General features: G+C 46.2%; 2 protein-coding genes across 2 annotated transcripts; both read right to left on the minus strand.

Moving 5' to 3' along the window:
- Positions 1–243: 243 nt before the first annotated feature.
- On the minus strand, positions 244–46,951 carry esama (endothelial cell adhesion molecule a). Its single transcript, XM_035626140.2, has 7 exons — positions 46,518–46,951; positions 6,193–6,344; positions 4,464–4,665; positions 4,220–4,375; positions 3,255–3,377; positions 3,003–3,135; positions 244–2,568 (listed from the first exon to the last, which is right to left on the minus strand). Exons 1-7 carry the CDS (start codon positions 46,582–46,584, stop codon positions 2,058–2,060), a joined length of 1,344 nt encoding a protein of 447 aa, XP_035482033.1. The 5' UTR covers positions 46,585–46,951; the 3' UTR covers positions 244–2,057.
- Positions 46,952–51,687: 4,736 nt separating this feature from the next.
- Positions 51,688–55,616, minus strand: LOC118301059 (myb/SANT-like DNA-binding domain-containing protein 2). The gene is made up of 4 exons (XM_035626139.2): positions 55,173–55,616; positions 53,585–53,840; positions 53,436–53,499; positions 51,688–52,815 (listed from the first exon to the last, which is right to left on the minus strand). The coding sequence occupies exons 1-4, from the start codon at positions 55,599–55,601 to the stop codon at positions 51,924–51,926; spliced, it is 1,641 nt and encodes a 546-aa protein (XP_035482032.1). The 5' UTR covers positions 55,602–55,616; the 3' UTR covers positions 51,688–51,923.
- Positions 55,617–72,089: the final 16,473 nt, after the last annotated feature.

Consider the following 72,089-nt stretch of genomic DNA (forward strand, 5'->3'; position numbering starts at 1 on the left):
GAGTACATTAAAGATAAAAACTGACTGAATACACTAGCATATTTTATCAGATAAAGCGACATAAATAGTTTATGAAATAATGCAGCAGGGAATATGAATGGCTGTTCTCTTTCCCTCCTGTCGTGGCTCTTATGACCACCGGAGGAGACAGAGGTCGTGAACAGGAGGCTGCTTAGCTTCTGTTCATCAGTCTAAATGATTTAAAAAAAAAAAAAAGAACATTCATTCACACAGACACACGCACCTGATCGTTTGTAATTTAATGAAAAATATTATACAAAGCATTTTCCATGAACACAAGTATGGAGGACAGGAGTACACACGGCACATTCATGACCACAGTTGAGGCCTACTGTATAAACTGCAGCTCTACAATCCATCATGTTCACCAGTCACTGAAAACTATCAGCATTTACAGTTTATACTGTTTATGAATTCTGCTCATGTGCCCTTGCACGTGACGGTATAAAAATAAAGGTTTGTCTCGAATACATCTTCATATTCATAATGTACACTTCACATCAACTGTAGCACTTCCGATTCCCCACATTAAATCTTGCCCTATGTACGTTGTGATTTGACTCTATACAAATACAATTGTATTTAATTGAATTTCTCAATTGTCTCCAAAACAATACAAAAACCACCATCGCTACGTTCTGCTGTGTCAAACACGCAGACAGTCGTTTCTTTCAACATCACTGCGCTTTAAACTTAACGTCATTTGATAAATGGAAAAAGAAAGAAGCAAATCAAGCAAACGCTCCAGTGTAATGACAATAACGCAGAATAAATTGTAAAGCAGATCACTGTCATAATACATAAATAATAAAATAGATAAATATGCTTTAAAGAGCCAGGTGATTTGTAAATAGGCTTTTGTGTGACTTGAAAGTGGAGGAGATACAGCTTGATACATTGTGACTGGCTGAATGAAATGTAAAAACTAAGGTGACCTTGTCCACAATGTTTTCAACTAGTTTAGTGTTAAGGAGGACACAGGACTAGTGGAGCTTCCTAATCATGTTCTTGATACAGAGAAACTCATATCAGGTTTTCATTTTCATCAAATGTTAAAGAAGATTCATCCAAAAACTCTCTGGCAGTGACTCACATCGCGATATTAAACCCCACTGATCCACTCTCTCTTTCACACTTCAGCAGATATTAATGAAGTGATACATACTGTCTGTCTTTGGTTCCGTACCCCCCCCACACACACACACACACATTTGACAGAAAATAAATATCCTATTTACAATTTCAATGCTGCCGGCAACCTTAAATTATTACAACCTGAGTGTGGACTCGAGTGTTAGTGGAGTCATCACACTGCCGTTCTCAATAGTGCTCAATATCATAAGAAGCTTTTGCTAATCTGTGTTTTGAAGACTTGAGTCCAAGAGCATTTTATAAGCTGAACCACCGACAGAAATGACGCCAGAAAAGGATTAGGATATTTTGCAAAACTTTTTTTTTTCTTTTCATATCTTTCCTTCCATAAGTCTGCTGCAGAAATATACTTATTAATACATAGTTCTTTATATACAGTAGCTTTGAACATTCGCTCCTCTGGAGAGTGCTGATATGACGCGCTCACATCTGGATGATTCCTCCGGCAGGTAGTTGTTGAAGTGACGATGGCGCTCCTCTCACCTCCTCTGTGACGATTCACCCGCTGCTCACGTCGTGTCATCAGTGCAGCGGGAACAAAGAAGTTCCACAACATTTAAAAAGATATATTTGAAAAAATTAAATAATAAAAAAAAAAATTTGAAATGCGTTAGTAGAGTAGAAAAAGAGGACACTGGACGAATGTATGAAAATCATGTCTGTACACAGTTTTCAATGTGCAGCATACAGTGCATACAGAATATAAAAGATGTAAGTATACTTGGAGCAAGTAAACAGTCGATTTTGCCATTGAAAGCTTCTGTGAACCTTCATCTACTATAATTCTTTGCTAAGTTGCAGTGAAGAAAGCGTTCCCTTTAATAACTGATCAGGCCCTTTCTGAGAGAGGAAAGGGAAGAACTCCGCGTCAACAGCACTGTTTGTTAGACAAGAGATCCGGCCTGGTTCTGTGCGGGCACCATGATGGGCACCCCTCCCATACGGGCGATGTTAGAGGCGGTCACGCCGGAGGGCAGCGGTGGCGGGGAGGGAGCGGCCTGGAGCCGCAGCTGAGGCTGGCTGTAGGTCTGTGGCAGCGCCTGCGCCTGGGGCAGCTGGGTGTAGCGCTCCGGTCTGGGTGGGGAGCCCCCGTTGGCCTCGGAGGAGACGGCCTGTCCACGAGGCAGGGTGGTGTTGTTGTTGTAGCCGAAGTGGGTGGGGGTGGAGGCGCCGTGGTGGCGGGAGGGCCGGTAGCCGGCCATGCTGCCGGTGGCGGTGATGATGGAGGCGGTGTCTGAGGGCGGGCGCTGGGGGTACTGCTGCAGGTGGTGGTTGGAGGGCTCCTTGTGGTGCGGGCTGGAGGCGATGGAGGACAGAGTGCCGTTCTTGGAGATGATGTCTGATCCCATGCCACTCTTGGCCCAGGACACGCGCTTGGGGGCCTGAGCATCCTCCCTGGAGGTGGAGACAGAGCAGGGGTGGTGGGTGGGGGGGGGGCGACATCAGATACTATCAGAATCATTACCCTGCGCCACGGAACAAACTGAGGAGATGACTGAGTATCAGAGTTTTATTTATTTTCTAGTTTATTTAAGTTCATCTTGTCAAATCTGCATAATTAATGTTCAATTAGGAAGACAAGGATCCGCCACGTCACTCTGATACTGACTCTTTTTTCAGTTTCTGTCAGAGCGTTTGAGGTTGTTATCATAGATCCAGAAATAAAATGTGACTGATTGATTGATTGATAACATGTCCCGTATGCAGCTCAGATTTACAACGTGCACATGACTAAGCATAGAACCATAAGCATCTCTACTCAGGCATACTCTGTCATGCGCTTGTGACTGAGCACTAACTTTCTATCGGCCGTCACTGGACGAACTCACTTGATCTCGTTGGCTATGTCGTCCTCGCTGTCCCGTCGCCTCCTCGCCAGGAAAAAGAGGCAGATGACGAGGAGGAAGATGAAGCCGACCACTGAGCCCACGGTGGCGCCAGCGATCATCCCCGCATTGGTGGCTGTCGCCGGAGAACACACAAAGCACATCGTTCTACGTAACGTACAAACTGAACCGTTGCTGGACAAAACGTCCGACAACCACTCTGACGGTCGTGGGTGCTGCTACGCGCTTACGTACAGGAGACGACGTCCAGGTTGATGAAGCAGGTCTCCGAGCCGGCGGAGTTACTGGCTGTGCACACGTACTTCCCAGACATGTTACTGCTCAGGTTGCCCAGCTTCAGGGTGCCCGTCTTCTCATCTGGAACAGCAGCGAACACGGTGGTCACACATGCACACTAAATCAGACTGCCGACGCATCAATTCCTTTGACACATTGGACATCGGACAGAATTACACTCTCCACATGATAAGTCATGATTATGATTCAGTGTTGGTTATGATATATCATTAAAAAATACCGAGGACAGTGGTGTGCCCTGTTGGCGTAGTCTCCATTATGCTGTCTTAGTACGTATTTTTATGGAATAGTTTACTCAACCAATTTCAATTTTGAGCTTTGTGACTGACGATGAGGCCGATGGTGATGTGCTATATTATTCAACTCTACATAAAAGAGCAGGATGAAGTTGGAAAGCTTAAGAAGAACTAAAAAGGAGATTTTCCCAAAAGGTTGAACTACTCCTTTAAAATTACCAAATCCTTTTTGAGATAAATTGATATAAAATCCTAACCCTAAATATTACTTGTGACAATTCAGCACTAACTGTCTCCAGATAATTAACATTTAGAGCTGATCGTCAAAGGTCAGGGTCAACATAAACAACATAATAAGATATCTCCGCAAAAAATAGAGAGACAATGTAAAGCTTATGATGTCATGCATAGTTCAAAAATACCTTTGCCAGGTATCTCTATAGCACCAAAGCTTATATAGATAGAAGTATAATCTATGATCATAGTAGGTGGGAATGACATCATTCACATTGAATTATTATTATTATTATAGAAATAAATAAATAAATATATATTATGCACTAGACTGGCGTGTATACAGTGCATGTGCATTGCCCCTCTGATGCGTTTCCTTTTAAAAGAATGATCCTGGAGGAACTCTCTGGTTCCGGAGGAGGCTCCACTCACTGAGCATGGGAGAGAAGAAGACCTCCGACGTGGGACTGTTTTTCTTCCACTTGTACAGAGGAACGGGCTTCCCAGAGCTGGACGTGCAGCTCAGAGTCACATTTCCCTTCAGCACCGGCTTCCCTGATAAAGAGCACTTGGGGACCGCAGGAGGGACTGCGGGGGAGACGAGAGGATTACAAAAGTGTCGCACAAAACAAACGGGGCAGTTTGCATTTCAGTGGAGCAGAAGTCTGCGGCTCACCCTTCACATCCAGACTGAGCTGCGCAGTGAGGCCGGGTTCGCCGGGGATGATGATCTGGCAGAGGTAGCTCCCCGAGTCCGACTCCTGGGTGTTGTTGATGTACAGCGACACGTCGCGTGAGGGCATGCTGGCGGAGAAACCCACCCGGCCCGCATACTGGGAGCTCCCCACGCTCATGGAGCCTTTGGTGTAGGAGATGATCTGGACGCGAGAGAGCAGAGTGTCAGACGGGACAATATTGGCGCACGACAGAGGACCGAGTTTCACCGAGCTTCATGTCAACGTGATTGCTCTCCGTTTATCCTGGGTCAAAAGATTCAGGGGAAATTTTGATCCAAACATCTCCTGCCCGATTAAATTGTGACCGGCAGCTGTGGAACAGTGGGCGGAATGGAAGCATCGCAGAGGGAACTGAGTTACGCGGAACACCCTCTGTACCCGTCTCCTCAACCTGGCATTCAAAGGACCGTTGCACTGTGTAACCGGTTCTAGGGATGAGGTGTGGGAGGAGGTGAGGTGACACAGTGCGACGCTGGCGTGGTGCTGAAACACGAGGCAGGAACCAGGCGGCTCGTTTCATCCTTCTGACTTGTTTTCTTTGGATATGCGACCAGCATCTCTGTACAGAAGAGAGCAGCTGTAGGGACAGAACCCTCAGACCCCCCCCCCCCCCGTTTCCTCCAAACTAATATTTTCTATGCATTCAGAGCCTGGTATAAATTGTTCCTCGGTGCCATAGAGCTCCGGTGTTCCCAAAAACGATTCAAATCTTTACGGTGAGTCACACTGCTGCACTGGTTCCTTCATGTCACCCCACTGTATACGGGACGTCCTGCTGCCCCAAACACTCACCAGAGCATCCAAGGTGGATTAATCCGCAGGAAAAAAATAGTCCCCAACAGAAGCGCTAATTAAAGCAAGGACCTTGATCCATTTGCTTTAGCAAAAATAATAGTAATGGAACAACACATAAACAAACTTCTCCATATTACTGGGAACTGTGGGACAGAACTAAAATTCAAGTTCACTGGTTAATGTGTAACTTTACTTTAGCTGCTGAACTGTGTCGTTCCCCCTCTCTACGCTCTCCAGAGACCGAGGCTGTGAGGTTTTGCTCTATTTCATTTATCTCTCTGGCTGCAAATGAAGGTCAATCCGAGTGAGACACTGTCCAGGCGTGAGCAATTAAAAAATACAAAATAAAAGCTCTCCGAGTTCTCTCTTCCCCTGTTCTCTGTTCGACTGTGATCCTCTTCTGGGTCGTTTCCGTCTTGGCAGCCCAATAATCTGACCTGGGCAGTTACATAAGCGGAGCCGCAGCCAAATAACGTGTCAAAAAACAAAAACAACGGCGATATGGCGTCGAGGAGGAGGCTGTTCAGATGGAAAAAAGCCTTTTCGTCATCAGCAACGCAATCAGCAATTACATCACAAATTATCTGATTTAAAAGAAGACTTAATGTCCCCTAATACAAAAAAACACAGTTTCTACAGTACAGTGTATTAAAGCAGTAAAGAAATAGTACAGTGTTTGTATTAAAAGCGTTAAGCCTTTTTTTTTGTCGACTTGGATTAATTTCTACGGGTTTACAAAAGAAGAGCTTTGCCAGATTAACAGGATAAGACCAAGCAAACATCCTTCATAACCGTAATCCCACATATCATAGCCCCAGATGGCAAAGGAAAGGCCTCTACACACTGCAGATATCACTCAAAAAGGTCCCTCACCAGCTTGCTCTTGTTGGAGACAAAGTTCCACAGAATGGTGTTGGTGCTCAGGTCGCTGCCGGGCGCCGTGCTGTACGAGGCCTTCAGCACCACCATCTGACCCTTGATCACGTCAATACTGGGCTGGGGCATCTGGATCTGGGCCAGCGCGCCTGATGGAGAAAGACAGAGAAACGGAAAACCGTCAGTGTGACCCACAAATATGGATTCAGAACGGCACTAGAAAAGGAACCTGTACAATGTCACACTGGGACAAAATGAAACTCGACACTTCACGCTGGAGGCGTTGTTGTCAAAGCACAACTTTGACAACAACGCCTCCGTATCCTAACGCAATTCTCCGCTTAGCGTTGGAACTCGTGGCAGGAGAGTTGCAACGCAAAGTGTGAGACAAAATTACATGAACGCACAGAACAATGTCAAGTCAGAGAGTTGTAAAAGATGATTAAAGCCCATTTAAAAGCCCATTTATCGTTACAAAACTCTTAAGCGAGGCCGTTCCTACCAACCAGAGTGTTGGAGGATGTCCATGAGGACGAGCACTTCTTCATCGATCTACGGTGGACGTCCTCTGGGAGCAGAAGCGTCTGTCGGTCCGCTCTGGCACAGTCATCTCTCAGTGTCCACAGTTTTATTTCTTTTTTCTTCCCATTTTAACAGAGAACCCCTGACATATAATCTGGTAAATAAATCCATGTAGCTTTCTGTATGCCCACAGCAGCTTTCACATTTTTTCCCCCATCTCTAAAGGATTTGATCAGAGGGAATTACACGTGACGTTTGTGTGACGTTGACGTGAGAACAAAAAGAAGGGAAAAATAGCCGAGGTTTCATTTGGCTCTTAAATATCTGCGGCGGTGCTGCTGCTATTAACTGATATTAACTGTAGCAGAGCTGATTAAGTGCAAAATATTCACCTATGTATTCATTGAGCTCACACCCTTAGGAAGCCGACATACCGACAGTCGTACAGGTACCTTCTTCTTTGTCATTCAACTGTTTGATCGTGGGGGAAGCCAACAAGGAATAATGGGCTTCACTTGGAATCAGCTCAGTATTACAAAGTCAAAGTGTCTCTACTATTATAAACATTTAGTTGATCCCTTCCGTGAAGCTGAATGAAACAAAGAGCCTGAGAAACCACCAGGAGGCTGACGAGGGTCCAAGGAAGACGACAGTTCGTCTGAAGTGGCTCGGTGAGCAGAGCTGGATGTAGTGTGGGTTCCAGGCCAGAGGGCGGCAGCAGAGAGTCACAACTTGGCAGGATGACTTTATTTTTCCTTCTCCATCACTCTGCCCTCTCACGGCCTCGACCCCGCTGCTCTCTCCTCCTCTCTCACCTCGAACCTTTCCCACCTCGTTGTCTGTCAGTCCCGTCCCCTCATATGATGATATTCTTCTCAGCCAATCCAACGCGGAGGACGGGCTGTCCCGCGTGGCGCTCGCCAGGTCTCGCACCACTGCCAGTGCTTGTCTGCAAGCATGTGGGCGGCGTGCGGCCATCGGAAGACATGTCGCTGTGTGCGGAATGCTAACGGCTGTGATTGACGTGGCCCTTCACACAATAGTGCAAAGAGGTTGAAATCAAGCCACACTGCACGAACACCTCATCCACTACACTGCTCCCGGAATTATTTAAAGAAAATAATTATAATAATCATTTTCTTTGCACCACGCATACTGTTTGTTACTCATGTTGATGGTTGCTGTTCTGTCCTGTTCAGTGATGCCTGTGATTGTTCGCGTATCTACACCCGTGGACGCCCTTAGTTGGATTTTTTTATTGTGTGACTTCAGTGACTGTAGTCAGTTGTTTTCTTGTTTAATTCCATTTCATTGCCACTCCTGCGTTTGGGTCCTGCCTCTTTGCCACCCGAACCCCGACATGAAAGACACTGCTTCTGATTAGGCGTCCTGTTTTGCTGCCACAACGAGAGCGTCTCCCAATGCACAGGAAGTGATGCAATGACATGTAAGTGGCGAGTGTTTTGTGAACGGAGGGAACGTGCTGTCGGGACTCATCCGGCAGCAGCTGAACCTCCGGCCGGACGCTGCTGCCCACCGGCGGCCGCGTCTCAACGCTCACGCTCTCCATACTCACACTTGCTATTTTGGGTGCACGAGTGCATTACACTGACAGGTATGGCAACACGCATTGCACTTTAAATCCCCCGCATAGTGCACTCACAACTCACAACGGTCCAAACGTTGAGAGTAAAACCATGGATTCGTTTTCACCCCCTCAACGGTCGACATCTTGGCCACGTAGCATGACAAAAAAAGAAACACAGGTGATAAAATCCTTATGAATATTACATTGACCTTCTGCACATAGCTTCCCTAAATCCTACACACTGGACCTTTACTCTTTGAGCAATCAAGTATAACGAGTTATAATATAAGTTCCTTTTGTGTGCAAAAATGTAATATTCCATATATATTTAATATGTTAGGTTGGTCACATAGAAAAGCGGCGAGCCCGTAGAATCTCAGAAGAAGACGGTGGTGTGGTGGGATTGCTCGATAACGCTGCTGCTGTTACAGTGAAACACACTTTTTGGCATTTTCATTCTTCTCATAATAAGTAATAAGATACTCTACTTCATATAAACATATTTTAGGTTTGATTCCCCCAAAAATATTGGATGAAGATAATATCCTTGGGAACAAGACAAGTTTAAAATTGATAAATAAATCAGTTTTTAAGTAAAATACATCTGCAGGAGTCAATATTAGATGGACGACCGTGATGATATTTTAATGAACACCTCCTGTGCTTGTTTTGGACACAGGTGAAGTTAGAAGCGACAAAACACCATGTAAAGAGATCTGAGCAGAGGGAGGTGTAGATATCAGTTTCTCCGTCGCCATGGAGACGGACGGAGCGGATAAGTGACAGTGACGAGGGAGACGGAGAATGTGTGGGCCAGACTCCTGAGGGAACGTTGTTTTTAATAAAGAGCCAAGCTAATGAAGTCACATGGACCCGGCGAAGGGAAGGAAAGAAGGAGACAGATGACAGGAGGGGAGAAAGGAAGGACGACAAGGAAGAGAGCCATCGTGTCAATCGCTCTGCAGACCCTGAGAAGATTTGCGGCGGCGGTGAAACCAGAGCTCGTGTGTGTGGGGCGGTGGACATGTAGAGATGAACCAAAGAGGCTTAAACGTAAATGTAACGAGTCCGTGTGGAGCAGCTCTCTGATGACTCCACTGAGAGGCTGCGCTGAGTCTCAGAGAGGAGGATGAGGACGTGGTGGACAGACGCACTGCATGCACAGCACTGACAAGACAACTGAAAGACAACGTAACTGTCAGCCTCTGTTTGGACCTGCCAAAATCACCATGAAACGTCAGGCCAGGTCAGACAGTGACAGGGAGTTTGGCATTTTGGGGAAATGCTCATATGAATGAGAGTATGCAGTACTTAAAGCGTCTCTGTGCGGTCGGAGAGACTTTAAGAGGTGGATTCGCATGCCTGGTTTCTTACATTCAAATCTATTTGCAATTCACTGGAGAAAAATGGGCCAAATCTCCGGCACCTCATTAGCGAAGATGGGCTTGCACTTTTTTTTTTGGGGGGTCTATGAAAATCTTGCGAAGTGCTGTTTTAAGAAGATTTCCTGACGGCAATCCTCCCCTGATTCCGACGAGAGTGCACCGCGGCTGAGGGAGAGATGAATGGATGTGTGCAGGGGCGGAAAAACGGGGGATAAATAGAGAAAAAAGAACAAAGCCACGGGCATCACATTCACAACAGTCACTCTTCCCTCTTAATTCGTCAGCGAGGCTTCATCTTTCCCACTGCGGCAGGTCTGAGATCCAGGCTGCAGGACGACTGGCCCCCGAATATTCCGTGGTGACTGATGGCAAAGCAGATGGGAGCGAGTTCGCTCCGTGTATGAAAGAATGAAGGGAGTAATGAGGCCTGGGTGAGTCTCACTGGAGCTAATGGGGGAATTTCGTTAAGTCCGATTTAACAAGGTGTTTCATGGTTAGGTGGCTTCGGTCTTTAGAGCTGGGTTTGCACTTTTAACAGGATTTGTAAGACACATTAAAGCAGGATTAAGGAAGGCAAAAAACTTGATTTGGGAAAGTGGCATGTGCTGAAGGTGGTAGCCAGGAATACATGAGCGAACCAACAGGGACGAAGTCGGGGAGGATTAATAATGAGGAGAAAAACATCTGCTTCATCAGCCGAAAGGAAAACTATGGAATGCCGTTTTAGCCAATATTAAATAAATGAATAACTGCACAAATAAATGAATATGTCTATGAAATACATCTGGAAATAAATACATGAGGCAATAAATAAATAAATAAATGTAACTATAAATTAGCCAATTAGTTAAATAAATAAATAAATGAATAGGTTTTATTGATTTATAAAAAAAACTATTTGTAAAGGAGGACACTGGCCACACATCATTCGTGGCTTTAATGCAGCTGGGGACTCACAAACAGTTCAACGACACGAGCCGAGGTGTGAGCGTCTAGATTCCTCCGCTCGGCATATGAACCTCGGAGCCAAGTGCGTTTAGTACACGTGAGTCGGTGTGTGCCTCCTGAGGCTGGTCTGTCCCTTGATGGGAGTTGTGTGTGCGTGTTTGTGTACATTCGTATCGCCTAATTACAGGAAACACACACACATGGAGGGTGAGCGTAACTAGTGTCTTTCATGCTGGAAAGATGGGTGGGGTGGGCCGGGCCGGACGGAGTGTTATCAGCGACTTAGAGTAAACTTCCACAGCGGGCGATGTGGAGATGTAAACGGGAAACAAGAATGTCACAGGAACACATACGGCTCGGCGTCGTGCGCGAAGAAACAGCTACTGTGCGACGGCCTCACTACAGAGGGAGAGAGGAGACGGCGCAGGACGATCGGTATGAGCACACAGACGACGTGCGAGTCCTCTCTCTGGAGGCCGGGCGGAGAGGCCACGTTACGCTTTTTCTCATGGAGATAAGCGTCCGGAGCCGAACCCAAAGATCTGCCTTTGGATCAGCGGTGGTTCCGCCGCCGTCCGAGTGTAGGCGTATCCATCAGGACGAAAGCCACGCCGTGCTCTTTGAAACACTCCAGAGGAAGGTCTGCGCGCAGCAGTTCCACGCTCGCCCCCGAAGCCGACAGCGCTGGGAGGTGTTGCGGCAGCTGTCGGGCAGACGGGAGAGGAGCGCCACACTGACAAAGCAGTGCACTTGCTTGTGCGCCTCGTCACTGAGCTGCCGCTCTCGCACGCGTCACGGCCGGTGTCGGATGTGTGTATACATTTGTCTTTGCCGCACTGTAAAGCCAGGACAGTGTGACGATGATGTCTGTGTGCTGTGAATTATTCCGTCCGACACTAGAACCACACACACCCTCACTGCTGAATCACTTGTCACCCTTCACCTCTAACATGTACAAATGGACAAACACAGCGAATGAATAATTCATAGTTCATATTTAGAACAAACCAACCAACTTGTGCTGCCAAGTAGATTCATCATGAGGCAGTGGAAATAATGTAATCAGGTAATAAACCATGAAACTACATTTCTTTCTTAATGAATCTCATTTGTCTTCATACGATTTTCTCCCATCTACGCTTGATGCCATTTAGTGGGACCTGCATCATTGTATCAGGTTTCAACTCGCTGGGACAGAGAAGATGACGGTGTATTGAAGGATTGTTCCACTGAGATCCAGGGTTTTTGTCAAGCGCGACATTAGCAGCACATTTACACACACACACACACACACACACACACACAGAACAAAAGCATTTCGTCGTGAATAATTGATGGGGCAAAAGTGAGTGCAGAGGAACAAGACGCACGACTGAAACAGTGGCCCGGTCGCATGCAATCGAATCCAGTCCAAACACCGACGTTTTAAAGTCATCCAGAGAAAAACAGGTCTGAAAGTTCCACCTCGGGCTGCGAAATGAGGGGCGGGCATGGAAACAACTCGAGGGGAACTGCAAAAAGGAATCCAGGCAAGGATGACAAATGTAAACCAAAGTGAGAAAAGGTGGCGAACCTTTGACAAATACTAAGCTGCAGGCTCCGTTATTGACCCGCCTCTCCTCCCAATCAATCCTCACGCACACTACAGTGAGATTCCCAAAAAATCGATTTAATTTGACTATTCTCGTACGGACAGCACACACACGCACACGCGCACGCACACACACACTGAGGACTCAGGGCTGGAGAGCGAGGCAGAGCTCATCATCTGATAACCGTGCGAGTGTACGCTCCGCTCAGTATAATTCACCGGAGACACAGCGGTGGGACTCTCGGAGAGAAGAATGTGTCATCTCTGTCCTCGAGCTGCAAAACTACCAGCCACTCATCGGTTGGGCACATCGAGAGAGAGAGACAGAGAGAGAGAGAGAGAGAGAGCGAGCGAGCGAGCGAGCGAGGAGAGACCAGGAGGGAAGAAGAGAGCGGAGGCGGGAAGCGTCTGCTTAATTGGGGGAGCGGAGATAGTGTGAGGCCAGGCAGTGTGTGTGTGTGTGTGTGTGTGTGTGTGTGTTCATATGTTTCTGTATTCCATCTACCTGCAACACACTTTACAATAGATACATATCTTCGGGGCCGGACTCTTTTGCCTCCCTCGACAGCTGCACGTGGCTCTGGGTGCATACAGATAGCTCCCGGGTCTGAATTCATCCTGCACTCTGACTGCTGAAACACACGGGATGATATGTGTGGAAGGCGCTGTTGACCGTGTGCTGTGCGACAGTGTGTACAGTGTTTATCATTGTCCCCATGGTGGGTACGTACAGGTGACCTTCATCACTGTTTACATGTGGCGTGGACTCATCGTTAGACTTCACGTGCGTTTGAAAGTCACCAGAATGAGTTAATTCCTCAGAGAGCTGAGTGATACTGAAACGTGGCTCCGTCCCGGAGGCTCAGCACATTTGTCCCTGGCCATGGACGAAGAGCTTTCATCACCATGGCCATTAGCCAATCAGATGACTGCTCCTCCATTTTTCCCTATACTGATATGATTTGAATTCATAAATACGGACCCTGCGTAGAATATGAAAATGGGATCAGACGTTGACTGCAGCAACTCTTTTCCCAGCCCTCTCCAGCCTTTGCTGGCAGAGGGACGTAGAAGATGATGAACGATTACACGATGAATTGCTGTAAAATTCGGTACAGAGGATGGAACAATAACTTTGTGACATTACATTACATTTTCACTCATCCACTGACATCTACTAGAAGGATTCATGGTCCCAGATGATGCACCTCAATGACCCCGATGATCCTGCGATTCGAGCACAAGGTGTTTTCGAAGTCTGACACTGAGGTAAAGAATAAAGTCAACTGCCTTGACTGCCTCCATTAGCTGTGTGTCACAGCCTCTGGTAACCCAGGTCAACTATAATAACTCACTTCCTGTTTTCAGAACCTTTCTCTGTGTTTTATCCTCACATCTCTCCCTCGGTACCCCACCCTTCATCCCCAGTGCCCCCTTGGGGAGGCATGCCTCAGAATTTGAAACCCCCCACTGTGTCACCATGTGGTCGACATATGAATAAAGTGAATTAAATTTGGTCCAGACATTCATGTCGGAATAAATGGGAATAAGTGTTAATTCCTTGATTTGGAGTCATTATTATTATTATTATTATTATTATATTATTATATTATTCTGAGACAAACTGGTATCCAGTGTAGCAGCTGATATACAATGAGGGATTTTAACAAAGTTTTAAAACAATTGCACCATATATTGCACATAAAAACTACATCTCCCATGAAAGAACTACACACGGGAACGCACATGTACATGTGTTATCATAACTTTGTGGTCGTCTGTTCATTGAGGTTCCTGCTGCATGTTAGCGTCATTACCTCCTCCTTGTTCAAATATGTCTCGGTATTAAAGTCAATACCTATGCAACAAACAACCAATCATATAAAATCACATACACATAATCCTGTTATATTGTTTCCATGAAACCTGTTTCACATGCAAACATGTCTTAATTCCATTAGTCTTGACTAACGACGACTCCTACACTTTTTGTGCTTGACAGATAACAGGATTCTTATTCTCATATCTCGGTTCTCATATTCCTACTCGACAGTGTTGAAGTGCCCGTCTGACGCACAGGTTTCTGATAGCAACTGAGCCTTTGGCGAGATGCAGAGAGCGCTCTGGTTAATTGGATCCGCCTTCCATCTGATCGAGACGTCATGGGAACTGCTGCGGTGCAGAAATGGCTCGAAATCTGTCCATTGACGGAGCTTGAAGCTCTTATTAAAGACAATCTGCATATAAAAACCCAACGTTGCTCTTGTGACGCAATCAGTCTCGTCAGGTCACGGAAACAATGGAACGTCAATTCCAATCCAGCTTTACAACAAAGAAGAAGAAAATAGGTCAGACCCGTTGCCATGGCCTTAACCTACCCACAAACACGGTTCTGCTCTCGCTGATTAGAAGTGGGACAGGACAATCTTAAAAAAAAAAAAAAAAAAGGACGAAGCAAAAGTTCACATAGTATACATAGAAAAAAATCAAAGACATCCTGAAACCCCTCGACAAACATACACTTCCGCTCTATTGTGTGGATGATGGCAGGGAGGAAGCAGCTGCGCGTCCTGATAGAGCTGCGACGGAGCCTGTTTGTATTGGATAGGTAGTGTTCAAGTGAAGTCCAGTAGTCGGGGTCGGACAGGAAGCAGCCCACGCTCTGCTCACTGACCACTCCCACATTTAAAACACTGGCTCAATGTTATCACCAACATTTTACAGTGGATAAAAAGCCATAACACATCATTTCGAGGTTTACTGTTAGCCTCCAGAAATACACAACTTGTGATAGGTGTTTGCAAATTTGTTATAAATAAACGCTTTTGCTTATGACCTCAGCCAAGGAGGTTATGTTTTCACCCCTGTCTGGTTTTTTCGCACGATTATGCTAAAAAACCACAGAACATATTTCCATGAGACTTGGTGGGAGGAGGGGACGTGGGCCAGAGAAGAACCCTTTTAAATTTTGGCGCAGATCTAGACAATGGTATGGATCCAGGAATTTTTTTAATCATCCAGATCTATCAGATATAAATGTGGTTTCAATAGGGTCATGTTGGGCACTGGAGGAGGTACAGTATGCCCTCTTGTAGTACTGGTTACTGTATTCCTTCAGTGGAAGACAACATGCAGAATGAAATATAGATATGATATAATTCAAGCCTCATTTTCTAACTTGGAATCTTGAACTGGAAGAACGACAACATGGGGATTACACATGACTGTAGATGTAGTCTACTTTCATTTTTTTTTTAAATTATATAATAAGGTGCTTTTCTACCAATGGTTCCAAGAACATTAATGTCCACAGGACCAATGTCAAAGAAGTTTCCACTGAGAAATGTCCACAGACGTATTAAAAACACAGCGGCCATGTCACCTGTGCGCTTGTGTAATGTCGTCCTTTATGGAAATGGACAATGAAACCTGAACTTCAACATCAGCCCATCTGTCATTATATGTCTGCTCCATCCGGATAATTGTTGGCTGCAGCTGTAGGGTTTAAAAAAAAAAAAAAAAAGCTGGGTGTAAAACAATGCTGCAGAAAACATCAGAGTCAGCGACATTCAGAGCTGCAGGCTCCACCCTTTGAGTTCCTGAACCCTTACAACGTACTTCCCTCCGAGCAGAGAACTTTTGAAGGATATAAGTGAGTGTGGATGAAATGCACCTATACACCAAACTGCCACTTGAAGTGAGGTGACATCGAACTTGAAGGAGCCAAAACTTATTGTTAATAGTAGCTATGGTAGTTGGTAATAAACACGCGATTACGGCCATAATTACAGCCAGAGCAGAGCAAGCTGTTGTTTGTGTCGTGCCCGACAGAAGCTGCCATCTGGAGCACTCGGTGATGAGTATGTCACCTGTAACCACGGCGACGCCGGGGTTCATCAGTGTCAGCCTGAAAAACACAGACGTGTGAGGCCACACTTCCTGCTTTTATTCCAAAAATCTGAGCAGCAGGACTGTAAACAATGAGGAGGGAAGCCCCCGACCACCGACCCACCCACGCACACACACACACACACACACACACACACACACACTCACACACACGGAAGTCACTGACAGCTGGGGAGATCAGTTCGGACAATATGGAGAGCTGACAGGTGACGTGATCTGCTCAGGACACCACTGGATCGTGGTGAATTCAGCCAAGGGTAGTTCTGCCCCACTCCCCTCCCCCGACTAGAATGTGACCCGACGTGAGAGCGAATGAGTGTGTTGACATGGAAACCCCGCAAGCTCCCAATCTGGGAATCTGGCCATCTTTTCCACTTATCCATATCAACTTTAATGAAAAGACGCGGGAAACATTATGGAACGACGTCAGTCGGTAGTGTCAAGAAAGATGGACAAAGACGCGCCTGACTGTGTGTGTGTGTGTGTGTGTGTGTGTGTGTGTGTCAGAGGATGCCATTAAAGAGATGTGGTGGCATGGTTGGAGGTTGACAAGCCGTTAAGCGAAACAGGAGAGACGGGAGAGACCTGAGTGACGTAATGACAGATATGTGATTGCCGTGTAGAAGTGTGTGGACTCATGAACGGCCGCGTGGCCTTCGTCATGATGGACATCTCTAATACATGCGAACTCATTTAGAGCCCGTGTCCTGTGTGTGTTCAGTCGCTGTGTTATCCTGGCGTCACATTCGATCCATGATGCATCTGCGCCGCTGCCTGCCCGAGCGCAGAGCTCTGAGCCGAACGCAAAGCCGGGCGGAGGGCCACGCTGATTAGATCTGGTGATGATCAACATAAACTTCCATTTTTGACTCCACCGACTCTCAGACAAACGCTTTCATCCCGAAAAGCACCGGAATCCAACCGATCCTCGGGGAACGGTGAAAGCTCTGGAGCGCCGCGCTTGACAGACACGGAGCGGAGGCAACGACTCGGTTGTTGGGGAGATGAAAGCAGTTTGTCTGGCACCGAAGGAGCGGACAAGGTCCATAATGACGCCATTTGGTGCTCCTATGGTGCAACGCACACCCTGCAGTCGGTCCGCCTCCTCGCTCCCGGAACGAGAGGCAGCAGATGTGGATGTTTGGATGGTTAGCTCAGTGTGTGTGTGTGTGTGTGTGTGAATGGGAGACTAATTCACCTGCCTTATTAGGAAGAAGGGAAACAGGCGTCGGTTCGGATTCCAACAGTCTCCAACAATCTTCCAAGTTAATTCATATTCCCAAAGGATGTTGAGATTCTGACGTGTCCCTGTTATTAGCTTCCGTCTTATTTAAGCGTCGCACATCTTTAAAGATGTGACTCTTGCTGTTGAAAATGTGTTTCTCCATAATTAGGAGCCCGCTCTCGCATACCCTTGAAAAGCGACGAGGAAGGAGAGAGGGGCACGGCGCTCAGAATGGAAGATAAGGGCTCTGCAGCGAGAGAGGGAGGCATTCATCTTGTTTTGACACAAAGACTGATAACGTACCTGGTCAGGGGGCCGGGGGGGGGGGGTGGTGTCAAACATCTTCTTGTGCTAATTTGACCTGAAGAGCCGGGGGTGTCAAGTGGGAGAAACTCTCTCTCCTTAGTTAGAATCTGATGATACCGTACATTGCTATATATGTAACAGTAGCTATTGGTGGTAGCTGATATCCGGACTTTTTGGATACAAAAGTGTATTTTTTGAATTAGGCTATCTCCCTGGTAGAGCAGTGGCGGAGATGGTGAACATGATATTAAAGCCCCCCACAAAAGGGAAGATCCAGAGAAATAGGGGATGAGACCAGTTTGGATTATAAAACCTTCTCAGAGACATTAGTGGCTTTCCCATGCTATGTCAAGTGACACTCTTGGTAAACACACACACACACACACACACACACACACACACACACACACACACACACTCACACTCACACTCACACACTCACACAAACACACACTCACACTAAACCACTTACACTCACACACTCACACAAACACACTCACACACACACACACACACACACACACACACACACACACACACACACACACACACACAGGAATCTTCACAGAAGGATCGAGTATCTAAAAGAGGATTACCAGGGACATTTGGACTGTGAACATTTTTACTGTTATGACCTTGCGACAATTAGGTTTTAAATAAAGAATTCATTAATGAGGAAGAAGCTGAGAGAGAGCTCCCTCCTCACTGGGAATCTCTGAAGTCTTGCGGTGCTGCTCAGTTGTTGTGATTACTTTGGAGGGAATTAAAGCATTCAAAAGAGTGGTTGGACATTTTGGGAAATATGCTTATTTGCCGAGTAATGGACTGTAAATGGACTGTATTTATGTAGCTCTTTTCTAGTCATAAACTCTTAGACCACTCAAAGCGCTTTACAGGAAAGTCACATTAACCCATTTACACACATTCATACTGCGCTGCTATTCGCCGCGCTTTGTTTTTCTGTCACATTAACACACATTCATACATGTGGGGGGCCGATGCTGAGGCCGATATTCGGGAGTACGAGATACTTGATACTGATACATTGGCCGATATATGTAACTATAAAGAAAAAGAAAAAATACAAATTAAACCAAATATAAAGAACTTCATTAAAGAAAATAGACATTTATTTTACATAAGATGTAAACATAAATGCACACTTTTCTGCATTGTTCATTCTGTACAACAAAAGAGTGTTGCCATTTCCCATGGCTAAAAACATAAGCGCCGATACTGATATGTCTGTGAAAGATGACATAAGATCGAACTTTATGAATCCCACGCCGGGGAAATGTACTCGTTACAGCAGCAGCAAGAGTCAGGGCATCAGGAAAGACGTAGACATACCACACAAAATAGCAAAAATGTACAATTGAATCAAATAAATAAGAAAAGCTGTATACATTGACACAGAGTGCGAGTATTGCCTTGTGAAAGGAAGCTAAACTGTGCAGCGGGAAGGCTCATACCAACCACTGTATGGGTCGGTCTGTGATGTGGAGGAGCAGTGAAGGTTGTTATCTCCAGCGTCACACAGTGGACACACATCAGTGTCATCAATCTTCTCACCTCCTGACAAGAGAGACAAATTGAATTCTCCCCATGACGCTGAGCAAACGTTCTGTTCAACTGGATGTTCGAATTCAGTAGGATCCCATGTGAATGAGAGGTGTTCATTTTCACTTGAAAAATCGGCTGATTAAATTATACACAAGAGATTTCCTGTTACAGTTGAAATAACGGCAAAGTTTTTAAACGTGGCCCACGTTTTCTTCTTTGATGCCTTTCTTCTTTCCAAAGCACAACAGCCGGCTCATATGCGGTCGGCTCGTAGACAAGAGAAGCTTCACTTCTGTCTCAGGCTTTTTTGTGTCTGAGAGATACTGTTGTGATTAACACTCAGTCAGCTGTTAAAACTGTACGTCTATCACGTCCCCATAAGGCACCGGGGCGCCCCTAGCATCCCGTGAAAACATCCTGTCTTTCCTTTTCTAACACAAGACATTGCACATCCAAGGGGGCAGCAAAAATCAACAAAACAGCTCTCGGAGGCGGGAAGTGACAGGCAAAGTTCACTGTCCCCAGAGGAAATGGTTCTCTGTTATCCCTCGTCGCCCGAGCGCAGTGGAAAATGTCCTCAATTTGTCCAGCGTCGGCCTTACCGAGTTGGAGAAATCCACCTTCAATAGGTTTTGTTTTGTTTAAATATCCTTAAAAATTCCTGAAGATTGAGCGAGTGATTCGTGGGCATGGCGTCAGGAGACAGCACGCAAACAACGGAGAGCCGTCCCCCTGTGTATTCACGACAAGCTAATGGCGGGCGGATCACTCAGAGGGACGTCCGACTCTGATGAATCTAGATCTCGGAGGAGTTGTTTACAGAAAACATACCAGTCGGCTCTGTCAGCTCTCTGTTGGCACAGGACCAAGGGTGACGACTTGGACCAAAGATAGAAATCAGTCAAACAGTCCATTTTAAGTACACGGTTCTCTTTCTAAAATGTCCTGATTTTTTGAGATGCAAAAGAAGGCATAGCACTGTTCTCCATGGAAGAACTGTCTGTCGATTCTCTTTTGCCGAACCTCAAAACCCTTAAACTGAAGCTGAAGTGATATTTTTTCGTAATGCACCTTTAATCTGTGAGAAGGTGCATCAAGTGCTCAAAAGGAAAACCCGTTCCGTCTTCCACACGCAGGCTACAGCAACACACGCAAAGCCACGTTTTAGTTTTGGAGAGCCTAAAACAGAGACGTTCACACGCATTGGCTTCCTGATGGGTTCTTATCGGGCACGTTGGAATCACTTCCAGTTCCACCTCATTGTCGGCCCGATGAAAGAAGATCTTCTCTTATTTTTCACCAATGTTGTTTTCTAGTTCGAAGTATTGTCACGGCAACTGAGCAACAAACTGCATTTTCATTATATGTCCACTACATTTACATGAAGCTGTAGTTACTTCTACTTATGAGAGTGAGATTTTACATATCAGTTCATGTGGTATTATACATTATATAAATCATAATCTAATCATAATCTAAAAGTAAATTAAACAACTGTTGGTTCCATGACTGGTTGCATAATGGGTACTCTTTACTACTTTTAATACATTTTGAGTACATGTTGATAAAACATGTTTAAATATTTCAATGCAGGATGTTTAATTTTAAATGACTATTTTCTACAGTGTTGTTAAAGGTTATAAATGGCTAGAATTCAGGACATTTAAGTAAGTTTAACCTGCCTGTTTTGTTTGGTATGTCTCATAAAATCATAATGTGAATTAAATTCACTTTAGTCGCTCTGTGGCTTAGTCTGTCTACATTTACTGTAACTGATGATATCACTGTGTCCGGGGGATTTTTATGGTTGTCACAAATCATTTTGCCGATAAATATTATAGCTTAACTGCGTTGACAGCGAAATGTTGACGTCAAGAGGAAAAACACAGTTTGACCTTCAGTGACTAAGTTCAGGATGGAGTCGCGGCTCCTGTTTCGAAATGAGCGGCCAAATATGTGAAAAATGTATAAATGCATTTTTAATAATAGTAATTATTTCATGTAATTGCACTGTTGCTGTAGATAGTGTGTGGAGGGGGGGGGGGGCATTGTGGCTATACAGTAACTGGATTGTGTGAATCGGTATACAATGACGCCCTGAAGAGAAAAAAACTATATTTATGCTCTAATTGTTGTTGTTGCTGGAGATAATTATCCAAATACAGCCCCTGTCCTGGACATGAAGCCAGAAAAGACCACACTAATGGCAATACAGACCAGGCTGCAATTTGCCGGGGGGGGGGGTCTTCATATCCCTGGCTCTGCTGAAGTATTTTCATCCCCACCCCTCAAAGTCATCAATGCTACTTCACCACTAGATCATACAACACACTGAACTGATTATATGAAACAACAATCAAAAGCCTTTAGGCTGCACGGGCCTTCAGCCTCACACTTTTTTAAATCCGTATCCACATCCAAAACATCAGCCACAGTCTGAGATATAATGGATACGCTGTATACTGTATCACTGAAGAGGAACACGGCGGTGTGATTGCATTCCACATCCTGAGAGGGAATATACAGTAACATAAAAGCGTGTGGACAGAGGTGTTGGCCCGGCTCATCTTCCTCTCATCTCCTCCGCACTCAGAGCTGATTGGGCCCGACGGCGAAGCGGTGAGGATTCTGTGCTAAGCCTCAGCACTCCTAATCCTATCAGTGTTCAAAGGCAGAGCTAAAGGTAAGGCTCCCCAAAGAGACGAGCACATCTGGCGCTGGGGCGGGGTGGCGGGGACGCTGGCAGCAGACGGACGGGGAGTCAGACGTACAGTTTACAGTACGTACACATGTAACTGATGAAACCTCCAGCCATAAATAAAAGGGACTGACAGTAAACATGTCACTGATGGAAATCAAACTCACAGAGAATTATCAGCGGCTAGACGAGCAGGCCGGCTGCGCAGTTATCAAGCCTTATCAATCATCCAGCAAGCTGTCGACCTGTCTGCAGGAGACGACATGATGAGGTGACTTCTAATGAGATGGAAGGAAAAGAGGAAGATGAATTTTCTGAAAATGAAAAACAAAATTTACAAGGGGAATTTAAACAGAGTATTAAGTACAGCGTAACGTAGTCACAGCTCCATGGCAGGCATTAGACAGAACAATACTAAGTTTCATAATAATAATAATAATAAAGAATTATTTGAAAAATTGTCAGCTACATGTAGTCAGTATGAGTCAGAACAATTGTGTGTTTGTCAAACAACACATCCAACACTCAGTGCTATTTTGTTCCAGAGAATCTATTTAGTGCCCGAATCTGATTCGATAACACGATCAGTTTCCAGCACCATTACTCCACACCATTTGTGAAATATCAACGTGAAATTATAATAATTCACAATAACCGATTTATGTTGAATGCCAGACAAGGCCTTGATGGCTTGAATGATTCTCTTACTTGCAGGTCATGACAGAAGCTCGATAATGATAATCTTCACTTGGAACAGGCTGCACAAAGGTTGCCTCCCTCACACAAGTTGCTCCCTCACTCAGGTGCTCCCTCACACAGGTTGCTCCCTCAATCAGGTTGCTCCCTCACACAAGTTGCTCCCTCACTCAGGTTGCTCCCTCACTCAGGTTGCTCCCTCACACAGGTTGCTCCCTCAATCAGGTTGCTCCCTCACACAAGTTGCTCCCTCACTCCGGTTGCTCCCTCACACAGGTTGCTCCCTCACTCAGGTTGCTCCCTCACTCAAAGTGCTCCCTCACACAAGTTGCTCCCTCACACAAGTTGCTCCCTCACACAGGTTGCTCCCTCACACAGGTTGCTCCCTCAATCAGGTTGCTCCCTCACTCAGGTTGCTCCCTCACTCAAAGTGCTCCCTCACAGAGGTTGCTCCCTCACTCAGGTTGCTCCCTCACACAGGTTGCTCCCTCAATCAGGTTGCTCCCTCACACAAGTTGCTCCCTCACTCAAAGTGCTCCCTCACAGAGATTGCTTCCTCACTCAGGTTGCTCCCTCACTCAAAGTGCTCCCTCACAGAGGTTGCTCCCTCACTGAGATTGCTCCCTCACACAGGTTGCTCCCGCAATCAGGTTGCTCCCTCACACAAGTTGCTCCCTCACTCAAAGTGCTCCCTCACAGATGTTGCTCTCTCACTCAGATTGCTCCCTCACACAGGTTGCTCCCTCAATCAGGTTGCTCCCTCACACAGAATGCTCCCTCACTCAAAGTGCTCCCTCACAGATGTTGCTCCATCACTCAGGTTGCTCCCTCACAGATGTTGCTCCCTCACTCAAAGTGCTCCCTCACAGATGTTGCTCCCTCACAGATGTTGCTCTCTCACTCAGATTGCTCCCTCACACGTTGCTCCCTCAATCAGGTTGCTCCCTCACACAGATTGCTCCCTCACTCAGGTTGCTCCCTCACAGATGTTGCTCCCTCACTCAGGTTGCTCCCTCACTCAAAGTGCTCCCTCACACAGATTGCTCCCTCACACAGGTTGTTCCCTCACACAGGTTGCTCCCTCTAAAAAGTGTCTAATCACCTAAAAAGATTTCTGAATAAGAAATGCATCAACCAATCTAACAGCTCTGTGAGCGTAAATACGCTATGGACAGTACAAACAGGGGTAATGATATGAATATATTACAGGTGAGGTATGTACAGTAATATATATGGACAGATATGGACAATATAAACAGGTGTAGTGACATGAATATATCATAATATGATAATGTGGTGGTATTGATGTTTGATTTCAGCTTCATGTTTTGCTCGTCTTGGCTGTAATCACTGTCCTTGACGATGCTGGCATCCTAACAACATCAGTCACAATGTGAAGACGATCTTCAGTGGTTTCTGTTTGGCACACTCAGATTAAAGTTGAAACAAGCTTTGAAAACCAAAAGCGGAAAAACCTTCTTTTTTGTTCAAGAATGGAGCTCTGATCTAAAGCAACACATCTTATGGAGACGATAACAATTCACACCTAAGAGAGTCTGGAAGGCAACATGGACATCCGGACTAAAGATGTGTTCAATGTCATGTGTTTCTTAATAGACAATAAAATAATGACATTGAACACGTATTTTGAAAGTACATCTTATGAGGTAGTAAAAGTAAAAGGTCAGACAGTTTCCATCTGCCCCTCTGAGCCGTGATTGCCTGCAGTTGCCCCCCAACTAGTTGCGCCTGTGACTCGTCACCTCCCTTTGTGTGTATTTTTTATTTTGTCCGTATATGTGTCCCTCCTCCTTCTCTGTCAGTTCCTGTTGTACCTCGTGCTCCTGTCATGTTCCTGGTTGTGTTCCTCGTGCGCTCTATTTTCCTGGAGACCTGCTGGTCATCTCGTGACCATGTCGGCCTGTTATTTCCTACGAAAAAATATCTCGTCTGCACCGACCTGCCCTCGGGTGTGTCTGCGCTCAAGGTCCCGGAACCGTTGACCTGCTAGGACACGGAGATGAAAAAACCTGCGCTTCAAAATCACAAAGTGAACTCGGGGACCAACTGGTAACCCGTGAGGTGGTGTGAATCCTGGTGTGACGTGATCTGTTCTGTCAGCGAGAGCGAGACGCGTCCCAGACACACTGAGGCAGGAACACAGAGCTGGAGGAGGCGATATGGGAATGACCCCCCCCCCCCCCCCCCCCCCCCCCTACATGGCTAAAAGAGAGCAAGTGGAATCTGAAATCAGTGTGGAGCTGTAGCTGCTCAGTCATCATTTTGTCCGATTGCAAATAAACATAAAGTGTCCTGCGTATTTCTGTGGCAAACAACAGGATTGTCGTACATGTTGATGTTACTAGTTAAATGTCCAGAAAGAGGGAACTTTGACCTGTCCATTCTGTCCAGGGAGTGCAGATGAAGCGCCTTTCATGGCTTGAATGATTCTCCTACTGTAGTAAAGTGAACCCAACGCTGCCTCGTCCGTCCCTGCTGGATAATGATCGCCGTCTCTTCTTTAGAGGAGCGGGCTGTCGCACAGGTCACTCCCTCACACAGTAACACACTCTCCCCCGCTCTCAGAAGCAGCTGCTGATTGATCCAGTGCTGCGGCGGCGGAGTCGACCTCACTATCCCTTTATTTCCTTCCCAGGTAAGAGCCTCCGTTTTCTAAATCGAGCGACTGTGTGAGCCGCAGCTCCACTACCCAGAATCCCCCAGGACAAAGGACAACGGGGTCCGACTCCAGTTACCGAGCACCTGTACACTGGTGCACATACCCAGAAACAGGAGACAGAGAGTCACACACACTCCCCCCCCCCCCCCCCCCCCCCCCCCCCCCCCCCCCCCCCCCCCCCCCCCCCCTGCCCCTCCACCAGCCACCACGGCAAGGATCCTGTTGCAGGAAGGAAGGGCGCGGTGCCGGCTGCACACTGACCAAATGAAAAATTCCCTGCGTGTTTGAGCACAAGCTCGGTTTCGGCGCGGACACATTCCAACCACTTTGTATATCCATCACCCGCAAAAGGTTACGAAATATCGATCTGTGCCTGGTGAGCAGCTGAGGTCTCTACCCCCTCCACGTGACGCCGGCCGCTCGGTCATTCTTCACCCAACCCCCTCCGCCGGTTGCTTTTTCATCTCCACCCTGCTGCAACAATAGATGCTGTTATTCACAAACAGGCTTGCCGTATGGAATTGCGGAGAAGACGGTGCATTTTTATTTATTTTGGCGGGTAGCCGTTATCGGTGGGATTGATCGCCGCGGCCGCTATTTGGTGCTGGATGGAGGGGAGAGCGACGACAGGAAGGAGGACTGTGCTGCGAGGCCTTATCTGGGAGCGCCAGGCGGCTGTGACGGGAAGTGGGATGTCAGGAGGGGAGAAGAGGAAGTAGGCTCGGAAGTAACGTGCAAACACACACACACACACACACACGGGCAAAAATACACTGATCCGAGCCTGCACACCAGCACACAGCCTGTCCTGCCTATAGTCGGCAAAGCTAGTGCGACGGGCAACTCCCATCTTTCTCCTGTCGCTGTGATTTCAGTTTCATTTCCTCTATCTCCCAATTAGATTTCCTTCGCTCCCCGTCTCTCTCTCTCTCTCTCTCTCTCTCTCTCACTATTTCCCTGTGTCTCTATCAGCTGCTTTTAAATGGAATGGGGACCAACAAATGGAAGTGTCGGTCACTAGACGCACTATGTAGTCGAGTGAATACCAAACAGAAGGAGAATGCTCGGTTTAGAAGACTGGATGACGCTGAACTGTGAGACCTGGTTGATCTCAGGGTGTTCATGTATTCATCACACCTTGTAAAATCATGTTTTTATATGGTTATTTACACCATTTGCGGGTAGTACAGTACAGTATAGTTTAATATAGTATAGCAATAATGTGTAGTGGTCATGAACCAATTTTATTCAACAAGTTTATATCTAAATGTTGCACTTTGTTCCCCAGAATTTCCAGACCCGTCATCACTGTGCACTACTGTACCTCCACTACTGTAAGGTAGATGTCGTGAGACGTCTGTCTACTCGGGGAAGAAGCCCGTACATTTCTCTGACGTCGGGGGGGGGGGGGGGGTTGTTGTTTGACACCGGCCTCGGCGGAAACCTACACTCTCTGAGTGCCCTGGAGGAAAGTTACAGTCTCGGTATTAAGTTACAAATAAGCGTTGATTCATTCTTTAAGTCATTTTCCGATGCTTCAATCAAGGTACACACATCTGCACGGAAACGTGTGTGAATGTGACTTTGAGAGATCAATGAGACTAGAAACGTTATTATCTGCACTTTCCACTTTTCACACAAATTGACAATGTGCATCAAAACTTTGTATGATGATGGAGTCTATCAAAACTAAATGACGCGTTAAATGAGAGCGATTGGTAAAAATCACAGTTTTCACAAGCCATGTAACGAGCCTCTGCCACATAATGAGAGCAGTCTCTACCTAATGAAGCACGGTTACTGCTCTGTGAAGGCAATGGGCCTTTACACAAGAACGCAGGGACAAATAGGTCAGTGTGAAGGTGGTCGAAGAAAATAAACAAGTCAAGAAAAGACAAAAAAAGACGAGTGGATCTGAAGTAAAAGACAAGCTGCATCTTATTGGCAAACAGAAATAGGTAGCAACTGAATACCCCTGCCTTTTTTGGCTTCTTCATCTCGTCTTGTGATTGTTAAAGAGAGCCCGGAGACCTGGCAGCGGCACATTTTTGTAATTCATCTTTCAGCAGACGCGGCCTCAGAAGACTCCCAACAACTTCACTAAATCCCGTCCAATCCTAATCTAGGTTATTCGGCTGCGAAGGATACTGTATGCTGCGAGCTTTCACAATAGCAGTGGCACCGAGCTTCACACACACACACACACACGCGCACGCAGCTCTCACTGGCACCCCGGCGTCTGTTGGCATTTGTGCCTGTGTGCTGGGCCTGTCACTTGCTGTGTGAAATAATGCATGGGCTCCGGAGCAGGGCCACTCTCTCCCTCCCATTCTCCTGAGTGGCCTGACAGCGAGGGCCAGCTTTGTCCCAGCAACCAGCCCGACTCGAAGCCAGGGCCCACACCACTCTGGAGGCAGGGCCAGCTAATGGACCCCGCTGCGTCCGTAACCCGAGAGAGAGAGCAGGTTAAAGTAGACACCAAAACAGCAATCTGTGAACACGCTGCAATTTGTGCTGACAGCGCAGGAACCACAATGACGCCTCACCGCACCATGTGATGAAAATAACAACCAGCATGCATAATGCAGGGCTCTCCTCTCCCACTGAGCCAGGCACTCTTTGACTCTCCAGGACGCCGCCGTCCCTCCCACAGCCAGTCGCCACTGGGTGCGGACGGTTTGTACATCTCATCACCCAACAACAGGGACGCGTCCGTCGGGAGAAGGGCCGACAATTATGCGACGGCCAGTAATAGTGATATAGCGATATCCCTGTGAGTTGTTGTCACTTGATCTGCCCAGTGAATCCCGAGGGTGGAGGGGATTACGCAGTGCGCTGTTTAAGGGCTAAACAAACAGGTTCGCAGTGAGGGGAGACCAGAGGTGCATGTTGGGTAATCCCAGCCAGGAGACCCAGAGATTTAATGTGCTTTATACAGTCAATACACACGTTATTATGTTCCCTGTGTTAAATTAATGTCAAAATAACCTTTTTATTTAGTGTTTTTATATTAAATTTCCTGTGTTCTTGTGAAACAGGGATGGGAGTATTCATCCCTGAAATGTCTTTATTGATTTTATTATTATAATATTAAGTTATTATTGTTATTATGATGAAAAAAGAAAAAAAAGGAGTGACTTACAGATTAAATAGATTTGTCTGTTCTATCTCTATCTCTGAGTACATGCCTGATGTTTTGTGCGTATGCAAAAAACCCATCATACTACTGTACTTCTGTACTGTTTCCTAATACAAACTGTGTTGTGTTTAATATTCTGTACATTAGGAATTAATGGAATATTGTAACCGGTGGATCTGTAGAACGTTTTGTTGTGTGTTGTTTCTGAATGTATCCTATCAAATGAGATGTCTCCTTCCTCCTTCCAGTTTGTTCCTGAGGCATATCAGGGGTCTCTTCATGGTCAGCATGAACATGAGAATGATTACAGTAACCACAAACTCAGTAAACATGCACGTGTTTATAAGAAAACCCTAACCAGTTTTTTAAAGCACGTCTCATGTTGCTAAATTGAATCAAATCCAGTTAGCATGTCAGGAACTAAGATCATTTTGCCTGCAGGCCAGAAACAAATGGACGGGGGCTGTTGATGTTCAGTGTCACATAATAATGCAAAAACTTCTCAAGAAAAATAATTACATTGAACCATATTTTTTCTTGAACCTGACAAAGAACAGCTGTGATTGTTCTCGTCGCTTCCCCAAATGCTTTCTGCCTCTGCCCGGCTCGCCGCCGCCGCCGCCGAAGGAACGTGGGTCGGAAAAGACGGGCGAGAACGAGTTGCGCTGGCGCGGTCTCGAGAAAAAAACGGCCACCAACAGGCCCCGTGGCGAAGTGTGCGTGGCACGGCATGTGCAAACGCGAGAGGATGTCTGTGGCCTGTTAGCGAGTCCTGCCGAGTGCTGGGGCGGGAAACCGAGACGCGGGGGGTCATCGCGAGCGGACCGTGATCCGAGTGGACACGAGGCGGCCGCAGCTGCAGGGGCGAGGGGAACACATCCGAGGTGCCACTGTAGGCTGCGAATGAGCTCTTACGTAAGTGACTTCATCCTGTCCTCGAGAATCCAGCCCGCCACCCCGTCCCCCATCTTGGCAGCATTAATAAGTCATAAGTCAGATCTTTTGCTCTCCTCTACACCCCAACTGTCCTCGTCTACTGAGGAACAGTCAGTTGGGCCGAGGTGAGTGGCAGACAGTTCTTCCTCTTGCACTGCCAGTGAGCCTGCTACTGTAGGTGTGTGTGTGTGTGTGTGTGTGTGTGTGTGAGCGTGTGAGTGTGCGTCAACTGTGCGACACACTCCGGTGCGGGTTTGCGTGAGCTCCTGCACATGTCGCGGCCGATTAGAGCGTGTAGGAGTCACTGGGCTGTTTCTGCCTTGGCGGCTCCTGACCTACCTGCTCTGATCAGGTTTCATCGGGGCCGGACTGCTCACAGGACTGGAATTATTCACTTCAGTTTAGGCCCTCGCTTGATGGTAACTCCTGCTGTCCCCGTGCACTCACAGCCCAGTGGTTACAGCGAGCAGTTCCTCAAGAAGGAATTCCTTGTTAAAAGCAATATTTGCACTGGGCAATAGTTTGGAGTTTTTGTCCTGATCTTTGAAGAAAACCTCGTCTCCTAGAAACAGTAGAAGCAAATTGTTTCCCCATTACATTGTGGTAAGAAACATAAGCATTGGCTGGATTTGGGTCAAGGTCAATGTTCTTTCTGGAAGGGCAACATTTATGAATTGCACCGGCCAAGCAGGACTGCGACAGTGTCCTGACTGTGGTCTGTGGTTAGTTTTAGGTTTTAGGTTAAGCTTCGGGAAAGAATGGTAGAATGGAAGGTCTGGCTTCACACTGACGTCACCCCTGAACCAGACCTGGCTCTTTCGCGGCCCTTAACCAAGTGCTCTGAGAGTCTACACAGAATCATGAAATCATGTCATTAATGTTGCCGTCGCCGGTACAAGTGGATATTGAACTGAAAGTTCAGGACATGTGGCCCTTTGCAGAAAAGGACCTGCTCCCCATGTACTGTAGATGTGAAGGAATCATTCTAACCCGGACGTGGAACGAATGGGAAGGCTGCACAGTTTCATCCCCCATATTCGGATCTCAACACTCACCGGCTGTCGCGTCAACGCGTCACGCAAATATCCCTGAAGCCACTGACTGTCGCGCCCCCTTTCGCGTCGCCCGGCGCGGGGGACGCGTCTAGTCGCGCCACCTTGCATTGACTTTGTATGTGATCTGCTCGCGCGAAACAATTTGCGTCACGTCCGGTGTGAAAATACATTTGTCGCAGCTCTGGGGCAAAGACAGTGTCCACTTGGGACTAATTGTCAGAGCAGTTTTCACCAAAACAACAACAGAAAGAGCCAGGTCACTTTGTGTCTGGACATCATCTGACGCCGTTTTAACAAACTATGTCACCTCAGTAATTATGAACAACACACACACACACACACACACACACGCTGCTGTCTGGTCAAGTACTTTGGCTTTGTCCGCCTCCCAGATTAAAGCTACCGGGCTAATTTGCTGCTATATCGCAATGCCTACATAATCCGGCTCTAATCCTCGCAGACTCGATTAAACAGACAAATCTCCTGCTCAGTATCGGGCTCTATCTCCTCGTTCGTGCTCGCTCTCTTCCACTTTCTCTCTCTCTCTCTCTCTCTCTCTCTCTCTCTCTCTCCACGCCCGCCCCTCCACCTCTTGACTCTCAACAAAATCTGCTTTATCTTCTTTTTGCGCCGTCTGCCTTCTTCTCTTTCAGCCGCCCTCTCACTGATTCTCCACTGTCTTTTTTTTTAAACGCTCGGTCCCAGCGATGCCTCTGTCGCATTCTTCTGGTCGGGAGATAAAAACCTGAACTGAGTCTCCACGAAAAACAACTCCACCATGAGGTCACCTTCAAAGGCGTTTGAGAAACTGTTAAAGGGCCCCATCTTTTTGTCTACATCCAACATAACGTGTCTCTGTATTTGGGCATTTATGAATTCTGTGTTGATCTTGTAGTGACGTAGATTTTCACATCTTTTTTGGCTTTATTTCAGTCTTCTTTCAGTCCTGCTGCATTGCTTTTGGTGCTCGTTCAATGGGCTTAGTGACTCATGTCTGTTCAAAGTGTAAAAATGTTCCCCACACAGTTAAGAGAGGGACTGTGAAGAGTTTCCCCTTCGCCGTCTGTTTTCTTTCCACCGTCTGTTTTCTTTTATTATATGCATCACCTCCAAAACTCCAATAGCCGATGAAATAAGAAACAGGGATCATTAGCAGCAACTGGCACTCGGACAGTGACGTGGCAAAAAGTCGAGAGCCAGAGGAAAGTGGCACATCACCTGAGAACCCGGGGAGAAGCAGAGAATAGAGCAGAGGGATGGAGGAAGAGTGAACACATGAGGAGAGAGTGGACAGGACTGAAAAGTAACAGATTACAGTCTTGCAAATGCTAAATTGCTGTAATGTTAAAGTCTGATTCTTGTCCTTGTTTCTCTCCGCCCCCGTCTGAAGCCCCCACGGTGGTTTTCTGGACAGCCCCAGTTGTAGCAGCGTAGTCGACAGGATCCGACAACACTGCTCACTTTGGACCCGCTCACAAGCTGTTCCCTCAGAGCATCTGGTGGGACATGACTCATTCATCCTTTACCTCCTGACTCCACCACCTGTTCTCATCCACAAACTCTGCTGATGAAGACTGTGAGATGTGGTTGAACGCGGTGGAAAAGGCTGGTACAGCACACGGAGTGACAGCCGCCCTGGACCTTGAGTCATAGGCTCGCAGCTTGGATGAATTTGTGCGTGACCACAGGTGACATGGCTTCTGAAGCGCAGCACTGAGCATTAACATGACCCACATCCCCCAACGGGGCAAACCTCCCCCCGTCATTCCATCGACTGGGTGCAGAGACCCAAACTCTGAAACCCAAATTACAACTACTGTAATATAAAGCTTTCCCCCGCTTACATCGCACCACCTGCTCTGTGGGTTTATGACTTATTGAATGGCATTCTGAGGTCAACTGAGCGGGAAGAAATCAGCGGCGGAGCCTCAGCGTCACACCGCTGGTAATGAGCAGACACACCTCGGTGACCGAGCATTCTCTCTCCTCTGACAGTTTGTATGTGTTTCTAAATGTCCCATAATCTGGTCTAAATGCATTTCATTAATTACATTGAGATTCATTAAAATATTCATCTATATACGAAGCCATTTGCTTCCTTTCTTATACCTTAAATCAAACTCCCCCCTCAGTATCACCTCAATGACTCAGATCCATCCATGGACTCATACAGGAGAAATGCAACCCAGACAAAATCCATTCAAAAGATCATGTTTTCGCCCTCCAGACCTGACACGACGAAGACACGACGTTCTAAAAATCCAACTCGGGACATTTCAGGGGCCATGTTCAAATGAACCCGACGCGCGTCCGTCTGGACCATTTACATAGAGCATCCATCAGACACCGAAGGGAAGATAAATGAGCGTCCACTGGAGATAACAATGTCAGATTAGAATTCTGAGCGTGCGCGTGTAAACCACAACCTGTGCAGTGCACGTCTCCAGTCTTATCTCACGCTCCTAACGTTGCTTGTGCCAGTAATTGTTTGTATAACTGCTGCTCTGAACTTCCATGGTGAAACACAAACAGGAGCTTGGAAAAGGACGTCAGCGCGATCGCATCTATCTCAGTCAAAGCACCGGACGTTCCTCCCGCACTTTGATTCTCAGCTTTGTGTTTCGTGTTTCGCCACATCTGCCGCGACAGTTTGAGTCATAATTAAACATATTCAAATTGATGCTGCAGTTAAAGTGGTTGTATGAGTCTTTCAAGTTGGACTCAAAGAGTCAGGAGCCTATTTTCAGGGAAAGGGGGGGGGGGGGGGGGGGGGGGGGGGGCAACCCTGGATATGTCCATGCACGGTGTATTTTTATTAGTAGCATTTGTCATGTTTCAGATGTGGCAGTTGTTCATCGTGTCCGTCCTGAGCATCAACAGCTCCCAGTTTGTTTGTTTTCCAGCTCCTCACCTCTACAGGTGAACCGTGTCCCCTTTTTTCTACAATACGCCAATTTTTTTAAACTATTTTAAAGTGAGGAAAAAATGCTATTTGATGATATTTTCTGTGCCATGAATTCGCCGCGCCGAGTTTAGACGCTCCCCTAATTTGATGAAGACACAGCCATCACAGATGTACATTCCCTTCATCTTGTCGGACAAGTTTCCGTCCCAGGACATTTGTAATACAAGATGCAAAACTAATATAAATGTATAGGTCTATAGTGTATAGGCATTATATGACATCATTCACCAAGCACCGCAGCACCTAACTGACAGTCAGTGTCACGGACGTGTCGGTGCCGCTGCCTTTGTGACTGAGCCCTTAACTCGCTTCCTATTTTCGGCACTTCTTCGGCTTGTTTCGCCCACATGCCTCGACGAGCGAGCACACCAGCAGAGATCGACGCGGTTCATGTTCATCAACAGTTCATGATGACAAGCCATGCGCGATCCCGTGGCGTGGCTCGCGATGACCAACAAAACCGCCGCAGCCAGCGGATCAAGAACAGCAGAGGAAAGCGAGTAAGAGAGGGAGAGAAAGACAGAGAATAAATTGCGGTTGGCATTTGACAGCTGGGGTCTATTTTTAACACGGGGAGGAGGTAAGAGACGGATGAGCGACAACTTTCGGCGGTTAAGGCGAGTTCTGATCGCCTCGCTGTGTGATGTCCTCCTCACTGACAGGTAGTGTGAGGAGGAGCGATGAGACAGGAACTCGCATTCCTCTGTGGGCTCCATGTGCGTGCCAATGCCAATTATTAAACGGAATCTGTAAAAACCATCTTCCTGATGATTGTGATCGCGGAGGCGGTACACAGGGGGGAACTCGACAGAGCGATTACGGATCAGACGAGGCTTTGCCTTTCGTCCTCCACGAGAATGTGTGTTAAAATGAGTGAGGGAGGGAGTGTGTGTGTGTGTGTGTGTGTGTGTGTGTGTGAGCACATGGATGAAGGGGGTGGGGATATGTGGATCTGCCACCGTGATGAAGTTGTTCCCATTGAGGGAATTGGAGGGGGTGTAGTGCAAACAGTGTGGAGGTGAGCAACAAGAGCAAGAGAGAACGAGCTGAGGGACAAAAAACATGTTGCACCCAAATGAGGATTTTCATTTCACATGACAGCGTGATGAAGACATCTAATGGGGCCTTTGTGTGCATGTATGTGCGTATAGTATACATGTGAGTGTGAGCCAACACCATCTGACAGGAGCCCTCGCAGCAATACCGCAACTACAGGGGTTTCATCCTTTCCCCCTTTGATGGTCAAATCGACTGCACGTCACGGCTTAAACAACCCCAAGTTTCTCTGGGAATAAAGAAGCCAGAGCACCGAGGGGTCAACTTGCATTTCGAATGTAGATAGCCAATTAAGCTCAGGATGTCACGCACACGTCCACATAAAGGATCCACGAGTGAGGATTTCTGAGCGGAAAAGAGTGAGCACGTTGCCTAATTACTCTTAATGTGCGAGGTTAATGGGCTCTTACAGATGGTCGCCCTCAGGAAATCAGTGAACGTAATGGCCAGTCACTAATGAACACTCAAAACATCAATGATGATACGCGACTAGAAAAAAGGGCTTCCTGTCTGTTGGTGCCGGCTGAGGCCCGGGGTCCTGCCGCGGTGCCTGATGCCAGGCGCCGCCTGCGACGTGAGAGAGAGCCTGTGTCGCTTCTCGCTTCCCGTGGAGAGCTTTCCAAATTTGCAGTCGTGAAACGGAGTCCGCAATAAGCTAAACGGCTTCAAACGCCGACTTAATCCTGATGGATCCCGTTTAGCATTCAGTCGGGCGACTTGCACCTCTTCAAGCATGTGCGGCGGAGATTAGGGGGCTTTTTCTGTGCCTCTGCTGTACTGTACTTCAGAGCCCGTGTACAGTACAGTAGTGCTGCTGCATGCAGATACATGAGAGGACAGACGGACGGAGGAGGGAGGGCGATGTGTGCAAGTAGGGGACACAGCAAAGGCAACGGTGGCATTCACAAGGAGACTTCGCGCTCAACACAGCGCACTGCGTTCTGTCCAAGTGAACTCTTTCCTTTGCACTTTCCTGTCTCACTATCACTTCATACGCTATTGTTCTGGACCAAAGCGCCAGAAAAAAAACCTCTTACGTCAGGCCAACACTTGCAGGAAGCCGACGCAGTGGGGCCGCAGATCCTCGGTGGCTCTCACAACTTCAACAATGGCTGCCCGTGAGGACAGCTGGACCTGGGGAGTGGACAAAGGTTCCCTGCGAACACAGAAATGCAACTATCTGTGCCGCAAACGAAAAGGAAACTGTCCCCGCAAGAAGAACGACGGCATCAGCCGTTCCCGCGACTGACAAAAAATGCCGCGCTTGTGATTGAGAAGCCGGTGACACTAGTATTAGATAAGATTCTATTTGAATCCATCCCGCTGTCTACGTACAAGCTGTGTTCCATTGTGCTATATGCACATTCAATAAGTGTGACCCAAAGTCTACTTTCTTGTGGAACTACAGTGATTACTGTATGTGTCGAGCTCTGGACTCTCAACACTGTGCCTTAACGCATCCTGTACCGTGTGTGCAAGTCCAGTGATGGAGACTGGACATGCTGCTATGCTAACATGCTACTGGAAGAAGTACAGTACTACTAGAAGAACCTATTTTGTTGTTGAATCTGGAGGACAAAATATTGTCCGTTTGTGTAATTGTTTGTTAAGAGCACTTCATCTGATATCTTTTCTCTGAGGGCTCTTGTCACTTGGAACGAAAACGATGACAGTTTTGGCCGAGAGCCCCCTGCATACCCGAAAAAAAATGAAGGGGAATATTAGCAGCACATTAAAACATATCCCCTCTCATAACCGAAGGTGCATTAGCCAAAAGGCAGTGCAGCGGAGGGCAGCGATGTGGGGGATATTTTTCGACAAATAGCAATTACTCTGTATATGTTGGAGCGTGGTGACGATCGGGGGTGTAAGGTGGGGTGTGGTGGGGGGGGGGGGGGGGCAGCACCTCTCAGCCATTATGGGAGATAATGACATCCTCTGAGCTCTCTCTGGAGTGTAGCTGTGTGTGACAGAAAAACAGATAGGAGCTAATAGTTACTGTATGTACACCACCAGGGTGGAGAGGAGCAGGGCAGAGAGCAGAGAGGAGGAGGAGGACGAGGAGGAGGAGGAGGAGGAGGAAATGATTTGAAAGAATGAAGAGTAAACACGTGAAACGTGTGGGGCTGAGGAGAGAAGAGGAAGGACTGAACACACACGCACGCACGCACGCACGCACACACAGAATATACATGCAGTATACATCCTCAAATACACATAAAACACAAAGTGAAGGAATTGATGAGGGACTACACAGACATGCAATATGTGCAGAAAAAACAACAATAACACGCTCAGACACACACATGCACACACACACACACATTTATACGATGGTCCAACCCTCGCGGCTGACCCGAGACACTGATGCTGATGAGATGCTGGAGCTGCAGACCTCAGGAGAGATGGGATGAAGGAGAAGGAGGAGGAAGAGGAAGAGGAGTGTTGCATGACAAGATGAAGAGGAAAAGAAGAGGGCAAGGAGGGAGAGGAGGGGGAGGTAGAGAATGTAATAATGTTGATAAAAGGCACAGGGCAGGGAAAGGTGGGTTTAAGAGGAGATACATTCTTAACAGATTATTTAGTCTGACTCTGTCAATAAACAATGACCACACGTTATTAATGAAATGACGGGAACAGGAGCGCTGAGGTGAGAGGAGGTTCGTCCGGATTTTTTTTTTATATATATATAATTAAATCACAATAGAATTTTTATATGCTCCTTTCACTGACCCCTTAACACTGAAATAAAATGTATCCATTGCAATTCACACCAATGAGCCAGAAGATTACCACCACTTACGGATGATGGTTTAACATTGATTATATTGGAACACCAGCGCACGTCGGGGTCTGGTGATGGTGAACGGGGAGTGACCGCAGTCCTCGGAGACATGGTTCACGCGGGGCTCCCTGTCAGCGGTGGTGAATCCGAGGGGGAACCAACCACACGCCAGGAACAGGACGATCTGGAGCAAATGTGATTCGCAGCGGCGCCGACTCGTAATTGACAGGATTTAAGGGATCTGCTGCTGAACATCCTGGTGCCAGACACCACGGGGCAACAGCACACCAGGCTGCGGTGGACATAATATTTTAATAAGTGAATAGTGAGTTGCACGAAAGGGGGGATATGTTCCTTCCTATTGAGTGTGCAGCGATGACAGTAAGTGAGCACATTTCACAGAATGTTGAACTATTCCTTCAGAAGCCTCCGACAGCACTGCGCTGCACAAATTCACCGGCACATCATCTACAAAAATAAGTTTTGCAAAGTTTTCAAATGTGATCTTTATACTTGAAAACCAGAATAGATCTGAATTTAACTCGTCCTTGATCTGCGTGCCTTTGGCCTTTTCTGAGCAGCCGCGCAAATCTCCGTAATCCTTGACACCAAATTGCACTGTGCCGCTTGATCATGGCTGACATCCTCGTCACTGCACCTCCGCTCCCACAGTCAAGTTCACAGCGACTCGACAAAGTATACAAACGGGTGTGCTGTGTCATACGCTGCAGTAAGGCCTCTGATCAAACTGTCATACTGCGTGACAGTGTGGCGTTTTCATGAGAATTCCTGAATTCACAGATTATTCTTCAGCCGCTGAGCGTCTCTAATTCCATTTGTGTACTTGTCATCTAAATATGCAGTAAATACTGTCTGTATATATTTCAAGTCTCCATTAAACACACTCCAGGAGAGCAGTGTACGGCGTATGGAAGAGAGACTTTTCCCTGGGCAATGTCTGCATGTGTCTCCTACTGTCTTTGTTAATGGATCTCCTCCACCCGTTCTGCCTCACTGAGAGCTGTCCTGAAGGCCTCGGCTTAATAGTGTCACTATAATGACTTTTTCCACATAGCTGCCTGCTGCCACTGTCCCCTACCATACACGATAACTCCATCTGGTTTTCACCGGGCCAATTATGCTTCATCTATAACGCCAAATCATTTCCTGTCTGTACACAGGTGTAAGTTGGTGTCTCCGTGTGTACGTGCAGGCATGCTGTACTGAGCCCATACATGAAAACAGTGTCTTCCTCATATGACCCTCATGGTGAGTCATTCCTTTGCTGCTACAATGAACTGAGATCTTAGTGGCGACACACAGTGACTCGACAATTTACATCTAAACTTAACTTTAGTCAGACATCATCATATCAGTAGAGGGTTTATTGTGGGAGGCGCCTTGCCCTGCCTGAAATAAAAGTGTTCAAATTCTCAAAATCTCCACGTGAAATTAATATATTTTTATAAAATAAAACATTACAATCTCAACATGAAGAACAGCTTAATTGAGCTGACTTTTGAGCAGTCACACTACATCACACAATAAAAGACACATAATGAATCTGTCTGTAACTGCTAAAAGTAGAGGTGAATATTAACTACTGCATAACAATCAAAGTAAACATGAAAAGTCCTTTAAAGATCGTTATCGTTGACTTACTCCTCACGCGTTTATCCAATCACATCCATGCTTTAAGCTGACCACAACAGTCCTGCGCTGAAAGAAATGTTGCCCTACTGTACAATGCTGCATGAAATATTCTGCAAATCATCTGCAGTCTTCAAAGTGTAGAGTTGAACCATGAAACAATACAGCAACAAAAAAACCTTGCTAATCGGAGTAGTCACCACACTGAGAGTACATCCATGTCTGGAAAGACTCATATAATATACAAAGTGAAGACTTTGAAGGGATTTCATTCACGTTATTGAGAGTATGTTATCATAAGTACAGTGTGAATTCTTGAATTATGACCAAAATCATGTTTTGTGAGGTCACAGTGACCTTGAGCTTTGATCAAACTGTAATCGGGTCAAATTTGAGTCCAACGTGAAGAAATCCCCTCCAGGAATTCCAGAAATTTTGTCTTTAGAAGGCCAGAAACATGTTTTGTGAGGTCACTGTGACCTTGACCTGTGACCACCAATGTTTGTGCCAGATGTAATGACATTCTCTCTGGAGGTCACTGTGATCTTGACCTTTGACCGTCAGACCACCAAAATCGATTCAGCTGATCTTTAAGGTCTATGTGAACATCTGTAACATCACTGAGCAACATCACTGAGATGTCACGTTCACAAAGCCAAACACGTGGGTTTTTTGAGGTCACATTACCCTCTGACCTTTGGCTACCAAAATCTACTCATCTAGTCCTTGAGAACATCTCTTTGACAAATTCCCTCAATGTATGGACACGGAGGCATAGAACCGTGGCAATCAAACCAAGTAAAGGTAGTGTTAGCAAACTAATGCTACTTTTAACAACTCCTTTTCACGAGGACGGGGGCTGGGAAAAGGGGGGCTAGCTGTTCATGCATTTTATAATCCACCAAAATGTCACAAATCACAGCGGACACTGTCTTCCACTGTGAAGGGGAACGGGCAGCCCTGTTGAACCATAAGAGCAGACGGGGCTCGTTGCTGTGATTCCGCTGATACGTGATGGTCATACTATCAAACTATTACTGAAACTGTCCCGTAAGGCAGGCGGCTCACAAACGGATTTGATTGGCAGTGTGTGATTACGAGCTGCGTAAACACTTGAAGAAGAAAACCGGGATTATGTCAGCGTCCTAAGTGCATCAGGCTCTAACCCCCGCCCCCCACCTAAGTACCTCCAAGTAAGAATAATTTAACACAGCCTATCTTGTCTAAGCCCATGCCCTCAATTCCCGTCTGTCAACAGCCTTATTAAGGTTTTTTTTTTCCTTTTGAAGGACAGGTCATACAGATGTGAGGCTGCGGTTGTTGTTGACTTGGGCCTGCGACATCTGTCAGCGTCACTGAGAGCCGGCTGCGTTTGCTCTGCGGCTGTCGGGACCTTTTTTTGGGGAGCTTCAAAGCTTCGGTGAGAATATTTGAAGCTTAGTCTGAAGTGTGATCCGCGTTTGTGGAGAGACATAGAGGAAACGCATGCAGGTCACATTACCATCAACTTAGCTTGCTTCCAGTTTTCGGGTAATTCGCCCTTTTTCCATGGGCACACGCGACACTTGACCTTTAGGGGTCTTCTGCGCACGCTTTTTTTTTTTTTCTCAACATCTTGCTAGTGTTGATGAAATTTTCTCAGCCTGTCACACAGTCATGTGTCACCGTCCCAGTGTCACTGCTGCTTTAACTCAAAACCACCAGTAAGATTGTGTGATGAAGCCCACGTCTGAGAAAAACTATGCTCAATCATCATTGGATTACTGTGATTTATTTCATGGGTTTTTTGGATTATTGTAGAAAAACATACATAAAATATCAGCAATAAAAACCAGTCCAGAAAAAAGAGGTTCTATGAGCACTTTGTGTGTCGACACTTGCATGTGAGTTATGCTGATGCCATCGCGGCGGTGCCTTGGAATGACGAGCCTGTCGACACTCGGGAAGTGTGCTCCCTGTTTTGCACTTTGCAGAGGAAGAGCCACGCCGTTAGCAAGTCCCATATCTTCGACTGCTTCCCACAAACTCGGGTATCAGAGGACATCCTTGTGTTTGCTATGTTGCTGGGATCGTCTGTCTCTGCCTCGTTCTCCACGTGATAACACTTCATAATAAAGTCTCAATCTAGTTCATTTGTGGCAATGCTGTAATTGAGTCCTTGGGGATGGGATGATGTATTTAGTTCAACCTGAAACCCTTCAGGGATGCCAGCCTCAGAAACTGTTGCTCTGCACAGAATCCTATGTTTTGTTCTTAGACCTGAAATCACTTACAGAAGCCGACTCTGACTTTTAATCAGTATTATTGTTTCTATAATGATCCCAGATGCTACGAGGACCTGCCCTGCCATCCGAGGCACCAGGCAGCATGTGCTCGCCTAAGTCTGACCAGCTGGGCAGGTGCCAGGTATTCACACTCACGGAACCCACAATTAGGGCTCCTCCTGCAGCGCTGTCAGTGTTATCTGTGTTGAGCACCGAGTCGGTGGCCTAGTATTAGTTATTATAAATGACTGCTATCCTGCTCATGTTTTTTTTTCTCGTTTTTTTTTTTTAACATGAGCAGTGTGATGTGAGGCTGGGAGCAGACTGGCCCGAGGAGCCACCTGATGAGCCTCCTGCGGCTCTGGTGGCTGTAAATAGTCATTAGGCAGAGTGCCGTCAGAGCCCGGCTACAGTCGCATCTCCGTCAACTGAGGTCTGAGGCTGACACCGCAGTCCTGCACTGGGAAGAGCCATCCAGCAGCGCATGGGACAGAAATCCTAAAGAGTCCACGGGGTCTCTAAAAATATACTTTGCATCTTGTATTTATTCATCGACACAACGCCTTGTTGAAGGAAACTATTACTGTCCATCATCAGCTGGGAATCACTCTGTTTATGTCGCCCCTATACAAAACAGCACACACAAAACCGTGTTTTACTGTCTACAAGAGATTTCCATCCGAACCTGCAGGCGTCTTTCCAGGCATCAGTCACTGACGTGGGAAAACTCATCGACAGCCACGTACAACCACTCTGCCCATGTGTGAACGCCGCCTTTGCCTTTCCTTCTCAGAGAGAGGGGACAGTGAGGAAAAAAGATGAAGTAAGGAAGTATGTGCGTCTGTGCCTTTAAGAGTCCCTAGGCCAGGGCTGGACGTTGGGAAAGTCACCCAGTGCCTTTCTCATGACCCCGGAGAGGAGGCCTTCTCCCTTCTGGATCCATGGATGGAGGTGGGACGTCACAGGAAGGGGACACCCAGCGCATCGCAGCCCCACAGAGCATGTGACACGGTCACGGTGCTGTTCTTACAGTCACTGGGACAATCATGCAGTCACGAATGGCAAACCACACACCCAGAGATATCCGAGCGACATGCCACACGACACACATCACCGCCCGTGTCTCTTTCCCACAGTTAATCCCACATTGAGACTAAAAATATGGATGTTTGTACATACTTAAAAAAGTCAGTGAGTGAGTGAAGGGGGGGGGGCAGGAGCTGTGACCTGTCAAACCTCTGGTGGTCCTTAAACGGCCAGCGCTCCACATCCTTTAATCACAGCATTAATCCTGTGAAATGACTTTAATTAAAGTCATATAATTAGATTATGGTGTTTACATGACCCCCAGGTTCAACTATCCTATTTTTAACATCAACAAAAGTATAGATGTACGTATATATCAGAGCCTCAATTTGCAGCGACCGTTCACATCAATCAAGCGACCCCTAATGAGACGGAGAGATGCAGGGCGAATACAACAGCACACAAAGTAACCAAAAACGACTACGAAGACACACGCAAAAGTACTGCAATGAGAGAGAGATGTGCATAGATAAGGAAAAGCTAATAACATATTGAAAAAAGCTGAAGGTTTCACAGCATCTGAGGAAACGTCTGAAATACAGAAGCAGTGATGGTTCTCTCCCTTTATCCATCAGCCGTGTGGCTGAACCTGAACTAATCCCCCGTCGGGTTCCTGTTCTCCTGGGCCTTGTACTGTACAGAGTGCCCGTGGGTGTAAATACACAGGATTACAAGAGGCACTTGGCACACTTGCACAGACTATCGCTTGGACAGCAAACCGCCTCGCCTGGGCAGGGAAAAAGTGCGCCGCTGCGCTTCTGTGTCGTCACGTATGTACTGATAAATCCCTCAATCTCCTCCGTCAAATCAAAATTGCCCCGGTGGCTGGGGACACACACACACACGAGGACTTTGGACTTCAAACTGCCGTAATCCCGGCTCAAAGTGGAGAGGGGGATTTGCTGCACATCCATTTATTATTATTCTAAGGAATAGGCAATTAGAGATAAGGCCATAGTTGTACGTCGGGTGAACTGCATTCCAAGGCCCTCCCTTCCGCTGTCCGAGGGGAAGTGTAGTATATTTCGGGATGACGTGTTGTCAGGGCAACAGTAGGGAGTAGACCAGGAAACAAACCCAGGTCGCCATATTGTCACGTAAAGAGTAAATGAGTATGCCAGGCTCTAAGACACGGAGGGTCAGCGCCCTGTGTGGCTGTGTATTAAAATAAATACATTTGGCGAAAATAAATCACTGAGAGTCGACCTATAGAAAAAGCAGCAGTGGCAGTAGCTTCTCACTCCCCGTCCCGATGGAGCCTTTGAAGCTGGGATGGATTGACCTTTTTAAATAAGTAAGGTCCACCGTGGGACCCACCTGGAAAACAGAGGACGGTGTTTTCTCTTGACCAGAATAGAAGAGTCATTGTGCCACGGTTGGTCACCAGACAAGGCTTATATGCTGTTGTCATGAACAACTGGCCTTTGATAAGGGACGTCTAGCTTCGAGATTACCGCATGTAGCCACGTTAATGCATTCATGAAACACACACACACACAGGTAACTAACACTGCGAGGAGTCAGGTCCATTGCCGGCCATTTACACATATGGGGTGAGTTGGAATTTAAACAACAACGTGCCCAGGAAGGAAGGCAAATCCCCGTAATGTTACCGTGTCAACAGACTCACAGTAGGTCCCCACACCTTGGGTGACAACAAGACCACACACGCAGGAATGAAAAAAACAAAAAACCCTCTTTCCATTGCACACTGTCCATTGGACTGGAGCAGGGAACATCTCCTGTCCAGACGTCCACGTGAGGAGACCAAGTGTCGAAGCGATCGCTCAAACCATTTCCAAGTTCCCTGGCAAACATGTTGGCCTTCTAACAGTCTGCAGAACACATCACATGTTCAGTAAGTGGGTATTTTTATGTTCTGATCATGCTGTCACATAATATTAATCTTTACCCCCTGAAGGTGATTATTGTTATATTATTATGATCGTTGTATAGAGTTGGCCGAGAACAAGAGGACGGCAAATTGCAAATTAATTCAAGGAATTAGAAGACAGAGCATAATTAGGTACAAGGCCTGTTGAACTCACACTAACGTAATCTGATTATTAACACAAGTTTACCGGGACAATCGTAATGAGCTCACGCAATAATGAAGATTACACTGGAAACCGGCGTTTGGTATCAAAGTGAATTCAGAAAAGTCGCAATGAATCACACAGAGGTCAACATTCCAGTTCAGAGACCGGACAAAATCAGGAATGTTGAATTTGAACATTGTGAATGTTTAAGCTGATTTTTCTACACTCAGCAGCTAATCATTTGTCCTTTCTTTACAGCATTTTTAAGATACATAATAGTTCATTCTATTCTATTTCTTCTATTCTATTCTATAAATGCATTTTTATTATTGCTTACTCTGATTGAATTTTTTAGATTTTCTACACCAGCTTTGAAAACAGTGGAACATGTCTTGTTTTATCTGATCAACAGTCAAAAGCCTAAAATATTCGGGTTGCTTGTAAAGCAGCACGTTTTAATATTTGAGAATGTAATGATCCAATGTTTTTGGGCATTTTTACTTGAAAAACAACCTAAAAGATTGGTCAGTTATCAAAAGGGTGTCAATCAACGAATCAGCCAATTGACTGAGGAGATGACCTTGTTGCCCAAACTCTCCTTGATGAGCCAGTAAACAGTAGAAGTCAGTGGAGCCGTTAACGGACTCATGGATGTGTTCTGAAGGCCTCAGTCCGACGACCCCCTGCCCCGCTCTGAGTTTGGACTGAAACACCAGACGAGGCCTTTGTCTTGTTCGCGGGGGTCGACATTCGCTCACTTCCTGCTCCAGCGCTCTCGGCCGCAGCAGCGACTCGAGGAGCACGCGGCTTTCCTGTCGCCACAGGAGTGCTATTCACGAACATTTCCCGTCCGCGGCTCGACCACGGCGTGCGTTCAGGACACACCTGCAGGGTGACTGATAGTGAGCCGAGCGCGGGGGTCAAGGTCGGCCCCTGTGCTCGCATTGTCCCGTCGTGTTGTGAATCACGGCCGGCTGTTAAGACTCCAGATTAGTCACTCGGGGACATTGCCACCAATCACTGCTTGAAATACCTTCGAGGTGTTGAACCCATGTAATGGGGGGGGGGGGGGGGGGGGGCGTCTGGTTGGTAGAATGGGAGCATTTCTCAGGTAATACCCTTCCCTCAGGGTGTAACAAGCCCGTCTGAGATTGCCTGTGTCAGCGCTGTCAGCTTGTTTTGGCAACAGAGCGTTGGACAACCCACAGCGAACTGAGGCAAAAATGTGAAGCTGCTGCTCCCGCTCATGTCGTTTGGAACTAATGCCTACTCACCTGCAGCAGACGGAGTCTCCCGACTCAAACAGAAGTTCAAAATTGAATGTTGCACTGCGATGGACACAAATCTGTTTCCTGCTCATAGCGGGGGCTGAGACGGGACAAGAGGAACGATACAACGGGGATTCAGAATTTCACCACCAGACGAATATGAACATACAGAAATCCCTCAATGAAGCATTTACATAGGTGTCACACATCTGACTCCCTATCTTTTAATCCAAATAATATCCTCCTGCTGTTTCCCGTCGGGACGACTCTTGTCAAAAAGTTTTACCTGAATGAATCATTTAGAACTCGTCGTCGGCTGCACCGTGCCCCAATTTCAGAATCAAAGAGATGGGGGGGGGGGAGGAAGTAGGCTGCGTGTACTGTAAAGCTATCAGCGAAAGTAGGAGTTTAATACATTGCTAGAGAGAGTGACGGCTGAGCCAATGTTGCAGCAGATATAAAGGGATTATTCTTCCCTGGAAGACATAATCATGTGTAACACACTTGTATCAAATCCTGTGAAAAACAAACAGGTGTTTCAGCTTTAAATCCACCCCTTCATCCTCCGGCACCAACACGCAGACAGACCGTTTCTGTCACGTCCTCATTAATTATTAGCTTATGATTATGACTAATATCTGGTTGGTTTCATCCAAGTATACATTTCACAGAGTGAACATGGAGATGTGATATTGGCTCACTGGAGACACACAGGAGATAAGGAGAATGTTGCTTCAACTCGCTGATGAACTGGATGGAAATGTGTTTGCAGAGTCACACGGGTTGTGATATAAATAATAGAATCAATGTCACCTTCAGTCGTTATTCAGCCTTATTGTACCTCCAATAATTGCATTGTTTGGAAAATATCTGAACCGTGAAGGCAGGCTATGTACAGTGTGTGGTGTGTGGAGAAGAACAAAAACATGAATACACATTGATTCATAAATGAGTAAATGCTCACTCACCTGAGAGCCCCCACAGGAAGGTGACTGAGAGCAGGCTAAGTTTCCTTGAAGTAGCGGAGACCTCCATGGTTCCCCCAGCTTTATGTGTGAATATATAGAAATATAAATATCTATATACTGTATATATATAGATATATATGCGATCTTTGTTTTGCCTCAGTCTGTCAGGTGGTGTTCCCTCGGAGGGTAAGAACACTTCAGGTGAGGAGCCGCGGGAGCCGCTTTATCCCACAGCCGCGGGAGGGAAGTGAAGTGCACACTGGATCACCACCTCCGACACCGAGCGACGACTCCTCTTCTCCTCTTCTTCTCTTCTTCTCTTCTCTCCACTTCTCTTCTCTTCTCTCCACTTCTCTCCTCCTCCTCTGCCGGTGCCGAGAACAACTCTGCAAGTGGTCATTCTGCGTCCTCTCCTGAGAGAGAGAGAGAGATGGGGGGAGGGGGAGAGAGAGAGAGAGAGAGAGCGAGAGAGGTGACACTGCCATCAAGTTCGCCTCGACGTCAACAACGATTTCCGGTTTTTCTCTTTAAAGAAATAAAACGCTCAAGCGTATGTGAACGGTGTTTGCGTGACAGAGTTGCTTTTATTTTGAAAATAAATGTGAACGGACATCCGGGGTTTCCCTCGCCAATCTGACGGGCACACACCTGTTCGCTGAATCGCAGGTACGAAAAAAGAAAAATCTGGTTGATTTCACTTCATCGTCCGAATTCTGTCCGAAATTCGTCTTGATTCAAAGGTTTGAAACGATTCTCCTCAATGTCAAAATCATAATCATCATCATGTGCAATTAACAAACTGCAATATTAATATTTATTTTCCATGTGTAACTATTGCTACTGCTCTGTATATAGTATTTATATATCTTTTTTTATATTTTCTGTTTATTTTGTACATACCTGTTGTTTTTTAAATGTCTTCCTATGTTCTTCCATCCACTTTGCTGTTGTAATGTCCAAATTTCCCCATTGTGGGACGAATAAAGGCATACCTTATCTTATCTTATAAATAGATACATGTGAAACAGCACATTTAAGCATGTGATAAATGATAAAATACATTACAGTATCACAGCAGAAAATAAATACATTGATTATAAAAGCGGCTCCTCGACTCTTGTAGCTGACATGAAACATTTCCCTGATACCCTGCAGGCTCAGGCGTTTTTCGACCATCAGCCTGTTTTCAAATCTCCATCCTTTTCCCCGCTCGGCCCCTGGAAGTCTGCGGCTCCTGCTCCATCATGTGTGAAGAGGTGTGTGTCTGCAACAGACTGGACTCAGCTTGACGTGAACTCCCCAGGTGAGCTCACCCTCTGATGTCAAAAACATGGAGTGACCCGTGCTCTCCGAGGAGGCCGGACCCCTGCATTTCATCTTCTGAGGTCGCCCGGTTGCCCCAGCAACGAGGCTGAGGCTAATGCAGGAGGACCGCTCAATTACGAGAGGTGAGCAGAGGTGACTGCTGTGATTAAATCCAAAGGAGCAGGGTCCGATCCCCCTGCCGATGACGTTTTTTGTTGTGCTGTTGTAAATTGCATCTGGGCCTCCAGCTGGAATCTGCAGCTGTCAACACAAGCTGTTTTTATTACCGCTGCAGAAACATAATGTGAGCAGGGCAGAGGGGCTAATATTGCAATCCAGGGTCTGGTCCGATGGTGAGCACACCTGACACCTGGAGGACAAAACACGTCGCTCCCATGATCCAATTCATAAAATAAGTTTTCTTTCTCTTCTTATCTTTTTCATTCTAGTGTTTCTTTTCTAAAATGAAGAGAGAGAATTCAGCAGAACTGTACACATAGGTACAGTATTGTCCCCACTTTCAGGTAACTGCCCCTCCTCAAAAAAAATGAAATGACAATTCTACTGAAAACATAAATAAACATATAAAACATATGATAATTATTATAACTGTTACCATTACTGACACAGTAATTAAAAAAAGGATTAAAAAAGGAAATACCATCATGCCATAAGACATAAACTCCACATTCCTCCAGATGTCATGTGATGCCAGATGTGTCGTCTGGTGTAATAAAGCAGATCTGCCTGTCTCTATACATGCTACAATCATGTAGCATGATTTAATATTTCCAAAAAGGGACGGCAGCATGAGTTCAGTCAATTTATTCTGGTCCATGTTTGGAGCTTGTGCACTGGATTACATCCAGGGAGAGTTCTTCCATCCTGAGGATCAGAGAGAACATGTTACCAGGTGTTTGAACATGGCGTCAGGCTGCAGACAGGTACAGAGCGAGATCTGTTGTTTCAACGGGACGGGCCTGCAGTGTGTGTGTCACCTGTCACCTGACTCCATAAACACCGACCGTGTGGACGTGAGTTATTGCTTTGATCAAATGTAAGAATAAAACAGATGAAAAAAACACACAATGTGATCAGATTATCTCAGACTGTACGCTGCAGAATTAAATCTACATGAATCTGTATAAGAATGTCATCCTTTATCATCCCTGCCCTACATAGGGTGCATGTGGCACCTGCTTACTGATCAGAGACCTGGTTTCTGTCCGTCTTCACATACAGTAGACACACATACTGTAGACACACACACTGTATACACACATACAGTACAGAGCAGAGGAATAATCACATCAGGATTCATAGTAGAAGATGTTCCCAGTGTGAGACGATGGAGGGAAACTTTAATTTTCTGTAGATGAACAGTAATGCTTTGATGCAGATTTTCAAACTCTACATTATGTAAATAAAAATAAAAGGTTCCATTGTTTCATTAATGTTGCACTGCATGAATGAAAGCCTATTACTATTGCACAGTCATTTCCAACAATATCAAATATACAAAAGCCGGGCTCAATGAAATATTTATTAACATAATGTATGTGCAATTTCCCGAGTCCGAATCGTTTTGTAACAGCAATGTACATAAAAAAACATGAATTATTAACCAACAAGGGGCAAAACGCACTACATGCTGTTGTATCGTGTGTAAACTGTAAATCTAAAACATGTTTACTTGGAATAACGTCACATATTAACAAGTTAAGCTAAATTCTTTATATTCTGTTTGTGGATTAGGGGAGTGTCCAGATATTTGTTGAAGCATTGTGTCCTTGTGTACACACACAGACACACACACACACACCCAGCCTGTGAACCACCGTGCAGGAGCTTTTCCACGGTGGCTGTCTGTCGCCACCTCCTGGCCTCATGGGTGAATGACATCCTCCAGGTCTTCTTCCACTCGACCACTGTCATTTAGTTAGTGCTCATGCTGATGTTTAGCAGCTTTAATGTTTGCAGTGTTAGACACACACACACACATACACTTACATACACTTACATACACTTGCATACACTTACTCGTGCGCAAACATATGATGCAATGCCTGAAAGTGCAAATAATAAAATACTTAGTAAATCAGGAACGAGGAATCGCGGGGAAACACTGTCTCACCTGAGGGAAGCAGTGGAAGCTGATTTAAATATCTGTAGTGTTGCAGGCCTGTGGTCGTAAATCAAAGTATAGGTCTTTTGACATTGTTAGCTGGGGCTCCGGAACTTTTCCTGCCAGACCCCTTAATCACATTTGAAGAAACTGTCAGTGAGAACACACCAGGAAAAGATCTGGGGATAAACAGGGAGCAAGTGTGGCGCTCTACTCATTTACAGCTGTGGGTTTTTACTCTGACATTTTTTTTGTACATTACATCATGGAGGATATAATATGACATGTTTCTGAAAAGGCACATGGGATGTCTAACGTCAGCTTCAGTTCCTCAGAGGAAAAAGAAAAATACGCACCAACCCATTTCCACTGTGTGCAATGACAGTGTGTGACCCATTTATTGTTTCTCAAACATGTAAACATACAAGACAGTGACTTCAAAAACGATCACATACCAGACTCCGTGTCAACCGATAAAATAGAAAATATCATATTCATCTTCATATGCCGTTTACCCAAACAAATGAACACGCAAGTTTGCAAAAGCCGGAATGCTCAAGAACATTGATATTCTTAAATATATATATATATATATATATATATTTCAGATATATAAGGTAGATTTTTTATATACATAGATTCATCATGGACTCATCCATTGTTTGATTTTTCTCCACACAGTTTTTCCTGGCACATTGCACATAACCGCAGGAATCATACACATTAACAATTCAGTTTGATTATTGGTCATAAGTGAATTCATGGTCTGGAGCTGACCTGAGGTCAGAGCTCTGAGGCCGTCACGCAGCAGATTATATCTGGAATGACGCACACACACACACACACACACACACACACACACACACACACACACACACACACACACACACACACACACACACAACCCCACCACGAGTGCAGCTAGAGATGCTCCAGAGTTCAGGAGTGTATTTACTATCCAGCGTGTTTCCTAGTGAGTTCTCATATCGGTCGACACATGTGACACCAGATACACGGCAGCAGCAGACTAATGACGCCATGACTGGTCTGGCAGTAATTCAGAATATTAAGCAAAGTTCAGCGTTGTGTGAGAGCAGGAGCAAAACTCTGAACACTACTAACACGGGCAAGCGGTTGAATGTGCATCGAATCTGTTAAAGATCATGCAACAAGGTCGATAAGAGATAAGTCTCCTTTAGTTCATACTGTAAAAATTGATTTTATTAAATATCCCTTTTTCACTTAAGGGTGCAAGCTCGTTTAAAAGGAGCCGACGAGGCCGGCTGACAATCAAAAAGTAGTGGGTAGTTCAGACGCTGAGACACAATCGGTCGGATCGATTCGGCCACAACAAGTTGTGAGAATCAGATTTTCATTCGGTGTGTGTGGTATTGTACTCACTATGGTTACGGGTTGGCTCAAGCGACACATGTTGTTTCATGTGCTGAGCAGAGGCAAGAGCGGGGACTACGACGCTAACCGAGCGCAGCTCGCGGACACGCTGCCGGATGAACACGTGTCCACACCGGCCAATACTGATTGGTTGCTTTTTTTTCTGTCTCTGATTTGCATAGAAGCATCTCGTAGCTGCACCGGTCCCCAGTCACGACGCTCTGTGGTTTCAGGTCCGGGCCCCAACAGTCAAAGTCAAGGCAGTTGAAGAGTAAATCCACATCACGGTCCCTCGCCGCCTTGTTTGCTACAGTACATCCCACTGAGGTAGACACATGCTACCCCCCCCCCCCCCCCCCCCCACGCTCCCTGACGAAGCAATATTTATCTACACCGAACAAGCAGCAGAAACATTTGTAGTGCACATTAGCTGAAAATAATAATAATAATAAGTACATACTTCAATAGTTAACCGACTGTTCCCGTGTTTCCGCACAATGTCTCTGACGTGACGTAACGTCAGTTCACCAGTGCTTCGAGCTGGTCTCGTCCTCAGTGGCGCCGAGTCAGGAACACCGGCGTGGTTACGCTGCCTCTTTGTCGTTGTATTTGAGGGGATAACCCACGGCGGTTTCCAGGCACTCCACCAGGGAGCCGGCGGAGAGGAAGTCCAGCTCCACCTCTATGAATTTGATGTAAATGGTCAAACATTGGGAGGAGTCTTCGCAGCTGCAGCTCTCCTGCAGGAAGCGCGTCACGGCCGAGGGCCTGCTGTGGACGTGGTGTTTGCTGGAGCCCTGAAAGTGCTGGAAGAGGCTCTGCTGTATGGTCCTGTCCTCAGCTATGCCCAAATAGCAGTAAGTGACTTTAGCCCCGGTCCTGTCACCCTGCGCTGCCCCGTCCACATCGGCCTGCCTCGGAGCGCCGTTTTCTGAATTGCACTGAGGCGAGCGATTGTCCTCGCTGTAACCCTGGGCCGAGGTCTGAGCGGCGTGGCTGGCGGACGCCGCTGCCCCGTAGCCAACAGCGTAGAGTCCGTAGGCCTTGGGGATGTCCCCGGGAAGGAGGTAGTGGCACGTGCCTTTGCCGCAGCCCGCTGCCCTGGACTGGGACACGCGGATCCAGTCCACCTCCATGTGCAGCTCCAGGCAGCGCGCCTCGCTGATGGTGATGTCCAGGAACTTGTAGTAGACATTCTTCCAGTTCATCTTTTGAACTTTGGTCATGATGACGCGGCCCTCGGGCTTCTCCGGGTTGAAGTACTCGCGAAGCCTCTTGCCCAGCGGCACCTGCGAGCTGATTTCGGCGTGGTGGTAGCGCACGTCCTCGCGCCAGCGCGTGTTGTAGCCCACGCCAAAGATGGCCAGCTTGTTGGAGAGGTGCAGCCGCGAGAACTCGGTCCACGTTTGGAAGTGCTCCCATTTCAGCTCCACGGACTCGAGGATTCGCGTCACCGTCTGCAGCATGCCCCTTCTCCTGCAGAGAACCAAAAGACACATGATAAAGTACAACATGTGTTGCACAAGCAGTGGCCAGATGTGGGAGCTCTGTTACCTCTGCCTTGTGGCGCTCTCTGTAATCAGAATTTTGAGAGGTGCTGTATCAATAAAGAATAGTATTATTATTATGCTAGGCTTAGCTTCAATAGATATTTATCCACCAATATCTCCACAGATTTTTGCATCACGTCTGTTAGTACATGATCATTTCTCGTTTTGACGAGTTACATATGGAAGTTTGTACATAAAATGAAAGAAGATCTGTAGTAACGTGGAGATTCCATTCAGCCCCCCCCCTTACACTCTGTGGCTTTGGCGACCCCCAGTGGTCGTAACGAGAAAGACACTTGTGGCAGAAAAGACCTGCACACAGACAGACGGCAGAATATCATCTTCGTTCCACTGTACAGTTATGGACGAAGACCATGTCTATCTTATCATCCCCATCAGTTCGTCCCTCTCAAAGTGACGAACAGATGCACATCCTCCTCAGAGTACAGTCAAGTCTTTCCAACAGCTTGGTGATGGTTCTATCAAACGCGCTCAGTCAACTCAGTTCACGAACAAAGTCCCGTCAGCCTGTTGGTGGAGACTCACTGGGTTTGCTCCGACAGCTCCGCTTGAATCTGTACAGCTCGGTTCTTAGGCACCTGGATTTCCTCTGAGGGGAAACAAACACACGCACATTAGTTCAAACGCACCATTCTTGTGTCGTCGCGCCCACAGCTGATGGCTGACGGACTCACCCGTCTCCATGTCCCCCTCTTGGAAAGCCGAGTCCAGCACCTGGTTGCACCAGTCCTCCTGGGAGAAGTCTTCCATGGTGCTGCCGTCAGACTCCATCTCCTGATAGAGGCCGCTGCTGTTGATGAGCACCGGGGCACAGCTCTGCGAGTCCCAGCCCCCCTGACCGAACACCTTCTCCAGCTGCTCGATGGTGTAGCTGCTCTTCCGTTTGCCGATGCCGTGCTCCTTCACGCGGCTGTAGCAGCGGCGGAGCGTCTGCGTGCGATGGGAGGACAGGTCAGTCACCTTGTGTCACCCCGCGGTGACTCACGGGAAGGGTCACAAGGGTCACAAAGACGAGAGATGTGGTTTTACGCTTTAAGGCCAAGTCTAAGTGCTAAGTGGTGATGCAACAGTCCGATTTCGTGTGTGTGAAACGCTACAATCAGCACAGACTGACTCAGCACAGTTTGATATTTTCTGAACTTTCTGTGAGGAGGTTGTCTGAAGCCGAGACGACAAGGTAACGTTACATTGTATCACCCTACTGAGGAATTACTTGGTGAGTTCTTTCAACACCAGGTGTCAGTAGAAAATAAGCTAAAACCAGTCTATCTAGAAGTGCCAAAAGGTTTGCACATCAGACGTCAAATAACCTAAACATAGTTTAAATAATAATAATTGATAATAAGTCACTAATAGTGGATCCAGCTCCCTGTTTGAGGCCGACACCTTTAGGACAAGTTAAATATAATACTCAATAACTGCCTCATTCCTCCCACAGTCCAAAGACATGCAGAATGGGGTTAGGTAAATTGAAGACTCTTAATTGACCGTACCCCGCCTCTCGCCCAATGTCAGCTGGGATTGGCTCCAGCCCCCACTTACACAGCTCTGCAGGACATGGCGGTTATTTATGATTTCGCATTTGTGTCACCTGATGTGTCTGTCACAGGTGAGTGGATGGACTCAGAATTACTCAGTCAAAGTGTAAAGGTTTGATTCTGCCCCAGCAGCAAACACTTAATAATGAAAGAAATAAAACCACAGTGATGATCTTTATCATGAGATCATTATACGGGGAAGAAGAACTAAATGAACAGTAAACCACAGTGTGTTTATTACATCACACTGGTGTTGTGGTTACTGAAAACAACCGCCTGAGAGGAGGGGCTTGTGTCACTGTGATGGAGATGGACATGTCTGTCTGCCCCGGCTCTGTCCCGGCTCTGACCCGGCACAGACCCGGCTCTGTCCCGGCTCTGTCCCGGCCCTGACCCGGCTCTGTCCCGGCTCAGACCCGGTCCTGACCCGGTCCTGACCCAGCTCTGTCCCGGTCCTGACCCGGCTCTGTCCCGGCTCAGACCCGGCTCTGTCCCGGCTCTGATCCGGCTCTGACCCGGCTCAGTCCCGGCTCTGTCCCGGCTCAGACCCGGCTCTGTCCCGGCTCTGACCCGGTCCTGACCCGGCTCTGTCCCGGTTCTGACCCGGCTCTTTATCCCGTCTGTCTACTACCTGCTCTGCGCCGCAGGCCAGCTGCTGTCAGAGCGGCTGGTCCTGATGCTGCGGGAGGGAGGACCGCTGTTCCGTCCTCCCCGCCTGATTTACCTTCATCCTCTCGCGGCACTGGGACGGGGTCCTCTCGTAGCCCAGCTCCGACAGGGCTCTGGACACCCGCTCGTACATGGCGGGGCCGGGGGCCTTGCCGGAGAACACGGTGCCCGCCACCTCCAGCTGCTGCATCCGCGCCTCCGTCAGCCGCTCGTTGCCCCACACCGCGATGAGGGCGTTCGTCTCGGACGGCGTCCACGACATCCCGCGGCACGCCGTGAAGCTGTTGGAGGATGAGGCCGCCGTCCGGCCCGCGGCGCCCGAGCCCACGTTCAGGGGCGAGAAGCGGTTGGGCGTCGGGGGGTTGGACTGGTAGTGGTTGCTGTCGCTCAGGTCCTCCGACTCGGGGGATGGCGCCTCGGTCTTCGGTATCTTCAGCGGCGTCGAGATCTCTGGAGAACGCTCCGCGGTGCTGGACGCCGCCATGTTGCCTCTGTTGCTAAGGGGAGGGGGGGGTGAGGGGGGGGGGGGGGTGACGTCCGGGGCCTGACGCCGCGGAGCGTGGACAAAAACACGGCGTGGATCAGACAGAGGCTGCGGTGAGTGGAAGGTGAGAAGGTGAGAAGGTGAAGCGTGGACAGTCCGGGTCTCAGGCACATTCACAAAACAAAGACACTGGGAGCGAGACGGACGCAGCAGGGCCGTGCGACGGCTTTCTACGGCCCCACAGACCTGCCCCACTGCTGGGCCCCCGACTGGGCTCCTGCAAGGGTGTCCAGGGTGTGAAGGACAAGACATGACATGAGCATGGATTCACGGATGAATAAAGAAAGACATAAATTCAGAAAGAAATAGTTAAATACACAAATGGATGAATGAATAAATATAGTTTGCTGTTGAAAAGGCAATTTCTCTATTTCGACATTGATTGATTTATATATATCTAATTGTACATTAATTTATTGATATATTTGTTTGTACATTGATTTATTGATTTCTTCATTTATTCATCCATTCATTTATTTATTTATTTATATATTTATTTCTATATTTATTCATCCATTCATTTATTTATTTATTTCTACATTTCTACATTTATTTATTCATTCATTAATTTCTGTATTTCTACACTTCTTATTTATCTATGTGTCAGTGTATAGATGGTAATTAGGTAGGCGGGACTTAACTCAGTCTAAAGTCGGATTGGTTTCAGTGGTGGGATCATCGAATCTACTACTTCTGTCTTGACTTGTAAATATATAAATAAATTAATAAAATGCAATTATTTTTTCCTCCATTTATTTCTTTGTTTATACTTATAATATAACTATTTTTTGTCCTTCATGATTTAGGATAAAAGGCCACTTCCTTTATTGGTTTATATCGTTTATATCGTTGGTTGATCCGTCTTTTGTTCCCCATTACTGCACCAAGGGGTGAAGAGTCCAACGGGACACAGTCGTCACTGGGCGGCGAAAGAGACGTTTTTTATTGATGTATACTGATGTATTGTGTCATTGTTTACTTTATCTTATAAGGTGACAGTGTGTGATTGGCATCCCTCAGGGAATACAAGTCATTCCAGCCTGCTCTGCCATCTGGTGTGTGTGTGTGTGTGTGTGTGTGTGTGTGTGTGTGTGTGTGTGGTCATTTGGTTGTTGACCCGGCCAAAGGGGCAGTACAATCCTTTTTTGGATGAGGTCAACACACAGGCTGTCCGAGAAAGGTCAAAGACAGGAAACATCGGTCAGTAAAACCTTTACTTGTCATAACTGACTGTCAATGTGTTGTCAATGATTGGATTTAAAATTAGACTCGAGAAATGCTGTGAAAGAGGAGTGACTCGTACTCTGACGATATTCTAACTCCCCAAAAGGCAAAAGGAAAAACCCTGCATGTTTCCTCTTCAGAAGTATTTGTGTGTCCTTTACTCCCTGTGCCACAGAGCTCCATAGTTGTCCAACAACTATTAAAAGCATGTTAATGAGCCACATCATTACACCGGGTGACGACTTCATTCATCACCATGGCAAGTTTAAGAGCGCCCTCTGCTGGCTCACAAGGCGAACCACTTCAAACCATCTGTTGCACGTACAGCCTGTGAGTCTTCAATCCAAGCAGCTCGTCACAGTCCGAGTATTAAAGACGCAACGGACAACTTCTATGCCCCTAGTGGTTCCAGGTGGTATTACTGTTGTCAACACCACTTTGTTTTCTGGCTCCTAGCGTTAACTAGCAGCAGTGTTGGCATCATGGCTGACTCAATGCCAGGCCACTGTCTGACCGTAAAAAAACAACAACAACAATTTAGACAATAACCTCAAATGAAATATCTTCTAGTATTAATATGTAGGCTGGTTGTGTTACTTACTGATGGGATAGAAAAAGTACAAACTGCAGGTGGTTTTTGAAGCTTCTCATGCCCATCGGAGGTTCACTCTTGTTTTATCTCTTTTCTAACTCTCTCCTTCTTCGCCTGCTTTTGTTTCTCCGTTAACAGGATTCTTTTTCTCTTGTGAGGTTGTTTTTTTTTGTCAATTGGGCTGTTCCTCTGTCTGCCATTTTCATCACGTGGGACAGAAACTGGGAGAACGCTATTCTCTTCCTTGTTTTGGTTACGCAGTGGGGGACGCAGTTCTTCTGTACTGCAAATCGAGTCATTATTTATCATCTTAAATCGGGAACATGTTGAAAGGCTTATGGCAGACCAATAAAAGTGACAGCTCCAGATTTTGGCAATTCCTCTGCTTTTCCTCCAGAGCCACCACATTTTTTGGTTTATTGTTAAATACCATGACAACTCTTAGGTTGACTGCAGTCACATTTTGAACAGACATTCACGGTTCTCAAAGGATGAATTTTCCTGGCTTTGGTGATCATTTGACTTTTCCTGTAGCGCCACCAGCTGGTAAACCTTTTTTTACTCATTCAGTTAAATGTCTTGACATCTATCACATATTCCCAGAGGATCAATCCTAATGACTTGTGTCCAGAGCAAAATATCCAAGTAACTACCTGAGCATGCTCACATGGTAATTTAAGATTTTGAACATATCAAACAGGATGTTTGCTCTATCAGAGTTGAGCATGTTACTCATTTCGTCCATGAAAGATACACACAACTTTGCAGGTGTGTAGTTGTGATCAAAATAAAGGCTCAGTCAGAAGATATATGAGGAATATCTACAGTATTATCATTTTTATAAATGTGCAACAAAGAAACTTAAATATAGATATAGATTAATGTATTCTACTAGATGAATAGATTTTGATGCATGCAGCAACAATACCATGGTATAATGTTTGTCTCTATAAAAAGTGTACCTTCAAGTGATATTAGTGGAATGACTTGTTATAGATCCATATTCCTTTTAACGTTTGAAATGAAAGTAAATGCAGCCATTCGAAATATGATTGTCCTTTACATCATACAATGGTGTGTGCTCACCATAAATCGGCAAACCTCCTGCAAAGTTGTATTGAAGATTAAAGTCGTGACGAATCATTCACTTTAAATTTCATTTTCATCCAAATGCTCGGTGTACAATAAACTCTGCATTTCGCTGCGCAATCACTTAATGATTATACGATCTGAGCTCTCAATGAGAAAAGTGGGTCTTGTCCTTTCTTTCACCGGCGCATCGAGAGCACTAAGGTCAAGTCTTCTGTGGCCTCATTTGTGTTTTAATATTCCAGAAAGCACATCTGAACAAAATAGTGAGGATCTGTGTTAATCTATGTACGATCAAGAGGCCGTCATTATATTCTGGGGACATGTACAGACATAACTTAAAGTTAATGAGATGGGACTTTATTTGCCCATGTTCAGGACACTGACTTCACATTTCAGTCCCACCAGCTTTGCTGACGCCTCATGAATTTGAAGTTCGAGAAAAGCTTCTCTCGTAATTGGCAAATGGTTGTGATCATGATCCTCGGCTTTTCATCAGTGGGCCAATTTGCTCTTTCAAACTGTAAATGATTGAACAGAGATGGAAGGAATATGAATATATATACATATATGTGTATATAATTTGTTGTTAGAAAAAAACAAATTGTATTATCTTTTTGTGCCCTGGTGGCTGGCTGCAGTATAGGTCATAAGCCCAGCCCCCTCCGTGTTGGCAGATGACAAACATATACATTTTTCCCATGTAGTTCTTACCATCCTGGTGTATGTTGGAGTAAGTTTGGTTTAATTACTGCTTCGTCATGATTGACAGCTCAAATTGACATGGACTCATCTTCTTTTCGTAAGGATCATGACTCGTGTGAAAGGAGATCTGATAATCGTCCTTTGTATTGTTTGAAGGCAGCAACATGCATTCTCCCCCTTTCCACTGCGTGATGGATTTACTTTTTGTCTCCGTGCTCATCTTTGATTGGGCCACATCTGTTACCCGTGAGCCTCAGTATTAATGACAGCGCCAGGAATGCCCTCAAGTGTTTTCAGTTAAGCGTATCTGAGCGCGGTCCTACTCATGACTCCAAACTCATTACTTTACACGTGCAAAGTGACACAATGATTATGAAGTTAAAGTGCAGCCTGTCAGCTTTCATTTGATGTGGGTTTTTTTTTCTCCTGGTACTCATCAGATGATCACGTAAACACCTGCACTTTGGTTCTAGGTGGAACAAGTCAGCGTCGAGCGCACAGACATTTTAAATGAGCGTTTGGAAGAGCAGCCTTTTCTCGTGCGCGCTGGATATTCTTAATGCACAATGATTTGTAGACTGTAGCTGCTCATTCTGACCCTATTAACAGAAGTATAATATTTGGGCTATTTGTTAAAGATGGCCAAGCACCTACCTACACTCATCATGTTCAATTTTCAGGCAGTTTCACCGTGTCTCTGCACAAATTGATGCAACATTAAATACTGTCCACGTAGGACTAAATGAGTTGACAGTTTTCAAGCATACAAGCTAGCTACAAGGGACTGTCTTTATTGCAGATCTCTACTTCGGATGCAATGCATTGAAACGAAGTAAACAAAGTAGACGGGACTTACTTAAACTTTAGTAGAGTGGATTTGATCGATGGATAAATTTATCAATTGAGTGGTCCACTCAGCTAAATGTATCCCAAACTCATTTGTAAGCTTCCTCAGCCTTAGACGCCGATCTGTTGTATCATCACATAAAAACTCCTCCACCATCTAAATGGTGCAAAGAGGCAGTGAGGAAGAAAAGTGCTAATGCAGTGAATTAACATCCTCGCTAACACATTCAGCCTTTTAGACTTTCCCCACAAATGTTTTTCATGCAGTCTTTGTGAGGGCTTTGTACATCCTCCCATCAATTTCAGTGTCATCTCGTTCCTGTCGTCTCAGTGGTCTGATTGGATCATTACCGGCTAGGTGTGAAATGACCGTGGGCTGCCTCCTTGATACTGATTGCGACAGACATGTCACCCTAAGCACACTAGGCTGAAAAAAAAAGAGCAGGAGTTCAAGGGGGGAAATCACGTACAGACAAAGAAATCACCCCGGACTTCAGAGGCACTGGGAAGACTATCAAAGAGGAAATGAGAGAGAAAGAAATGTAACTTTACCATGATACAACACCATCACATCAGCACATTTGGGGAGTTGGAACCAGTGAATATTAACAGTTTTACTTGATAAATTAAATAGAAAATGGAAATGTATTGTCCTGCAGATTTAATCTCACCATAGCCAAAAGGCTTTCTCTGCGTTAACAGCTGTTTACTTAGCAGTCAAGCAGAAATGTTGCATTTAACTTCATTCCTTTACTTGAAGAGCAACATCACTGTTGACTCTTGTTGTGCTTTTGTTACACTTTTCATCACTTTTTGACTCCTGCTGAAGTTAACATGCCAACCATCTAGCCCCCGTCTCGTCCCTTTCTAATACTGAGTTACCGTTGCGTCCTGTGTGCCCTGACGTAGCGCCGCTTAGAGGGGGTATTACATCCCATTGTCTTGTAAAACACTGGCTGAAGCTCGTGGCAAGCGGCCATCACCACTACCTGCTCCCGACTGTGGCCAGGAACCTGCGTCATTTCCCGTCATCTCTGTCAAAGTCATTCAAAGCCTCTCCATTTGGTTTGCAAGCTTTTGTGGTTGTAAACCATGATGGTGGTGTCAAATGAAAAGTTGAGAAGTTTATCCTGAACTGTTGAGATATATTGATGTTAACCACAAATGTCAGCGTCCTGGTGGCAGTAGAGCTGCAGTAAAGGCATCACCACAGTAAGAAGGATTGATTGTCTGGCCCCCACCAATATCTGAACAAGAACACAGTTTATCTTTCAGATGTTGAGGTGAAAACTTGAATCTGCTGGCGGTGTTACAGGACAAAGTTATGAGATCACTTAAGTCATTAAGTGGACGTCGTACTGTAGATATTTGTAGCAAATTTCATTCAATGGAATGGTTGTCAATATATTTCACTACTGGTGGAACTAGAGGAAAGGTCAGGGAATCACCAAGGGTGTTTGTGGTAGTTGTGAATGTCTCAGTAAAATCTCATAGTTGTTGACATATTTCAGTTTGGACCAAAGCGCTGGACTGCTCAGCTGATAGGCAGGCTACTATTGTGGGTAAGAGAGGAACTTCGATGATTGCTGCTGTCCATCAACGAATTCATTATTCTATTAATCCATCATCTCTACCATAAGTAGTTTTCATTTACTTTTGTGCCTAAATATTCACCACTCACACCAAATTTATGCAATTCACCCCAATTCTGGAATTTTCCACCGGACAGTCATGTTGGATTCTCCCACATATCCTCAAACAAAGGAACCCCCACGAGACCCCATTGACTCCCCTGATGCCGAAACATGTCTCTCATCCAAGCCCAATCAGTATTTAGCTCTTTAACTTCCTCCAGCTGGGCACCGACCCCCCCCCCCCCCCCCCGTGAATTCCCCTACCCCGAGCTAACCTCCCCCGAGCGACAAGGGGGCCCAGGTGCCATCTCTGAACAAGGCTTGGGGTAATTTGGCTCGATGTGCCCTAACACACACAGCATCTTTATATCAGGGGCAGGGAGGGGCTGTGGACATTAAGCACTGTCTCATTAGGTTTATTTGGACGAAACGGGAGACCTAATGGGAGGCGGTGTAATGACCAAAAACATCTGATCTCCACACGCTCCAAACAAAACATCCAGGTAGGGACCGGGGTCAGGGCCAAAGTCATGTCACGCCTCCATGCCTCTGAGGGAGGTGGGAGGGGGGGCCCAAGTTCAAGCACTTGAAGGAGAAAGGACAGGGGCGCCACAGAGCCGCATACTTGAGAGAAGAGAGAGCTTTTTGTCTTCGGGACACTTTACAGCTGATCCATCCAGACTTTTCATGTGGGTCTCATGTGAAGTGGGTTGAGTCACGGTTCAGGCCTCCCTGTCTGTGAGTTACCACGTGATTTATGTGTCTTGAGTTTGTGTTAATCGAAAATGATCAAAGATAATCTCCACCACTTCTTTCAAAATCAGCGTGAAGAGATTTGAAATGACTTTTTATTGGGAAGGCAGGTATGGGTGCTAACCGGCTAGCCAGTGCTACTAAAAGTTTTTCCATCTGAACTGGTCAGCAGCCGGGGACCATAACCCAATTAGACCCTAAATATCACAGGCAGCTTTTTGAATTAGGGACATTTCTCAGCTCATTAACATCTCATGAATGGTAAATCAGGAAACAAATAATTGTCTGGTGGTGATATAGTTTGCATTGTCAGTGCTATGGAAATTCATAAAGGCCAAATTTTAAGTTGCTGCTTTTGCTCTAGTTGTTTTATTTTTATTGCAACACAGCACAACACCAATATACCTGATTATAGATACGCGGCCCCATTAGGTATTCCTGCAGTCAGCAGACTATAGGATGGATTGAGTTTCAATTGTCAGGCATCAGTGGAAAGACAAAGGAAAACGGTTGACATGAGAGAATGAAGGACGGGTAGTGGTCCTCACTGTCTCCTGATCCTTGGCCCCCACCACTCATTGAGGTCTGATATGGGGGGTAGGCTTATTCATGATGTGATGGAGGTTGGAGAGATAGACTCGATGACGGATGAATGTACCTCTTCATGGTGGAGGGGACCGCGGAGATCTGCCAACCCACCCACCGGCCCGTACCCCCACCTCATCACGGCCGGGGCCCCAGGTGTGGAGCAGCTGAATTAGCCAGGTCCTCTTGACCCGCGGCCTGTCCACAGCTCAATACGCCATTAGCCTCTGCAGCTGACCTGACCAGTGTGGCTAACTCTCACTGACTACTGTCCAGTCTGGAGGACACAATAATTGCCTCCTGCTGTAAAGAAAAGGTTCGACTGTGTAGCGGCGTATTAAATTGTCCGCGTATCTGTATTTCCCCTGTTCCTAATTTCGGAATGAGTTTGGTACACTTCAAATTCAGGAAGTCCAAGAGAAAGTCTTTCTCTGCGCAGCAGATTAAAGTTGTGTGCGAGTGACAAGACGCAGGTGAAAGCAGTTGTAGTAAGAAGTGGAAGGTTAAATGGTGGAAGTGAGAACACTCGAATGGCTCCTGTGACCCCGCTCAGACAGGACACAGTCAAATTCAGAGGCGATATATAATATATGTATATAATATAAATAACTATCGACTTGTGTTTTGGTATCGCTTTCTTCAGGGACGTCCCTATTTTCCACATAACTATGATACGATTACATAGTTTGTACCTGGAATCTTCCTTGGAAATTACGGACCTGTCAAATTAACTGTTGGCCCCTAATGTTGAAAAGGTGACGTTGTCTTTGTGTTTTGGATAGTAACTATTAAATAATTACATAATCAGACCAATTGTTTTTTCTTTGCCTGGATATCCCATTTTGTCTTCAAACTGATTTAATGTAGCACAGTTATTGAGTCACCATTCAAACCGCAATGTCACAAACACAAAATCTCTCCGCTGCACCAGCGTCACAGTTCGTATTAATGGAGAAAAATGAACTGAGCAATTGTTCATACATTGAGTAATAATCCAAAATCGGTTCAGCTCATCGTATTGGAGTTCAGTATGATGTCAAGAGTGTCTAAAGTGTTAACATGTGACACAGCAGAGTAAAGTTAGATTTAAGGACAATGAGGTGCAGGTCAATGAAACTGCGTCCCTTGGCCTTCGGGCCTTTACATGTTTGAACTGAGCTGTCAGAGAACAGAGGAAGGACACGAAAACAAACCAATGACGGAGTTACAGACAAAGTCTTGAATGATGCTAATGTCTCTGTTATAATTACACAGATGAGCGACTGTGGTTATTGTGGATACTTTCAAAATCCATATTTCCCCTGAGGTGCCCCAAAGGAGTGTTTTCAGACACCAGGTAAAAGAAAAAGAAGTTCTGATGATGGCCTTGATGTTCATACTATATCCCTGCTTATTGTGTTTAAAATGAAATGGATAAGACTGTGTTATTTTTGACCTTCATGAATCCCAGCCCCCCTCCCCTTGTGTCCTGCACAGTCATTCACTGTCATCCCTCCTCGGCTGATTGATCCCCTTATGGAGTGTGCACCTGCCATGTGAGAGTCACAGCTCCTCTCCGACGTGTCACAGTTCTCATCCACGACAGAAAGAGCGTCCGGAGTGAAATCTCAGAGCTTGTTCGTGGTCACACGAACGTGATCACTTTGTCAGCTACGGTTCCAACACCACCCTGCCACTTTGAGTGTGTTCAGTTAAGACGTTGTGGTTTATGCTGCAAATTGTTCTGCGCTTGCCAAGATTTAGAAATATGAGAATTATTATCTTGTCTTTGAATTCATGAATATTCTTGAATTGATCTTGAATTTGTCAGGATTTCTTGTCAAGTATGAGATAATTTAATAATTTTTCTCCCCAAATTCAGTGTTTAGTTCTACAATTTTGTGAGCTCTCCTTTTCTCGCAGTGATAGGCTCAATTGTATCAGGTTGACTTCTAGGGTCGTGACATTTCCGAGCAAGGTGAAAGGTCGCCGGCCAAATGTCAGCCAACGCAGGAGCCCGGGCAGATGGCGAGCCTCCGCTTCAAAAAGCTGATCGTGTCAATAAACTTAATGAGCCGAGATACTGAAGTTTATGCTTGAAATTATGCAGCTGTGTTTGTCCGATGCATGCAAAGGAGAATCAATGAGTTGTTTCTCCTTCAGCATGACTTGTTCAGAACTTTTATTGAAGAGGTTTTTGCTCTCTGCACTCTGTCCATTGCGGAGGCAGAGACTCTGCGAGGCCTTTGGGGTTAGGAGTGAAGGAATAACACGACACCTCTAATCCCCTTTGTTAGACAAAGAGCTCGTGACACGGCAGCGATCGCTGAAAGAAAAAGGTCACAGAGCACCAGAACAAACCCCTCTCTACTTGCCAGACAGGAGCGGCGACACGAGACATCCGCACGCCCAATTTATCAGAGACAACACTTACACTGGAATAATGAAGCAGAAAAATGTATGTGACTGTCAGTTTCTATGAGCGCGTGCATGCATCTGTGTGTGAGTAATGAGGTGTGTGTGTGTGTGTGTGTGTATGTGTCAGTGCAGCGTCCCTGCTGTGAGCCTAATTAAAAGACTCTGGGTGCAGAGGGGGCTGCTTCACCAAGTCCCTTTATATCCCTGCCTCCCTCCCTCTCTATGCTCTGCCTTTGAGTATCATGGAGCACTAATACCCCACAAATGCAGCCGCACATGTGACCCTCCGTGGCTGAGGAACGGAAAGGAACGTAGAAAATCCGAGAGCCGCTCTTTCCCCCACCCAGCTTCATTGTGACAGCAGTAGAACGTCCTGTTCCACTGGTGTCTTTGTCAAGTTAAAGTAAATGATCAGAACTCACATTTGACTGGGTTATGGTTGTCCCGTGTACCAACCCCGTGATTCATTCTGTCTCCAAATTGGCTGGCGTGCAAATTTGCCCTCTGGACTCGGGCCGACTACAGGCCACATGGGCGGTCTCCTATAGGGTGGTCTCCTATAGGGTGGTCTCCTATAGGGTGGTCTCCTATAGGGTGCCACCAGCTGGAGGTGCGCCTAAGAGGAGGAAGAAATATTTTTGAATTGCTTAAATGTACGTCGGAAAAAGTTTGTTACTGACGTCCAGCGAACCCTTTACACTGTGAACACACTGCACCCAACACCGGGGGGACCACAGACAGACTGTGGGACTCAGCTGCAGGCTGATCTGCCCCAGGGCTCATTTTCTCCTACCGCTATGGAAGAATCACAAATGAATAACCAGTCAATGAGACGGTCTTAGCAGTGAGGATACCCATTAAATCCACATACTGACACTGATGTGGCAGGAAAATCCAGGCGTGTTGATACAGGCACCGCGAGTCAAACTCACCCAGTGTGTTCCAATCAAACGCCGAGCCACGGAGAATCTCTGTCCCACTGGTACTAACTCAGCAGACGCCGTTGATCAGTGGACCCCAATCTGAACCGGACGGACCTGATGGAAACTGAACCCAGGTCTTATTACAGGGGTACATACTACATGTGTGATAAAAGATGTATGAACCATTTTGTGTCTGCTGCTGAGCTGCGTGAAGTATGACCAGTGTCCACAAGTGACGTCACGTGAGTCCGCGGCGGCTCCGTCTGATGACTACAGGAGAAGACTCAAAGCATAGCACAACCAAATCTCCATCCGAAATGTCAGTGGCATTGTGGGTAATGTAGGCACCAGATTGTGTGTGGATCTCTACTTTCAGATTGCGTGTCACTAAAAGGATACAGACACACACACACAAACACACACACAAATATATATATATGACAGTGTATTTACCCCAAATCAGTGTAACATGTTTAATTATGTAAAACCTTTTTCACATCTTTGTCTTAATGGAAATATCTGTTTAGATATTTACCTCTAGTTTACACTGAAATATTTCAAACGTTTTGAGAATGCAGATTTTTGTTTATTTATAGAAAAAACACTTCCATTTCACCACTGAGTTCTTAAAGACACGTGTATTCATGTCTCATGAACTTCAGAAACTACCCGACCGTCATCACACAAACGGCGGTTTGGAAGATCTCTGATCAATATTCCCATTTTTTTGCCGGGCTGCCTGAACAGAAACAGGATGCCCGCACTAACGCACGTGCGATGAAACCAACAAACGCAAAACAGAGGCCGTGGGATCAGCTGCCAATAACAAGCCCTTCTACCTCCATATGCAAAAAAGAAAAAAAAATACACTTAAACACACACTGGTCAATTTGAGTTGATCCTACTGTGGAGTAAGGGACATAATCCCCCGCTGTAATTGCATTCGGAGCTTCTCCGAGGGGGCTTGATACGCCACTGAAGCCCCTTCAGCGGGGGAACTCTGAGTCTCGGGTCTCTCCAAGGTCGGTGCTTGACGGCATATGTCTCTCCGTGCCTTAATCTCTCTATTCCCAAACAAGATGGAAGTGCATGCATCCGGGGCTGGTAATTAGCCAGCAGCCGCTGTGATGTGCCTCTTGATTTGACATCATCTGAAATGAGCAGCTGAGGCGGGGAACAACGGCGGACCTGTGAAATTGACTCGAGGAGGGTGAGAGGGAGGGAGGGTTGTGGAGGGAGATGTGTGCATTTTCTCACCGTGACTTTAGAGGAAAAGTAGCGCTCAAAGCGGAGCGGGGATGAAGTCGGGAGAGATCAGGTTTGTCCTTGGCCACCCCTCCAACGACAAGTCAAATGAATTTAATTTATTTTATAATATGTATATATTTTTAATAGTATTTTACATATAATGCCAAGCAGAAGTCATGGAAGGTCACTTTCCTTATTCACCTTATTCCTCATATATATTCCTGTATAAAAGATTGTGGATGAAACTTTTGTGAAATTTGTGAAACCTAACCCTAACGAGCCCTAACCCCAACCCCCCGCCCCCCGAACCAGTAAACCTAGGGGGAGCACTGTTAGGGTTCACCCTGGATGAAGCATCCGACCTGCCTCGGTGACCTTGGGCAGATCAGTCCGGTGTGATTCTTCAGTTGCTCACTATGAGCTGTACACTCAAACTTTTTTTGTGTGTGCATGCCCAGATTCTACTGTACATGTGATGGACAGGAATACAGAACGCCTTTTTTTTCCTCACCTCCACCATGTCCTGCATTGCCACAGTCTCTTTATCAAGTCCTACGGAACTTAAACCCCCTTTTGTTACGGCGTGAGGGAGCCCAGATGATGCCCGCCCGCACTCGTCCATCATCCCCCCCCCCCGCGTCACATGTCCCCCACTCCCTCCAACAACTCCACGGCCCGCGCCCCAGCATGCATATTCACAGGAGCTGGTGTCCCATGTCGGAGGAAACCAAATTGCCTCTCCCTGTCTCTGTTCTTAGTCAATTTTAAAATGGGCTAATAAAGAGGGGCAAGATTCCCCCATGGTAATGGCTCCCCGGAGACCCTGGGTAATTAAAGGGCTGCCCCTTCCAATGAACCGTCATCACTCATGGCTCTGGGAAGACAAACACATGAGCTTTTAAATGATAAACAAACAGGGGAGTTTAAATAGATTACATACTCAGCATTGTTGTAAGGTCGAAGAGATCTTTTCTTCCACCACAACTTATTGTTTATTATTACACTATTACATAGACTTATAAAGGCTTATGATGAAAAACACTGATTATATTAATCTAGGTGAAGGAGATTTATAGTTTATGGCTTTCACATAACAAACATTCTCCAATGGCAAAGACAAAATATGTAGAAAAACAGAGGATATGTAGGAAATAATAGTTGTTACATTATGTGTATGACTGAGGTTATTAGATTTTTATTTGTAACTTCAAAACTGATCTATTTGAGCTTTTTATCAACTTCCAGACAGTGGTCGTCCTCTCCATCATCCTCTCGCCTGAGAAAAGATTTGAAACGAGGAAATTCCAAATCTGTAAGAATTGATAGACTGATGAATTTAACATAAGTCAAACCTTAATAACAACATGGAAAAATAATAGAACTTGTATTTAAATGCGGCCCTGCAGGACACCCTGGTGTGACCAGATGAGACAGGTGAAAGGGGAGGTGGGCGTGGCCACAGTGACAGAGAACTGTAAAATACACCAGAGTCAAAACTCAACATGAAATAATGTTTTCTATTCATGAATTCAGCTCTGTTGTCATTGACGAAACAAAAGACTGTGCTGTATGATGGCCAGTGTATAAATTATTTGTCACAACCATAACTCAAAACACAATTTCTGTGTTTTCATTAACTCAAGTGTCTGTCATGAAAACCAACAAACCCAATGTGTGTCTAATTCATGGAGCCCATTGATCCATAACATACAATATCAAATATCAAAATATTAAATTAATTAATTATTTTTCATGAAAGTGATATAAGTACTTTTGACTGTGTTGTAACTATAACAGTGTGTAGATCCTTATCAATAACACCCGTAACATAAGACAATTTAATTAGTCCATATCTTTTCTTTCCTGTCATGCGCCTGTTTGTGTTGTGATGAGTTCAGGTTCCCTCGTAGATTAGACTTTACAGCACTCAACCGTCCATGACAAACCTCAGTTTACCTCATCATTCCTCTGCTGGCGTTTAAATGTTCTCATTTCTTTTTCTTCTATATATATTTTTTATAGACTGCAGCTTCCATCATGTTCATCCGCAGCTCTGTATGGAACCATAACTGCTCCAAACTGTCGTCCGGAACTACACGACAACTGCTTGTAATTGGTGACTGTCATCTGGTCTCCACGACCGGATGATGAAATAGAATTGAGCAATGGTTTGTGTTGTCGCTGTCATTGTGCTGCTGCTCACTGCTTGTTAGCAATGATGACAAACTGAATAAAAACACAGAAATCCATATGTGATATAAGACAGGATATGTAATAAAACGAATAAAATCATCACACAGTTTGATGTAAATGACTGAATTATTTCAGTTAATTATTCATGACTATGTTTCTATTGAAGCTTAGGTGTGAGCCCCCCCCCCCCCCCCCCAGTACAAAGTGACGTGCAGGAAGGTCGACTCCGCTGCCTGAGAGCTGATCAAGCATCAAATCTTAACAAGACTCCTAATGATCTCAATGAGATGCTCAGTGACTACATTACATTATGTATCTGGCCTGTGTGTAAATGCCTGGGTGGGGGGTGTCGGTGGGGAGTGTGGGTGGGGGGGTGTCAGGCTCTCCGAAGATACAAACTCTTGACGTCTTTGTTGTGTAGCAAAATTTCTCCTGTGTGTATCCGGCCCACATTCATCTTTATATCCTGTATGTGGCATATATATATATATTTTCCTTTCGCTCTTCCTTCATGCAGCCAGTCTGTTCCCTTATTAATAACCAACCCTCATTTAGGTCATTTTGCTCCCATCGCCTGGGGGTGACTCCCTATACACTCCTTCCATGCTCCTGCACTCCTACCGGTTCGTCCTGTGCTACTGCAACGTGGGACATGCATGAGATCAACCCTGGGTTCATCACAAGCACAAAGTTGGACACTGTCATTTTGGCTGGATGGTTTTCTCACATTTGAGGTCGTTCTTATCACACTGACGTTTGTTCAGGTGTTCATTTTTCAGACACTTTGGTTTTCATTGGATGGTTTTTAATCAGTTAGTTGATGATTGACAAAATGACCCGTATCCGTGATATTTGGCTTTGGATTTTTGTACAGTGGATATATATATAGTTCATATTATTCTGAATGCTGCCTTAAAGTGTGGATTGGTCTTTTTCATTAACGTGCAGCAGGTGTACACGCTCACGAAGCCCTACCTTTATTACAGGCTGCCTGAAAAGTTTTGTTACTGTGCTTGTTCAATGATGACGGAACTGGAACGGAACTTACCCAAGCTCACACAAACATCCGAGGACTTCGTCTGAAACTTTGCCAGGAGCTGTCTGGCCTCCGAACACCTCTGGTCATTGTAAAGCAACTGCCTCTGATCTCAGGAGCTTCTGCCTCGCCACTTTTAACCACTGTCGTTTCCCGAGAGGCCGGCAAATTAGTCCTCGCCAGCGGGCCAGCCGTGCTAATGGCTTCAGTGCGAAAGATGTGAGAGCGTCGGGTACCGGTGGCGGAGGAAGGCCAGTGGGTGCCTGGAAGGGAGCCACTCATCTCTCCATCCTAATTGCCATGAAAACTCCATTCGAGTTGTGTTTATGGAGTGGCAGGAGGGACTGGTGCCCTTTGAGAGGATTTGTTAAGCTAGCCCTGGTGTCTTTTGCCCCCCCCACCCCCCCCCGAGGGGCAGTGGGAGGTTGACTGCAAATGGGCACCAGATGGAGGAAGCATAACAGGGAAACAGAGCAGGAGGGGGGGGGGGGGGGCTTGGCCGGCTCCACGATTCTTGTTGTTGTACGTTGTACGGACATATGCCACAGAGTTATTTGAGAGAGTTTTTGTTAAAAAGTTAAAGTTTAAAGTTTAAGTTACTTCTGCTCATCTGCAGATGAAGTCCCAGTTTTCTATAGAAAACAGCAGCTTAAACAAACCTCTAGGTGTGGGACCTCATGCTGCACCCGCTGTGTTATTCCAGCCAACGTTCTGGAGCCTGACCAGCCAGGGCCCAGTTAACCAAGCACGGCTCTGTGCATTTGCATCACACAGACAGTGGTGGAAAATAAATGGACGGGGCTAAATTGAGAGGGAACGGCTGACAGTGGGTCCGTCTCGGTGCGCTGTCGGTTAATCATTCCTCGAGCCCCTCTGGCTCCAATAAAGCAGAATAAAAGAATATAAAAGAACAATTTGGGCTGCCCCAGCTGTGAATAACCAACCCATCACGCCACACAATAGTCCAGTCACGCTTGCTATAATTCAGCTTGTGATCTCAGACACGCCCCTCTCTCGCCACATCTTTGTTAAAGTCCCCCGTCAGCCACATCATCACCCTCTCCCCGCCCCTCCTGCATGGCCAGATGGTTAAAATCCATAATTCACTGCCAGAAGAGAGAGAGAAAAAAAAGACCCTCGGACCCCCATTTCCAAGTCCCTCCATGCTACGACATTACTCTCACCAGGGCTCATTATTGGCCA

This window comes from Scophthalmus maximus, chromosome 2 (genome assembly GCF_022379125.1).
Source record: "Scophthalmus maximus strain ysfricsl-2021 chromosome 2, ASM2237912v1, whole genome shotgun sequence".
NCBI lineage: Eukaryota > Metazoa > Chordata > Actinopteri > Pleuronectiformes > Scophthalmidae > Scophthalmus > Scophthalmus maximus.

Coding starts and splice junctions, on each gene's coding strand:
- esama (XM_035626140.2), bottom strand. CDS start 46,584: ATGGAGGTCTCCGCTACTTCAAGGAAACTTAGCCTGCTCTCAGTCACC. Junction 4,666..6,192: donor TCTCCAACAAGAGCAAGCTG/GTGAGGGACCTT, acceptor TCTCGCGTCCAG/ATCATCTCCTACACCAAAGG. Junction 4,376..4,463: donor GCTCAGTCTGGATGTGAAGG/GTGAGCCGCAGA, acceptor TCTCCCCCGCAG/TCCCTCCTGCGGTCCCCAAG.
- LOC118301059 (XM_035626139.2), bottom strand. CDS start 55,601: ATGGCGGCGTCCAGCACCGCGGAGCGTTCTCCAGAGATCTCGACGCCG. Junction 53,841..55,172: donor AGTGCCGCGAGAGGATGAAG/GTAAATCAGGCG, acceptor CATCGCACGCAG/ACGCTCCGCCGCTGCTACAG. Junction 52,816..53,435: donor GAGCTGTCGGAGCAAACCCA/GTGAGTCTCCAC, acceptor GGTTCTCTGCAG/GAGAAGGGGCATGCTGCAGA.